This window comes from Physcomitrium patens, chromosome 24, assembly GCF_059467195.1.
Source record: "Physcomitrium patens ecotype Gransden chromosome 24, ASM5946719v1, whole genome shotgun sequence".
Lineage (NCBI taxonomy): Eukaryota > Viridiplantae > Streptophyta > Bryopsida > Funariales > Funariaceae > Physcomitrium > Physcomitrium patens.
Window position 1 is genome coordinate 12,732,409 of NC_143433.1, and position 72,089 is coordinate 12,804,497.

The 72,089-nt window shown below is 30.0% G+C and overlaps 3 protein-coding genes and 1 long non-coding RNA gene across 12 annotated transcripts; 3 read left to right on the forward strand and 1 right to left on the reverse strand.

Moving 5' to 3' along the window:
• The first annotated feature begins 20,838 nt into the window (after nucleotides 1–20,838).
• Nucleotides 20,839–22,441, forward strand: LOC112276474 (uncharacterized). The gene is made up of 2 exons (XR_012216648.2): nucleotides 20,839–21,428; nucleotides 21,663–22,441. It is a non-coding gene; the product is annotated as an uncharacterized LOC112276474 (long non-coding RNA).
• Nucleotides 22,442–39,843: 17,402 nt separating this feature from the next.
• Nucleotides 39,844–42,488, forward strand: LOC112276834 (uncharacterized). Of its 3 annotated transcripts, none has more exons than XM_024508576.3 (5): nucleotides 39,844–40,262; nucleotides 41,135–41,320; nucleotides 41,460–41,630; nucleotides 41,793–41,918; nucleotides 42,045–42,488. In XM_024508576.3, exons 1-4 carry the CDS (start codon nucleotides 40,017–40,019, stop codon nucleotides 41,907–41,909), a joined length of 720 nt encoding a protein of 239 aa, XP_024364344.1. In that variant the 5' UTR covers nucleotides 39,844–40,016; the 3' UTR covers nucleotides 41,910–41,918; nucleotides 42,045–42,488. The 3 variants fall into 3 exon arrangements, with proteins under 3 accessions (XP_024364344.1, XP_024364345.1, XP_090103229.1); XM_024508577.3 differs by having other exon boundaries at nucleotides 42,167–42,488; XM_090247103.1 differs by having other exon boundaries at nucleotides 41,793–42,488.
• Nucleotides 42,335–45,060, reverse strand: LOC112276835 (uncharacterized). 4 transcript variants are annotated; one of them, XM_090247106.1, is made up of 6 exons: nucleotides 44,728–44,866; nucleotides 44,412–44,476; nucleotides 43,796–43,937; nucleotides 43,284–43,531; nucleotides 42,984–43,074; nucleotides 42,335–42,562 (listed from the first exon to the last, which is right to left on the reverse strand). In XM_090247106.1, exons 3-6 carry the CDS (start codon nucleotides 43,798–43,800, stop codon nucleotides 42,493–42,495), a joined length of 414 nt encoding a protein of 137 aa, XP_090103232.1. In that variant the 5' UTR covers nucleotides 43,801–43,937; nucleotides 44,412–44,476; nucleotides 44,728–44,866; the 3' UTR covers nucleotides 42,335–42,492. The 4 variants fall into 4 exon arrangements, 3 of the variants coding, with proteins under 3 accessions (XP_090103232.1, XP_024364347.1, XP_090103231.1); XM_024508579.3 differs by lacking the exons at nucleotides 44,412–44,476; nucleotides 44,728–44,866 and adding exons at nucleotides 42,671–42,737; nucleotides 44,229–44,388; XR_016500647.1 differs by lacking the exons at nucleotides 42,335–42,562; nucleotides 42,984–43,074; nucleotides 43,284–43,531 and having other exon boundaries at nucleotides 43,822–43,937; nucleotides 44,412–44,608; nucleotides 44,728–45,060.
• A 3,988-nt stretch (nucleotides 45,061–49,048) lies between these two features.
• On the forward strand, nucleotides 49,049–52,342 carry LOC112276621 (uncharacterized). Of its 4 annotated transcripts, none has more exons than XM_024508081.3 (6): nucleotides 49,049–50,409; nucleotides 50,518–50,632; nucleotides 50,814–50,928; nucleotides 51,152–51,257; nucleotides 51,510–51,647; nucleotides 51,824–52,342. In XM_024508081.3, the coding sequence occupies exons 1-3, from the start codon at nucleotides 50,258–50,260 to the stop codon at nucleotides 50,886–50,888; spliced, it is 342 nt and encodes a 113-aa protein (XP_024363849.2). In that variant the 5' UTR covers nucleotides 49,049–50,257; the 3' UTR covers nucleotides 50,889–50,928; nucleotides 51,152–51,257; nucleotides 51,510–51,647; nucleotides 51,824–52,342. The 4 variants fall into 4 exon arrangements, with proteins under 4 accessions (XP_024363849.2, XP_090103234.1, XP_090103233.1 ...); XM_090247108.1 differs by having other exon boundaries at nucleotides 49,049–49,676; nucleotides 50,243–50,409; nucleotides 50,814–51,257; XM_090247107.1 differs by having other exon boundaries at nucleotides 49,050–50,409; nucleotides 50,814–51,257; nucleotides 51,824–51,854; nucleotides 52,245–52,342.
• Nucleotides 52,343–72,089: the final 19,747 nt, after the last annotated feature.

Consider the following 72,089-nt stretch of genomic DNA (forward strand, 5'->3'; position numbering starts at 1 on the left):
TGGTGGCCACAAATGTGGAAGTCAGTCAAAGACTTTGTACAATCATGTGATATTTGTTCAAGATCAAAAATTCCTCGACATCGACCTTACGGACTTCTTCAGCCATTACCTATACCAGAACAACCATGGTCTTCTGTTTCTATGGATTTCATCACAGATCTTCCAAACTCAAGATCTTATGATTCTATATTTGTGATAGTAGATCGTTTCACCAAGATGGCACATTTTATGCCATGTACAAAATCTATCACAGGTGAAGAAACAGCTAAGCTTTTCATTGATAATATCTATCGCTATCATGGATTACCTAAAGATATCATATCGGATAGGGGAACTCAATTTGTGTCGAGATTCTGGAGGACTCTTTTCAAGATTTTAAAAGTGGACATAAAGCTATCTTCAGCTTTCCATCCTCAAACTGATGGACAAACAGAGCGCGTAAACCAAGTCTTGGAACAGTATTTAAGGTGTACCATCAACTACCAACAAGATGATTGGACAAACCTTCTGCCATTGGCAGAGTTTGCTTATAATAATACGGTACATTCCTCCACGCAACAAACACCTTTCTTTGCCAATTATGGCTATCATCCACGACTTGATACTTTTGATTTTTCAAAAGTTGATAATCCTGCAGCAGAAGATATGGCAAATCGGTTGTCAGAGTTACATGCAATAATGAAGGCGCAGTTGAAGAAAGCTCAAGAACGACAAAAGATAAATGCAGATGTATATCGTAAAGAGCAACCACAACTCAACGTGGGTGATAAGGTATGGCTACTTCGTCGCAATATCAAGACCACTCGACCTTGTGACAAATTGGACTATCGTAGGCTTGGCCCCTTTTCTGTTTCTGAACAGATCAACCCAGTTGCATATCGGTTACATCTACCGGAGTCAATGAAGATCCATCCTGTATTCCACGTGTCTCTTCTTGAACCATATAAGACAGTGGATATACAAGGAAGAAGACAAATGCCACCGCCTCCTATAGAAGTAGATAATAATGAAGAATTTGAGGTGGAAGAGATATTAGACTCAAGGCGGTGCCGAAATAAGCTAGAATATCTTGTTCATTGGCGCGGATATGATATTAGTGAGCGCACATGGGAGCCATCCAGGAATCTAGCAAATGCATCAGCTAAAGTCAAAGTTTTTCATCAACGACATCCATCAAAACCAAGATGAAAACCTCTCTTATAAAAGAGACAAGATTGAGGCAAGATAACATTCAAATTCCTATCCTTGTTTGTAACTTCTTTGCATTTGTGACGCTAATTAGATGGAGAGCCAACAACCAGCGGATTCAACTCAAGAACCTTCGTTTGTTGACTTACCGGATGAGACATTACGATTGTCACAACCTTCAAGACGACGCAACCGAGATGAAGATCCTCAAGAACGACATGTTCTTCCTCGAATAGATGGTGAGATACAACGCGTTTGGTATCACGACCTTGGAAGAGATTCTCGATGTTTGGTGATATTATTGGAGATAGAAACGACTCCTGATGGTGTTTCAAATGTATTATTTGAAGGAAGTTATGAAGGCCTCAACAGTGATCAAATAACAGGGTGGTCTTCTCGCCCTGGAATGGGACACTATCGATGGCTAAGAGGACCCATCAACTATCTTCGAAGAGAACAAAGATCAGAGTATGTAGCAAATACAATTCGCCGCATATTAGATTTTCTCAATATATAATCACCGCTCCTCGTGGAACTCGTCCCTAGAAGGGGGGGTAATGTCACGGACATACATATAATTACCTATATGAATAGATAAAAGTATGTAAAAGTAGATAAAAGTAGGTTAATTGTGTAATATCTTCTAGAGAAGCTTCTTAGAAGCTTCATAGACGCTGCTTTGACTTTATAGGAGTCTATAGTTGACTTTTAGGTTAGAAACTTGGTCAACAAGTTAGCCATGTGCCACACATGTTGGAAGCTTAAAGAACAAGCTAACTACGTGGTCCATCCATAGAAAACTTGCCTTGCAAGCAAAGGCATGTGGCCTAGAAAGTCAACATATATTGGAGGTCTTATAGAACATCGCCACGTGGCTTCTAGTTAGATAGTATATATAGAGGCAAGAGTGAAGCCCTCTTCACTCTTGTCAACTCCTTTCTTGCTTCTAGTCTAAGTTTCAAGGGTCTCTAGTTTTCTTGTATTTTGGCAATAGCCATTCCAGTTTCTTTCTTAATATACATATTTCTATTTTGTCCTATTTCTTTTTGAGAAAAGTCTCACTTACTCTTTAGCTTTCATCGAGTTCTTGTCCTTGACACTTACAAGGCAAGTTTTTCTACGTGTGGGCCACATAGTTAGCTTGATCTTTAAGCTAACAACATGTGTGGTACATGGCCAACTTATTGACCACGTTTCTAATTCAAAAAGTCAATTAAAGACACCTATGAAGTCAAAGCAGCATCTAAGAAGTTTCTAGGAAGCTTCCATATTAAATATTATAGAATTAACTTACTTTTACCTACTTTTATTTACTTCTATCTATTTATATATGTAATTATTAGCTTACATGATTATGGCCGTGACATTACCTCCCCTTCTAGGGACGAGTTCTACGAGGAGCGGTCATCATATGTTGAGGAAATCTATGTTGCGACGAATTGTATTCGCCACATACTCTGATCTCTGTTCTCTTCGAAGATGATTGATAGGGCCTCTCAACCATCGGTAGTGTCCCATACCAGGGTGGGAAGACCACCCAGTTATTTGATCATTGTTGAGGCCTTCGTAACTTCCTTCAAATAGAATATTTGGAACACCATCAGGAGTTGTTCCTACCTCTAGCAAAATCACCAAACATTGGGAGTCCCTTCCCAAATCGTGATACCAAACGCGTTGTATCTCACCATCTATTCGAGGAAGAACATGTCGTTCTTAAAGATCTTCATCTCGATTGCGTCGTCTTGAAGGTTGTGACAATCGTAATGTCTCATCCGGTAGGTCAGCAAATAAAGGCTCTTGAGTTAAATCCGTTGGTTGTTGGTTCTCCATCTCCTAAGCGCCACTACTACAACGAAGCTACGAACAAGAATTGAAAGTAGAATGTTATCTTGCCTAGATGTTGTTTCTTTTATAAAAAAGGTTTTCATCTTGATTTTGATGGATGTCGTCGATGAAAAGCCTCCACTGCCTTTGTTGCATTTGCAAGATTCTTCATTGGCTCCCATGTGCGTTCACTAATATCATATCTGCGCCAATGGACAAGATATTCTATTTTATTTCGAAGCTGCCTTGAATCTAAGACTTCTTCTACTTCAAACTCTTCATTATTGTCCACTTCTATAGGAGGAAGTGGAGCTTGTCGTCTTCTTGGTATGTCCACTGTCTTGTATGGTTCAAGAAGAGACACGTGGAATACAAGATGGATTTTCATTGTCTTCGGTAGATGTAAACGATATACAACTGGATTGATTTGTGTAAAAATAGAAAATGGTCCCAGCCTTCGATAGTCCAACTTGTCGCAAGGACGAGTGGTCTTGATATTACGACGAAGTTGCCAAACCTTATCACCCACGATGAGTTGTGGTTACTCCTTACGGTATACATCTGCATTTATCTTTTGTCGTTCTTGAGCTTCCTTCAATTGCGCCTTCATTATTGCATGTAACTCTGACAACCGATTTGTCATATCTTCTGCTGCAGGATTATCAACTTTTGAAAAATCAAAAGCATCAAGTCGTGGATGATAGCCATAATTGGCAAAGAAAGGTGTTTGTTGCGTGGAGGAATGTACTGTATTATTATAAGCAAACTCTGCCAATGGCAGAAGGGTTGTCCAATCATCTTGTTGGTAGTTGATGGTACACCTTAAATACTGCTCCAAGACTTGGTTTACGCACTCTGTTTGTCCATCAGTTTGAAGATGGAAAGCCGAAGATAGCTTTATGTCCACTTTTAAAATCTTGAAAAGGGTCCTCCAAAATTTCGACACAAATTAAGTTCCTCTATCCGATATGATATCTTTAGGCAATCCATCATAGCGATAGATATTATCAATGAAAAGCTTAGCTGTTTCTTCACCTGTGATAGATTTTGTACATGGCACAAAATGTGCCATCTTGGTGAAACGATCTACTATCATTAATATAAAATCATAAGATCTTGAGCTTGGAAGATCTGTGATGAAATCCATAGAAACAGAAGACCATGGTTGTTCTGGTATAGGTAATGGCTGAAGAAGTCCGTAAGGTCGATGACGAGGAGTTTTTGATCTTGAACAAATATTACATGATTTTACAAAGTCTTTGATTGACTTCCACATTTGTGGCCACCAAAAATCTCTTGATATGAGTTCCAAAGTCTTATTATATCCAAAGTGTCCTGCTGCTGGAAAATCATGACGTGCTTGAAGAACACGTAAACGTGCTTCTCCTTCTGGAACATATAGGCGTCCTTCAAAATATAATAGATTATTCTTGAACTCAAACTTAGAAGAATCATGAGACTTGGAAGAATTATTCTCAATATCATGAACAAGAGGGTCTAAGGACATACTGGACTGGATTTGCTTGAGAAAAGTTGAATCAACATTCAATGTTGATTTCATTGCTCGGAGATGAAATTGCTCCGGTTTCAAGTGGACCGTTCTTTGTTGCTCAAAAGTTGCATCTCCTTCTTTTGGTGCAAAATAAGAACGTCTAGACAATGCATCGGACAAACCTTGTTGTTTTTCTGGCCGATAAGTGATAATGAACTCGAATCTTGACAAAGACATACTCCAACGAGCTTGACGATGATTCAACATGCGTGTTGACATGAAATACTTGAGGTTCTTGTGATCTGTATACACAGTGACTAGACTAGAAGCGCCTTCTAGATAATGACGCCATTCTTGAAAGGAATCCACGATTGCAAGCAGTTCTTTATCGTGGATCTTATAATTGATCTCGGCTGTTGAGAATTTTCTTGAATGAAAAGCTATTGGATGAAGTTTGTCATCTGTTCCCATTTGTGACAAAACTGCACCCAAGGCAAAATCCGATGCGTCTGTTTCCATAAAAAATGCCTTGAAAAAGTCAACACGATATAAGACTGGTGTAGATACAAATGATGTCTTCAAGGCTTCAAATGCTGCTTCCACTTCTTGATTCCTTAGAATTTGTCTTTATTGGTCAAGCGTGTAAGTGGAGCTGCAACTCGTGAAAAGTCTTTGATGAAGATCCGATAGTAATTGGCAAATCCCAAGAAATATTGGACATCTCTTACTGTCCTTGGAATCTTCCAATCCATGATTGTCTGGACTTTCTTAGAATCCATCATGAGGCCATCATTTGAAATGATGTATCCTAAAAAGTCAACTTGAGTAGTGTGAAATACACACTTTTCCATCTTGGCGTACAATCCTGCATCTCTAAGTTTTTGTAATACTTGACGAACATATATTTCATGCTCTTCGACGTTGTTAGAATAAATCAGGATATCGTCTAGGTAGCAAACGACAAAATTGTCTAAGAATTCACAAAATACATCATTCATGAGATGTTGAAAAGCAGCTGGTGCATTCGTGAGTTCAAAAGGCATGACATTATATTCAAAATGTCCGTACCTAGTTCGAAACGCAGTCTTCCATTCATCTCCTTCCTTGATTCGTACTAGATTATATGCTCCTCTTAGATCTATTTTTGTATAAATCTTAGCTTGATTCAACTGGTCAAGGAGTCTTGATATCAAAGGTAATGGATACCTGTTCTTGATTGTGATCTTGTTGAGTTCTCGATAGACAATACACATTCGCAAAGATCCATCTTTTTTCTTTACGAATAGAATTGGAGCTCCTGCTGGAGATTTTGAATGGCGTATGAAATTCTTCGCTAAATTCTCGTCAATATATGTCTTGAGTTCAGCCAACTCATCTTGCGATAAACTGTAAATTGGTCCAAATAGTGGTTGAGTTCCTTCCTTGAGGTCGATTGAACAATCATATGGACGATGCTCAGGAAGAATATCTGCATTTTTTTTCTCAAAAACGTCTTGATAATCCTGATATTGACTTGAAATGCCACTTGAAGTCTTTACGCTTTCAGAAATAGGTGCAGCATAAATAGCAAAAGTTGATCCTTCTTTTGCTGCATATATAAATGCTTTTGCACCTATAAGTACGGATTTTATTATACTAGATTTATAACTTTTTACTTGCTTAGTAGAAATAATGGTTTGGAAAAAGTCAAATTTACGAGAATTCCAATCTTTTCCAGGGTTATATTTTTCTAGCCAGGATAAACCTAAAATAACTGGATTGGACGGGGATTTAATTATGTTAAAAGCTATGTAGCTAACCTGACCGTTTATTGTTACTTTTATAGGGCGAGTTTCATGAGTGACATCTCCAGAAGACAAAGGACAGCCATCAATGACTTCTACATGTATGGGTTTAGTTTTCTGTACAAAAGGTATTTTTTGACTTTTAACAAATTGTTCATCTAAAAAACATGCTGAGGCTCCTGAATCTAATAAAGCAAAGGCTTTGTAATTCTTAGGTCCTAAATATAATTCTATTATAAAACAAGAAGAGGGTTCTGAGGAGAGGATAGGACCTTCATTAGGAATTGTACAAGGTTCCAGCTGTACGGTCCCTATTGTAGCTGGACGAATCCGTTTTCCGACATGTTGTCTTCTTTGACCGCCGTACCCCTCATTTTATAATTGCGTCGTTTCTTTGGACAATGTTGAGCAGTGTGCTTAGGTTCTCCGCAATATAAATATAATCCTTCTTGACGACGACGAATCTTTTCTTGCTCAATTAGGGATTTAAAACGTACCACGTCAATTTGCATGTCTTCTACCTCCGAATGTACGTTTGACAAAGATGTTGATGTTGCCATTGAGTAATAGCGTTGAGGTTCCCGTGAATGATTTTCGGATCAAAATTCGAAAAGTCGATTATCACATTTTACCGTAAAATCGATTGCTTGACTCAAAGTTTGAGGATCAGATAAGTTGAGCATCAATTTCTTTACTTCGTATTGCAATCCATAAAAAAATTGACTGATGAGTGCAGCATCATCCCACTTGATGTTAATTGCAAGTTGTCAAAATTGTGAAGCATACATTGTTATTGAGCGGTTTCCTTGTCGCAGAATTTGGATCTTTTTTGTTGCAACACGAGTTGCATCGCGTTCACCATACATAGATCGAAACTCTATCAAAAAAGCTTCCAAATTATCCAATATTGGATTTCGTTGTTCAAGAAAAGACGAAAACCACGATAATGCAAAACCAGAAAGTAGAGTGCCAATAAACCTGACTTGTGATCCTAGAGTTGGTTAGCTTTGCGGTTGAAGTTCAATTGCCAATTGTACTTGATTGATGAACCCTCAAAACTTTGATCTCGTACCATCAAATTTCTCGGGTAAAGCAATTCTTGGTTCTCTAGTATTTACAGGGTATTGTACAATTGGAAAAGGAATGTGATTTGGTGCAGATGTTGAAGCAGCTCTGATCATCTCTATATTTCCACTTTCTGCTATTCTTGTTCTTTCTTGTGTTGGTGAATTGAGTTGATGCATCGCAAGCATTACCTTCCTCAATTGTTCTTGTATTTGTGCCATTGCACTCTTTTTTTCAACAAGCTCTGCCATAATGATACTAAGAAGAAAAATTTGTCTGATATTGCTCAAGACAAAAGAAAAAGAAAAGACTTGATAACAAAGAAGATACTGAGAACAATATCAGTTTAGAAGTGGGTAATCTGCAAACTTCTAATATGCTTATGTCTTGTCAAGAGAAAGGGGTAATCCACTCTTACTCAAGAAAAACAAAGCTCTGATATTGTGAGTGCACTCTTGTCAATCTGTCAAGGATAAGAACTCAATGAAAAAATAATTCAAACAAGTGAGCATTCACTCAAAGAGAGGTAACAAAATATATATAAACAAGTATATATATTAAAAGAGAAACTGGAATGGCTATTGCCAAAAGACAAGAAAACTAGAGACCCTTGAAACAGACTAGAAGCAAGAAAGGAGTTGACAAGAAGGAAGAAGCCTTCACTCTTGTCTCTATATATACTATCTAACTAAGAGCTACGTGGCGACATTCTATAGGACCTCCAATATGTGTTGACTTTGTAGGACACATGCCTTGACTTATAAGGCAAGTTTTTCTACGTGTAGGCCACATAGTTAGCTTGATCTTTAAGCTAACAACATGTGTGGCACATGGCCAACTTATTGACCACGTTTCTAATTCAAAAAGTCAATTAAAGACACCTATGAAGTCAAAGCAGTGTCTAGGAAGTTTCTAAGAAGCTTCCATATTAAATATTATAGAATTAACTTACTTTTATCTACTTTTATTTACTTCTATCTATTTATATATGTAATTATTAGCTTACATGATTATGGCCGTGACATACTCTTGAGATTGGATGCACAATATTATTTGCACTAGAACCATAACAAAAGAACCCAAGTAAAACCTTGGCAACATATAAATGTTGTTACAAGATGTACTCTCCAAAAAATTGGTAGAATTCTTTAAATCCATACATCAATTTAAATGATGCTTAAGAAAAGCCAACTATTTCAACCACAGAAATGTAGAAAGAAATTAAATGCAAAGAATTCTATGCATATTACATCAAAAGACTGAGTAACTAACAAATATAAAAAGGCTCATGTTTTGAATGTAGAAAAAATCTCCAATTCAAGAATTGCGGCTATGTATAACAATGGACAAAGTATCAAAATTAGCAAAACTTGGATAGAAGAGGGGCAACCATCACAAATACCAAAGAACCACATTTACTAAAATTTCAGTAAAAGAAGTTGATTGTGCCATAGTGTGAGTTATAAAATTAATTCATTTGTGAATTTAGGACAAAAAAAGCACTTATTGTACTTAAAGTCATGAATCTAATGAGTTACTATAGGAATTTTGTGATAAATAGCAAAAAATAGAATGTCTATAGTAACAATATATATCTTGTAGAGTTTTATCTATAGTAACAATGGATATCTTGTAGAGTTTTGTAAGAAAGAATCCTAAAATAAATATTTTTTCTTTAATTTAGCTAATAAAAATTCATGGTCTAATAATAGGAATAATTTCTCTTATCATTGAATTATTAATTGGGATTTAAAGCTTGGGAGGAATTTTAGATTCAAACTTATTCAAAAAAATAATAAAAAAAGGAAAATCATTTCTAGTTCTTAATAAATAAAATAGAGAATCAAAAAATAAAAATAAAAAATAAAAAAACTATTCTACTTCATACTCCGGTTAGCTAGAGCCTGATTACTTTCCTTTATTTATTTTAAAACTTCCTCCTATTTTCTCGGAGGTCTCCCCGCAAAATTTTCCCTAGTGCGGTAGACTCTCTTTTTTTTTTTATTTTTATTTTTTTTTTCCTTTCATGCTGAATTCTGGGCTTTGAATTTTACAGAGCTCTTCTTCTGTTCTCCTGTGTGTCTGTGTTGTTGCTGCTCGGCTGGCCTGGTTGTTTTTTTTCTTTTCCTCAACTTTTCTTGGGTCGTCGGTAGGGGCTATTGGCACTAGTTTCCCCTTCGAAGTGGCAGAGTGGTTCTTCAGCATTGCGGTGGAGTGGATTGCTCTTTGAGGCTGCTGTGAAGCGGCAAATGGGCGAAGGCTTCTCGGATCGGTGCAGCAAGGAGATTTGGTGTTTTTTTCCCTCTTGATTGCGGTCCAGCGGTGGTGGCCGTTGTGTTGTAGTTTTTGTTTTTGCGTCCTTCTACGAACGGCGGAAGTACTTCTCGTATTGCTGCTGGAGCGCTCTACGATTCAGAGTGGTGAACCGGATGTGCGGCGTTGTGGTGCAACATCGCAATTGGCGTTGTGACGACGGTCTAGAGTGCTGCAGCGGAGATGCTCATCAAAGGTGGTGGCTGTGGTCCGTGGTGAGAGAGATAGGGAGAGATCAGGCTGAGCAGGTGCAGTAGCAAAAGGGGGTTAGCAAGCTATTGCGAGGCGCGTGGGATTGGTAGTTTCTCCATTTCCTTTTGTTCTGGTGAATGACGCGTGCAGTGACTGTTGCGAGGTGCGGATCTTGGTGGGGAGTGGCGGCGCTTGTTGATCTTTTGATTTGTGGTAGATTACCAAAGCGATGGGGTTTGCAGGAGAGGCAATGCGTCGACAGGGAAGTGTCGCCCCTCCGAATTTGCATAGAGCGAGGGCATTGACTGGACTCCGTGTGAAAGCTGGATGTTGGTTAGCCTCAACACAGCTAGAGAAAGAATTGCAGAACAGATATGCGCTAGGACTAAGTAGAAATTTGTTAATCGCTGGCAGATTTTCTTTACTACTAGTCGTTCACATAAAGAAATGATTAGTTGTTGTGCAAAATAGTCAAGTGATCTTAGCTTGGAACCGAAATGGGAATGAGGCTTCAAGAAACAGTGATTTGAAAATACTTCACGACAACTACTCTAAGAATATTAAGAGCTTGCCTGCGGATTAAAAATTACTGTATTCTTGCTAGTTTCTTGAGGTTGCGTTCATTTTTTGGACACAGGCAATTACCAGTGCGATCTTTACTTTCTTGCGATGGTTTCGCAGCAGGCGGAAGAATTTTGTGTAAATGACGTTCTCATATGAACATATGATGGAGTTTGTTTTTAAGCCGCATCTCAAGAATTTTTTTAGAATATACCTTGATGATGGGACCATCTACAAACTCAAGAAAGAGCATATCTAACATGTGCGACAAATCTTTGAAGCTAGTTAAAAATATGGCATCGGCCTTAATGCAAATAAATGCATTATATATTTATTTATTTATTTTCCTTCTTCCTAGGCTCATATTTGGATGTACTGTGTGTCAATTGAATAAGTTGTTGGATCCAAAGAAAATAAAATAAATCCAAAACATGTCCAAGCCTTACAATCAAAAAGTAATACAAAGTGTACTTAAGATTGCTTAATTTAATAATATCTTTACAAAAAAATTCGCACATCTAATATCACTTGTATTAAAATTTAATAAAATTGAGTATAACTATGAACTTCATTAGAATTTGGCAGATACTAAAGCTTTCAAGGAAGTCAAATGCATATACACTAACCATCTAATATTGCTGGCAGTTAATTATTATTTTTTATTTTTATTTTTTTTAATATATATATATATATATATATATACACCAATGTCTCTAATGTTGCCATCAGAGTGATGTTTGTATAAAATCACACAAGAAAAGCAAATCAACTCATATTATATGCACGTTAAAGATTAAATATGGTAAAATAAAATTATTTGATCATAGAATGTAAAGCCTCAATAATGGTCTATGCCATAAAGAATTATAAGCAATATTTGCTTGGAAATAGATTTCAATTTGTTGTTGACCATCACAAGTTATTTTACCTAGTAAATCAATCCGTAATTATTGACCAAATAGTAAGATGGATAATGATGCTTATAAAATATGACTTTGAAGTTATTCATATCCTTAAAAAATGAAATGTAATTGTGAATTATTCCTTGAGAATACCTTGCCTTACATTAGACTTGGGTATAGATGAATTCTTTTCATATCCATATCTATAGAATGTTATTATAGATGTAGTAATGCTTGCAAACAATTGGATGTATGATATTAACAAATATCTTAATATGAGACAAATTCTACCTATACTTACTTCTAAGATTGTACCATCTCAATTTTGCATGCAAAATATTATTATATATATACATCAATGATAAATTATATAAACTTCAAATAGATTGTATTATCCAACTATGCATCTTTATAGCTCAATAAGACTATTTGATTTAAGCATCACACAATGGTTCCAGAAGAAGATACTATACAATTGAGACCACCATTAAGAAACTTATCCTCGCATGGTATTGGTGGCCTATACTTCATAAAGATGTCTACAAGTATATCTCCTTGTATTATTTATATTAAATAACCAAATTGAAATTTGTACAAACAAAGTAAGTCCTATTATGGCCTATATCTCCACTCACACCATTTATGTGTTAGGTGCTAAATTTTATTGGATCCATTAAACTACTTATACAACAATGTAATAAATATATACTTGTAGTAACAAATTATATCATTAGATGGTACAAATCATATGTGTTAAAAATCAATATTGACTTTGTTACTACCAAGTTCTATTATTAAAATATTATTACTCAATTTGGATGCTTATTTGATATAATCTTTATTTATGGCACTCATTTTGTAAACAAGATTATTAAATAATTTGTAGACATGTTTATAATTAAGCATTGCATATCTATAATATATTATTCCAAGGATATTGGTCTTACAAAGTCTATTAACAAAACCATTAATAATATATTACATTGCTATATATACAAGAATAAAACAGACTAAGATGAATATTTATTAGCTATTCTTTGAATCTATTATATTACATATAAAATCACAATAGAGCATTCATTGTTCAAACTTGTATTTGGTATTTCAATTCTTACTATTAAGGACAAGAACCCAATGAAAGCAAATAATCAAATGAGGCTCTTTCAAAGAAATATGACAAAATAGAAATAAAGAAGTATACATATTAAAAACGAAATTGGAATGGCTATTGCCAAAAGACAAATAAATTAGAGACTCTTAAAACTAGACTAAAAACAAGAAAGGAGTTGATAAGAGTGAAGAAGGCTTTACTCTTAGCTTTATACATATTATCTACTTAGGATCTATGCGGTGACGTTCTATAGGACCTTCAAAAACCTGTTGATTTTATTTGACATGTATCTTGACTTATAGTCAAGTTTTTTATATGGGCTCTACATAATTAGCTTATTCCACAAGCTATGAATGCATGTGGCATGTGATTAGCTTGTTGATCAAGTCTCTAACCTATCAATCAACTATAAACACATGTAAAGTCAAAACAATATCTAAGAAGTTTTTAAGAAGCTTTTTTAAAAGATATTATGAAATTAATTTATTTTTATCCACTTTTACTTATTCTTATTATTTAAGTAATAATCATAGTAGATATATATCTATAAAATTATCTTCTTTTTTAGGCACAAGTTCCATGAGAAGCGATGATCATATATTGAGAAAGTCTAAAATGCGGCGAATTATATTTGCCATGTACTTTGATCTTTCTTTCCTTTGAAAATAGGAGATAGGTTATTTCAGCCATTGGTAATGTTCCATTTTAGGATAGAAAGACCACCTTGTAATTTGATCATTGTTTAAACCTTTGTAACTTTCTTCAAATAAAACATTTATAATACCATTAGGAATCGTGCCTATCTCTAATAAAATCATGAAATATCAAGAGTCTTTTTTCAGGTCGTGATATCAAATTCATTGTATCTTGGCATCTATTCAAGAAAAAACATGTCGTTCTTGAAGGTCTTCATTCTTATTGTGTCATCTTGAAGCCTGTGATAATTATAACATCTCATCTGATAAGTCAGCAAATGATAGCTCTTGAGTTGAATCCACTAATTTTTAATTCTATATCTTTTTAATGCCACAATCATATAAAAATTACAAATAAGAATAGAAGATAGAATGCAATCTTTTCTAAGTTGTATTTTTTTTATAACAAAGTTTTGTTATCCTTTATTTTGCTTTTGATAGATGTCATTGATGAAAAGCTTTGACCTTCTTTATTGCATTTGTAAGATTTTTTTCTAGCTCCCATGTGTATTTTCTAATATCATATCCATGCCAATAGACAAGATATTCTAACTTACTTCAATGCTGCTTTGAGTCTAGAACTTCTTCTACTTCAAATTCTATATTATTATCTATTTTTATGGAAGGAGGTAGAATTTGTCTTCTTCTTAGTGTATTCATAGCCTTGTATGATTTAAGAAGAAACTTGTGGAATACGGGATGGATCTTCATTGATTCCGATAGATATAATCAATAAGCAACTTGATTAATTTGTCTACAAATAAGAAAAAATCCATGCTTGTAATAATCCAACTTATCATAAGAATAAGTAGTCTTGATATTATAACAAAGTAATCATATTTTGTAACTTACATTAAATTGTGGCTGTTTCTTTTGATAGGCATTTGCATTGATCTTTTGTCATTCTTAAGCTTCCTTTAATTGTGCCTTCATTGTTGCTCTCATAAAAAAAAATTCTAAATCTTTTGCTATAGGATTATCAACTTTTAAAAAATTAAAAATATCAAGTTATAGATAATAATGATAATTAGAAAAAAAAGATATTTATTATAGAGAATAATAAATTATATTATTATTAGCAAACTCTACTAATGTTAAGAGGGTTGTCTAATCATCTTGTTCATAATTGATGGTACACTTTAAGTATTGCTCTAAAACTTGGTTTACACATTTTATTTGTCCATCAGTTTGACATTTAAAGGCCAAAGAAAACTTTATATTTATTTTTAGAATCTTAAAAAGGATTTTCCAAAATCTTAATACAAATTGAGTCCCCCTATCCAATATAATATCTTTCGACAATTTATGGTAGTAATAGATATTGTCAAAGAAAAGCTTGGCAGTTTCTATACTTGTGATAGATTTTTTGTATGGTAAAATATGTACCATTTTGGTAAAATAATCTACTATCACAATTATAAAATCATACAAATCTTAAATTAGAAGATCAATAACAAAATCCACAGAAATAGAAGACCATAGTTGTTTTAGAATAAGTGATGGCTGAAGAAGTCCATAAGATCAATGATAAGGAGTTTTTGACCTTGAACAAATATCATAAGGTTGAACAAAGTTTTTTATAACCTTCCATATTTGCAGCCACCAAAAATCTCTAGATATTAGCTCCAAAGTCTTATTGTATCCAAAATGTCCTGCTGCTAGAAAGTCATGACATGCTTAAAGAACACCTAAACATGCTTATCTTTCTGAAATATATAGGCATCTTTTGAAATAAAGTAGATTTTTTTTGAACTCAAACTTAGAAGTATTACGAGACTCAGAAGAATTATTCTTGATATCATAAACAAAAAGAACAAAAAACATACTTGATTGAATTTTCTTGAAAAAAATTGAATCAATTGTCAATGTTGATTTCACTACTTGAAGATGAAATTGTTTTGGCTTCAATAAAATTATCTTTTATTCATCAAAAGTTCCATCTCTTTCTTTTGGTAAAAGAGAAGAACATCTAATAATGACATTAAATAAACCTTGTTATTTTCTAACAGATAAGTGATATTGAACTCAAATCTTGATTAAGATATGTTCCAATAAGCCTAACAATGATTCAAAACATGTGCTGACATGAAATACTTGAGGTTCTTGTAATCTATATATATGGTGATTAGACTAGAAGCACCTTGTATATAATGATGCCATTCTTGAAAAGAATCTATGATTGCAAAAAATTCTTTGTCATGGATCTCATAATTAATCACAATTATTAAAAATTTCCTAGAATAAAAAGCTATTGCATAGAGTCTTTCATCTTTTCCTATTTGTGAAAAAATAACACCCATAGAAAAATCTGATGCATCTATTTTAATAAAAAAATGCCTTAAAAAAATTGACACAATACAAGATTGGTGCAGAAATAAATGTCAACTTTAAGGCTTCAAAAGATTCTTCAACTTCTTTGCTCTAATTAAGTTTGTCTTTGCATGTAAGACATGTAAGAGAAGTTGCAACTTGAAAAAAATTCTTGATGAAGATCCGATAGTAATTGGCAAAGTTCAAAAAGCATTGCACATTTATTATTACTCTTGAAATATTTCAATCTATAATAGTTTGAACCTTCTTTGAATCCATCATAAGTTCTTTTTTGGAAATGATATATTTGAAGAAGTCAACTTGAGTTGTGTAGAATACATACTTTTTCAACTTGGCATAGAATATCACATCTTTAAGTTTTTATAATATATGACAAATATAAACTTTATATTTTTTTGTGTTCTTAGAATAGATTAAAATGTCATCTAAGTAATAGACGATAAAATCATCTAAAAATTCATAAAAAATATCATTCATAAGATGTTGAAAAGTACTTGATGCATTCAAGAGTCCAAAAGGTATGACATTATATACAAAGTGTCTATACCTTATTCAAAATGTAGTCTTCCATTCATCTTTTTTTTTAATGTAGACCAAGTTGTATACTTTTAGTAGATCTATTTTTATATAGATTTTAATTTGATTTAGTTGATCATGAAGTCCATATATCAAGGATAAAGGATACCCTTTCGTGATCGTAATCTTGTTGAATTCTTAATAGTATATGCACATTTGTAGTGATCTATCATTTTTTTTTTTCACAAATAAGATAGGAGCTCTTGTAGGAGATTTTGAATGATATGTGAAATTCTTGATCAAGTTCTTGTTAATATATTTCTTGAATTTAGCCAATTCATTTTGTGATAAACTATAGATTGGACCAAATGATAGTTGACTTCTCTCTTTAAGGTCAACTAAGCAATCATATGGATGATGTTTTGAAATAATATGTATATTTTTCTTCTCAAAAATATCTTGAAAATAATAATATTAACTTAGAATAACACTTTGAGACTTTCTATCATTAAAAATGGATGTAGCATTAAATAACAAAAGATAATCTTTCTTTTGTAGCATGTAAAAAAGCTTTTATACTTATAAATACGGGTTTGGCTATACTAGACTTATGACTTTTCACAATAATGCTTTGAAGAAAGTCAAGTTTATGAGAAATCCAATCTATTAGAGGATTACACTTTTCTAGCCACAATAAATTTAAAATGACCTAGTTAGAAGAAAAACTAATTATATTAAAAATTATGCAACTGTTATGACTATTTATTGCTACATCTATAGGAAATATTTCATGAGTAATATCTCTAGAAGATAACAAACAACCATCTATGATTTCTATATGTACGGATTTAGTTTTTTGTACTAACAGTATTCTATGGCTTTTAACAAATTCTTCATTTAAGAAACAAGCTAGGGCTTCTAAATCTATTAAGGTATAGGCTTTGTGATTATTAGGTCTTAAATGCACATCTACTGTAAAACAAGGAGAAGATTCTGAGGAGAAGATAGGACCTTCATTTATACAAGATTTTAGCTACATGATATTGTATTAGAATTATTTATAGTATATAAAAATTAACTAAAATATATAATATCTTTATAAGTATTGATGTACATTAAAGTAGTTAGTAGATTAATTTAAAGATAATTGATGTAAAAAAAAATATTTTGAAGTTTACATATATTAATTATAATATTTAAATTATATAGAATTTAGATATTTAGTATAAAATTTAAGGAGAATATTGGAACTCAAAGATAAAGATTCAAACCTCTAAGAAACTTATTTGGATACATGAAAATAAGGTATGGATGGATAAAGGCAAAAGATAAAGATCTTCATTTCTATTGGACGAAGGCCATTCCTAATAGATATTTAGCAGGTTGTTTGTATCCATAATAAGGATTTTAGCATCTTTAGAAAGATTATTTGAGAATAATAAAAAAAAATATAAGGTTTAAGATTTGAGTTACAATTTGTATACAAATTTTAAAGGATTTGGAATTATGATGATGAAGTTATAGCCATTTGAAATTAAGTCTTTTTAAGACATATTGTTGCTATTTTGAAGGTACAAAGAATTTTATAATAGATTTTGGAGATCAAAAGATGCAACTGTAAGATTGATTTCATGATCTACATCTTTTGTAAAAGAATTTTTCATTTGAAGTTTGTATGAGGGAGTTATAGAGCATTGAAGAGAGTATATGTAATTCAAAGGCAGTAAGTGAGTTGTTTTATTGATAGTAATGATTGGAGCCATATTTTGAGTTTTTAAATAAATTTTTGGCTTAAAATTTCTAAAAATATGTGTTATTAGATTAAAAAGCTACATATCAAAATTTTATGGTATTTGAGCACTTAGTTTGTAAGATATAAAGAAAATTGCACATAGGTGTATATAAAAAAGGGTTTGAAGATACTGTTAGGATTTTGGCAATATCTCAAGATCCATAATAAATTTACAATTGAAATTTGTTATGGTAGTTATTAAAAGTACATCTCTACTTCATGTAAAATTTTAGTTTGTTTGGATAGTCCAATCATGAAATATGAATTGTTGAAGTTAAGAAAAAACTCACTTTAAAAATATAGAAGGTTTTATAATATTTTTATCATATTTTTAGTGATCTTTGATATTTAGGCCTTATGTATTCATGTAATTGTCCTTATAGGGATAATTTTATATAAAATTGGAATTTTTTTATCTTGAGACTTGATTGAGCAATTAGTGATAGCCAAAAGCCTAGCACTTTTTTAAGGCAAATTCTCTCTATCCCAACAATAGTCCTTATTGTAGCTGCACAAATTCATTTTTTGACATTTTATCATCTTTGACAATTGTACTTCTCATTTTTTAATTGCATCATTTTTTTGAATAATGTTGAGCACTGTGCTTGACTTCTCTCTAATATAAATACAATACTTTTTCATGATGGTGAGTCTTTTCTTGTTCAATAATAGGTTTAAAATATACTACATCAATTTACATGTCTTCTACTTCCAAATATTTAGATTGAGAGGTCATTGATGTTGTCATTGAATTGTAATAACATGGAGGTTTTTTTGTATGATTTTTAAATTGAAACTCAAAAAGTCAATTTTCACACTTCATAGCAAAGCCAATTACTTGAGTCAATGTCTATAGATCAAGTAAGTTGAGCATTAATTTTTTTATTTCATAATGCAATTTGTAGAGGTATTGGCTGATAAAGGCAATATCATCCTACTTGACATAAATTCTTAGTTACCAAAATTGTAAAGCATATGATTTCATTGATTGTTTATCTTGTAAAGTGTATGATGCAATTTATTGGTTGCAACACAAATTGCATCATGTTCTCCATACATAGGTCAAAATTCCATAAAAAAGTCTTCAAAATATTAAATATTAGATCTTATCGTTTAAATAAAGATGAAAACTATAATAATGCCAAATTTAAAAGAAGTATACTAATAAATTTAACTTGTGATCCTAGCATTAGATAGTTTTGAGATTGAAGTTCAATCACAAGTTGTGCTCGATTGATAAATCCTTAAAACTTGGATCTTGTGCCATCAAACTTCTCGAATAAGACAACTATGAGTTCTCTAATATTAGAAGGATGTTTTACTATAGAAGAAGGAATGTGATTTGGTGCACATATTGAAGCGGCTCCAATCATGTCATTATCTTCACTTTTTGTGATTTTTTTGTCCTTGGTGGCGATAAACTGAGTTGATGCATCACAAGCATTAACTCCTTCAATTGCTCTTATATTTGTACCATTGTACTTTTTATTTCAAGAAGCTCTGCCATGAAACACTTAAAAAAAAAATGTCTAATATCACTCAAGATAAGCAAAAGAGAGGACTTGAGAACAAAGAAAATATTAAGAACAATATCAATTTAGAAGAAGGTAATCTATAACTTCTAACATACTTATATCTTATTAAGAGAAAAGGATAATCTACTCTTAATGAAGAAAAGACAAAGCTTTAATATTATAAGTATATTCTTGTGAATATATCAAGAACAAGAACTCAATAAAAGTAAATAATCAAATGAAGCTTTCTCAAGGAAATATGATGAAATAAAAATAAAAAAGTATGTATATTAAAAAAAAAAAAAAAAAAAAAAAAAAAAAAAAAAACTAAAATGGCTATTGTCAAAAGACAAGAAAACTAAAGACTCTTGAAATTAAACTAGAAACAAAAAAAAATTGACAAGAAAGAAGAAGACTTCACTCTTGCCTCTATATATATATATATATATATATATATATATATAATCTACCTAAGATGTTTCAAGTGACGTTCTATAGGACCTCCTAAAACGTGTTGACTTTATATGATATGTATCTTGACTTACAAGACAAGTTTTCTATATAGGTGCCATATAGTTAGCTTGTTCAACAAGCTACTAATACATGTGACACATGGTTAGCTTATTGACCAAGTTTCTAACCTATCAATCAACTACAAATACATGTAAAGTCAAAACATCATCTAGGAAGCTTTTAGGAAGTTTTTTTAGAAGATATTATGAAATTAATCTATTTTTATATATTTCTACCTACTCTTATTATCTAAATAACAAACATAGTAGATATATATCCATGATACTTATTCCCTACGGAATACATTATATCTACATTTAATAAATTTGTATCATTGAAAGACTCAAATACTAAAGCAATTGCAACTTATATGAAAGATTTCAAAAGAATTGGAGAATTTTGCGATTAAGCCATGTCCAATATTAAGCATAGTTGTGAGTTACAAAATTGACTCACTAATGTGTTTTAGTACAAAAATGCACTTATGGTACTTTAAATTATTAATTTAGGAAGTTAATGTAGGAATTTAGAAATAAAAAGTAACTAATAAAATGTTAGTGGCCATAATGGGTCTATTGCAAAATTTTCTAGTAAAGAATTCCATAAATTGATAGTCTCTCTTCGATTTAGCTAATATAAATCTTTAATTTGATAGTAGTAGTTTTTATTGTCATTAAAATATTTAAATTAAGTTAGGTGTGGAGGTAGAATCCTTGATTCAAAATACCCAACAAGGAAAAAGGAATAAAGGAAAAAAGAGTAAAGAAAAAGAGATAAGAGGCAAAAAAGAAAAAAAGAAAAAGCAAGAAAAAGCAGGAAGGAAAGGAGCTAGTCCCAAAGTCGGAGGAGGGCTCCTTGTCTACAGGGGTCTGGGTTGCCCCGGATTCCCTCCTTCTTTCTATTATTTGTATACTGAAGGTGGAGCTCCGAGGATTGTGGAGCAACTCACTTGATTGCTAAGTGTGTTGCGACTGTGTTGCGTCTGTTAATTGCCGACTTTCCAACGGCGTTGCAGGGGCTTTGGCTTCTTTTTGTTTAGTTCCTTCTTGTTTCTGATTTTTTTCATGAGCGTTCTGGGAGCTCCGATTGTTAGAGGGATCTTCTGATGTGTGTGTGTGTTCTTTTCTTTTCTTTTCTTTTCTGGTGTGTGCGTTCTGTTCTGGGTCTCTAAAGTTCAAGGTGGTTGCGGAAGGTCTTCCCCTTCCTTTGTGTGGTTCACGACGGTTGAGCGAGTTGGAACAAGATTGCGTTGCTCTTCCTTCCCTCTGTTTTTGGCTCTGATCTTCACTTGGTTCTATGGCGGTGGAGAGAGCACCTCAAGTGGTGTTGATGGCGGTGTTGCCTTCCTCAAAGATCTAAGTTCAACGGTGTGCGGCTATTGTCCACACTAATTGTGTTCTTCGTCGAGTAGCAAGTGTGCGGTTCCTTGTTGTCTAAGATCTTGTTGTTTTTGTGGTGTGGCGACGGTGTCATCTACAACGAAGTGGGCTCGCGGCATGATGGAGTATTCGAGCGGGTCAACCTTCACCAGCGTGAATTCATATGTGGTTGTTGTTGTGGCTTGGTTGCGATTCCTAGGTGCTGCGGCTGAAGTCGCTCGGTGGAGCTCGTCGGTGTAGTGCGGCAGTCGACCTGGTCTGTTGCTAATTGCCTTACAGCTCAAGTGCTTGATCAATGAGGCTATGGAGCGATTATGACAACGCTTAGTTATTGTTGATTTTTTTTTGTGCCAATCGGGTCAAGTTCGCGCCGTGGTTGCTTCCTTACTCCATAAAGGAGCTTGATTTTGATTTTAATTCTTTTTTATTGTTATTAATTAGTGGCTGGATGCATTGCTTGTTATTAGTTCATTGTTTTATTTCCGAGCAGATTTCCTTCGGGTGGATGTGGTGCACTAGCCATGTTGGCAGCAATCAATTGAGCGAGTGACTTGCCACTTTGAATCTCTCAGACCATAGGATGGGATGACATTGCTCAAAAGTGGATGCTGAGAAGGATTTCAACAGAACTGCCAATGTGTTGGAGTGCATGAGCTAACTTGGTCGCTTAAAAAGAAAGAAACTCCAGAATGGTGGCATATTGTAGGTAGCACAACATCCTCGTGAGATACTTAGCAAAGGCTAGTATAGTGAAAAATTACTTAAGCAGCTCGGTGATCAATGAGACCGTCAGCCATGCTTCTCGAACAATGTAATACGAGTCTCATTCAAGTACCCAACAATCAGAACATTGGGTAGCGTTTTTGTGATCCTCTTGCTAGGTCTCCTCTGTAGTTTCTCAAATTTTTGTCACAAGCCATCTGGGAGGTACCATTGCCCAACTTAGTTCTGCAGAGGTTTTGAGAAGGAACGACAATGAGCAATCAGTGTCAACATCAAGTTTGAGTCCATCAAGTATTTCAGCAACACTGCCGTAGCTGCTCCACTAGTCGCTGACATATCTTGATACAAATATCTTGAAACCATGATACACTATAGATACACTATACATGAGACTATAAACAAGAACTTGATTAAATTAGATGAGTACAAGATTAATGCCAAAAATGTGAGCTAGAACTCCAAGAAATATGTTGTTGGGACTAAGGATCTCCTCAACATTGACTTTTATATATATTAGGTATTAAAAAGCTTTTCAAGAAATTTCTATGTTGCTTGAAGATAAAGCAACTTTAGAAAGCTTCTTAGACACCTTCTTTAATTCTCTTAGAACTTTTTAGAATTTATTAAAATATTCTAAAAACTTATTAAAACCTTCTAAGAATGTTTTAAGAATCTTTTAAATTCTTTTTATATCTTATAGAACTTAATAGAATATTCTTAATATATTCTTAGAATCTTCTTATTGGATGTTTATAACAGACCTACTTGTACGAATGGTAGTTGAATAAACATGATAGGATGAAATTAGGTTATCTTTCACATAGTAAGGATTTAAATAATTTAGAATTCAAATAAGTTAATTTGAATGAAGCTTTAATGAAGGATGAATTTTTAAATATGGATGAAGTATGTAAAAGAAATATTATTCAAGGATAAAATTTAATTAAATAAAATTTTAAACAAGATAAAAATAAATAATTAATTAATTAATTAAAATATAATATAATATAATTTATATTAATAATAATTTTTTATTCCATAGAATTTTTGTGGTTTATTATTATGAATAAAAGTTGATAAAAGAGATTTTTTATTTAATTATTTGGTGAATTGAGGAATTTTAAGAGTGAATTAAATTGAATTAATTAAGGGCTAAAATTGACTAAAATTGCATAATAATTTACTTATTATAAGATAGGATTAATTTTAATTAGTAGAGGTTTACTTTGCTTCACATATGGATAATTTAGAAAGATTAAAAGTAATTTAATTAAAGATTAAATAAGAGTCATAATTTATAGAATTTACATAATTAACTCACTTATTGTGAAATAGAATAAACTTCTAAATATTAGAGGTTTATTTTAACTTACAATAATCAAGAAAAAATATTAGCCATATATCAAAAGAAGTAGAAACTTTACAAATGCAATAGGGACAATGTAGTAATCTAGTATTTTGAAGATTCAAAAAAATTTAGTACCAAATTTGATGCACTTTGGCATGGATCATATAAAATACAACTTGAACTAATTAATAATATTATTCTATTGATCAATCATGACAACTACAATCTATATGCCAATATTATAAACACAAATAAGCTTTACTCATATATACTAATAAAAACATATTTTTAAATAGATAATTTTATTATCTTTTTAATGATATAAGAAACATGTAAATCCGAATTACTATGAGTAAGTTATGAAAGTTTAAAGATAGGAAGTGAATAATTGAAAAGTTAAATGAAAATATTTTACCTCAAGGATAACTTGCTTATAGATCAAGGATTTGAGTCTCACCAAGGCTCATATGTAGTATATATGGATTATTAAGAGAGATCACAAGGCTTTAGTCTTATCCTCCTAACTCTATTCAAGGCGCTACAACCTATATGGGACTCGTACACCTCCTTTTTAACAAGGACTAGACTAGTTGCTAGTCATTCTATTTTCTATTAGTAAAATTTCTATTTTTATATTTTTGACTTCACAACAATATTTTAAAATATTGGAATCGCCTAAGAATTTTGTATGGCCTTCAAATCTTATTCCATTTTTTCACAATGGCTCTCAACAGAGGTAAAATTCAATTTTATCAAAGTCTTTAAATCTTCTCTATAAATTCCTAAATCATTCTAAATAAATTATAAATAAATCTTTAAAAATTCTATAATATTTTTATAATTCTTTTATCCATTTAAGACTATATTTTTCTACCTTTATGATTTTTTATAGTAAAAAAATTAATTTAAATCCACTAAATATTCTATTTTTTATATAATTAGCTAAAAAGATATGAAGTTCTTTTATGCTTCTTTTAACTACTAATTAATCACTAATAGGATATTTATAAGTAATACATATAGATAGGAAGCCAATAAAGTCATTGGTCTCAATAACTAATCTTTCATATTTAACAATAAATAAAAATATTAAATCAATTAAGTTAATTGCCTCAAAGACTTACTTTGACTTTATTTTTATAACTTTTCTTCTAACAAGACTTTTGTAACTTATAAATAATTCTAAATTCTAATAAATACTTTAATAATCAAAAAGACTTTCTAATCTTAATATTTGTATAATGAAATGACTTAAAACTATATTTTTAATTAATTCATCAATTAAGATGTATTGGCAAAATTCATACTTCACATGTCTACATACTATTTACCTCAAAGATGTCAATTTGATCCTCAAGAACAATAAAAAGTCAAAATCATCATACAATCACAATCCCAAATTGAATCCATCACATTTCCTTGAAATTGTGCTTGTCTACATCATCATCTTATTATTTAAGCACAATATAATTATTAAACAATCTACTTTGTTGACAATAAAAATGGAAACCAACATGATGGTGTTCAAAAGCCTTCACATCAATGAGGTTTTTTATACAAATATTCTACAAAAATAATTTATTATCTCAGAATTTGTTCATTTTGCTATCTTAGAATCTACTCATTTTGCCATTCTATATTCATGCCTTCTTGCATCTTTGTCTTTTTGGTTTTTTTTATTATTTCATGAATTATCATCTCACTTAGAAATAGCATCTTGGCTTTATACATTCTATATATAATTCTTTATTGCATCAAAGATACAAGCGTAGATCAATATAAAGGACAAAGAATTAATTAATAGTGTAGGATTAAGGAGTTACTATTGCCAACTATCACCTATTGTAAATAAGAAGTAGTGTTAGGAGTTTATATAGAATATGGCTTGGTAGAACTCAAGTAAAGACTAATATATAGATATGGTAGAAGATAAGGATATTTTGTGAAAAATCAATTATTTCTAGATTATATTTGGATTTACCTTCTCAAAGTTCAACGACTATAGATATAAGTGTGAACAATCATATTTCAACTACAAGGACCTTGTTAATAGCAAGAATTATGTAATTAATGGATACGATATAAATATTTTCAAGATCAAATATAATATTAAAAAATATACATGCATTTGTAGCATAATTGCCTTTGTATTCTTTTACAAGTAAGTCAATAATATTTTAGATGCCACAATGGGCATATATCTTTTGGCAAAAAATAGAGAACCAATTAATTGAAGCAAGATTGTACACAATGCTTCTACATGAGAATGAAGGTACTATTAATAAGACCAATATTCTTGTAGTATCATCGATCCTTTTTCTTTAGTGTATATAAGGAAGTATAAGCATTATATTACAAAGTTTGGATGTATACCACCTCAAAGATTGATGAAGAAAAATTAAAAAAAGATTAAAAAAGATGCTCAAGATAAAGAATAATATAAGCTACACAACAAAGAATCTGACAAAAAAAAATCTCGTGTTGACATTGATGTCTATACCATCTTAATTGACTCACAATACCATAGTCTTTGGAAAAAAACCTAAAAAGTGACAATTTATGAAACTTGATTGCAATACAAAGCTCTAAAACAAATAATTCACAAATTAGTAACTTTAGCCAATAAAGAAAATAAGAGGTCGCAACATTACAAAGACTATTTTTAAAATATAAAATAAGAATATTATAAGATCAATATGGCATTACAATTATAAATCAAACAATTAAATCAAGAAGTAGTCTAATTGTTGTGAGCTAAAAAAAACCTCTATTAATTGGAAGTTTATTCTAATTCATAATGAATAAATTAATTATAAAAATCTTTATAAAATTAATTTTTATTTAAATTTTAACTAATTCATTCTTAATTTCTATCAAAGACATGAATCTTGAAGAAAGAAATCTTTAATATATTCATATATCATTCAAAAGAATTTAAAAAATCACTCAAAGATGATATAATATTAAACTAGAATGATTATTACTAAAGTCAAAAAGACTTGAAAGACTTGAAATAAGACTGAGATTTAGAAAGGTGTTAATAAGAGTGAAGAAGGCTTCACTCTTGCTTCTATATATACTATCTAACTAAGAACTATATGCCAATATTTTATAGGGCTTTCAAATAAGTTGACTTTGTAAAATACATATCTTAACTTGCAAAGTAATTTTTTTATATATGCACCATATAATTAGCTTATTCCACAAGCTATCAACATGTGTGGTATGTGGTTAATTTATTGATTAAGATTTTAACCTATCAATCAATTATAAATACATATAAAGTCAAAACAACATCTGTGAAGCTTCTAAGAAGCTATTTTAAAAGATATTATGAAATAAATCTACTTTTATTTACTTCTATTTCTCATAATTAATTATTAGAATAAATATATATATTTATGATATTACACCCCTTTTTAATAAGAAATTCCACAAGAAGCAATCATTATCTTTCATGGATCTTGTAATTCTTTATCTTAGTTTTGATGGATGTTGTTAATGAAAAGCCTCAATTTCTTTTGTTTCATTTGTAAGATTCTTTATTAGATCCTATGTACATTTACAAATATCATATCCAGGCTAATGAATAAGTTATTTTAACATATTTTTGAGCTGCCTTGAATCTAAGACTTCTTTTACTTCAAACTCTTGATTATTATCTATTTCTATAAAAAAAAGTGGTACTTGTCTTCTTTTCAAGATATTCATTGTTTTATATAGATTAAAAAGAGACAGATAGAATATAAGATGGAACTTAATAAAATTCTATAGATGTAATTAATAAGCAAAAAGATTAACTTATTCACAAATAGAAAAAGGTCCAAGCCTATAATAATCCAACTTATCACAAAGACAAGTAGTCTTGAAATTATAACAAAGTAGCTATATTTTGTTATTTATAATAAATTATAGTTATTTGTTGCAATAAGCATCTGCATTGCTCTTTTGATGTTCTTGAACTTTCTTTAATTGTGCCTTGATTGTTGTATATAACTATGACAAATAATTCACCAAATCTTTTGCTATAAGATTATCAACTTTTAAAAAGTCCAAAGTATCAAATTATGAATAATAACCATAATTAGTAAAAAAAGATATTTATTAAAGAATGTACCAAATTATTGTATACAAACTCTGTCAATGTTAAAAGATTGGTTCAATAATTTTAATGATAGTTGATGGTACACCTCAAATATTACTCCAAAATTTAATTCACTCATTTTGTTTGTCCACCAATTTAAAGATGAAAAGTAAAAAAGAGCTTTATATTCACTTTTAAAATCTTAAAAAGGATTTTCCATAATTATGATATAAATTGATTTTTCTTATACAATATAATATCCTTGGATAATCTATGATAGTAATAGATATTTTTAAGAAAAAACTAAGCCATTTTTTTACCTATAATAGATTTTGTATATGATACAAAATGTGCCATCTTAATAAAATGATCTACTATCACGAATATAGAATCATAGAATCCTTAGACTAGAAGATTTGTGATAAAATCTATAGAAAGAAGATACCATAATTGTTTTGAAATAATTAATGGCTAAAGAAGTCCACAAGCTCATTGACAAGGAGTTTTTGATCTTCAACAAATTTCACATGATTCTGCAAAGTCATTGACTACCTTTGATATTTGAAGCCACCAAAAATCTCTAGATATTAGCTCCAAATTCTTATTGTATCCAAAATATCCAGCTACTTGCAAGTCATAATGAGCTTGAAGAATAGGTAATTGTGCTTCATCTTTTAAAATATATATTTTTTTTAAAAAATAGAATAGATTATTTTTAAACTAAAACTTAGAAATATCATAAGATATAAAAAAAGTATTCTTAATATCATCATCAAGAAGATAAAAGGACATACTTGATTGATTTTTTTGACAAATGTTGAATTACCAATCAATGTTGATTTTATTACTTGAAGATGAAAATACTATGGCTTCAAGAAAATCATTCTTTATTGTTCAAAAAGTACTTCTCTTTCTTTTGGTGTAAGATAAGAATATTTGAAAAGAGCATTTAACAAAGCTTATTTTTTTTAGATTAATAAGTAATCTTAAAATCAAATCTTGATAAAGACATGCTTTAATAGGCTTGATGATGATTCAAAACACATACTGACATGAAGTACTCAAGGTTCTTGTAATCTATATACATAATTACAAGATTAGAAGTTCATTCTAAATAATAATATTATTCTTAAAATGAATCTATAATTATAAAAAATTCTTTATTGTAGATCTTATAAATAATATCAATTACTAAAAATTCTTAGAATAAAAAGCTATTAGGTGGAGCCTATCACTTACTTCCATTTATGACTAAGAAATATCTATAGCAAAGTTTGATGCATCTATTTCTACAAAGAATGCCTTAAAAAAATTGACGAGATAAAAAAAATTGAAAAAATAAATGTTGTCTTCAAGGCTTCAAAAGATGCTTCAATTTTTTTATTCTATTGAAGTTTATCTTTATATGTCAAATATGTAAAAAGAGTAGTAATTTGAAAAAAGTTTTTAATGAGGATGTTGTAATAATTGAAAAATTCCAAAAAATATTACATATCTCTAATTTCTTTTGAAATCTTCCAATCTATGATAGTCTAGTTTTTTTTTGGATCCATCATTAGTCCTTTATTAGAAATAATGTATCCTAAGAAGTCAACTTGAATAGTGTAGAACACACACTTTTCTATCTTAGCATACAATCCTATATTTCTAAGTTTTTGTAACACACAATAAATATAAAGTTTGTATATATATATATTAGAGTAAATTAAAATATTTTCTAAATAATACGTAATAAAACCATCAAAATACTTACAAAAAGTATCATTTATGAGATGTTGATAAACAACTAATATGTTTATAAGTCTAAAAGGCATGATATTATATTTGAAATATCTATACTTAATTTGAAAAGTAATCTTTTATTCAACTCTTTCTTTGATGCCAACTAGGTTGTGTCTTTCTCATAGATTTATTTTAAGTAGATTTTTTCTTGATTGAGTTGATCAAGAAGTTCAAAAATTAAAGGTAGGAGATACCTATTCTTTATGATAATCTCATTAAGTCTTCCATAGTCTACACACATCTATAGAGATCCTCTTTTTTTGTTAACAAATAAGATAGGAAGTCTTGTTGGAGATTTCAAATAGCATATAAAATTCTTAATTAAATTCTTGTCAATGTACTCCTTTAGTGCAATCAATTCATTTTGCAATAAGCTTTAGATTATTTTGAATGGTAGTTGAGTTCTTTCTTATAAATCAATTGAATAATCATAGGATTGATGCTTTGAAAGAATATATTTTTTTTTTTTTTCAAAAAAATCTTAGAAATCTTGATATTAGCTAGGAATACCACTTAACGTCTTTTTACTATCAAAAATAGACTTGGCATGTATAACAAAAGATGATTTTTTTTTGCTACAATAATAAAAGCTTTTGCATCTACTAGTAAAGGTTTGGATGTATTAGGCTTATGTATTTCTATTTGATTAATGAAATTTTGAATCAAACAACAAAAAAAATTAAGATTATAAGAAATTCGATCTATTTGAAGATTATATTTTTTTTTAACCACAATAATTCTAGAATAATTGAATTAAGTAGAGATCTTATTATATTAAATATTATTATGCTATTATGATCTTTAATTTCTACATCTAAAGAAACAATCTCATAGGTAACATATCTATAAGACAACAAATAATCATCTATGATTTTTGCATGTATAAATTTAGTTTTTTTTATTAACAATATTTCTTGTTTTTTTAATAAAATCTTTATCTTTAAAATAAATTGAGGCTCTTGAATTTAACTAAGTTAAATCTTTGTAATTTTTTGATCTTAGATAAATTTTTATTGTATAAAAAGATGAAGGATCTGAGGAGAAAATAAGACATGTATTAGGTGCTATATAAGATTTCAACTACATGGTTTCTATTATAGCTAGAGAAACTTATTTCTAACATATTATATTCTTTGATAACCATACTCCTTATTTTGTGATTGCGTTGCTTCTTTAGACAATGTTGAGTAATAAACTTGGATTCTCCACAATATAGATATAAATCTTCTTAATAATGATAAGTCTTTTTTTACTCAGTAAGATATCTAAAATATACCATATCAATTTATATAGGCTTTGGCTTAAAGAAGTAGGCTTCCAAAAACTTAGAAGATATTTCTATGACTTAATTTTTATTTCTCCAATCAAATCTTTGTTGTTAGAATCTTTCAAAGAAATAATTGTGATATGCAATGGCTTAAGCAATAAATTTTTCTTATAAATTTGCTATTGATATTTTCAATAAAATTATTTGATATTATCTTTTAATTCCATATTAAAATTAATTAATAAGGGCTTTGTCATTCTAATCTACTTTACAAGCAAGATTTTAGAATTCAACATCATATGTGGTAGTTGAATATGATCTTTGTCATAGCAATATAAGCTTGGTCTCTACTAACCTTTTTCAATCTTTTTTCTAAATATAGCTATAAATACTTCCAAAATTAAATTCAAATCAAAGAATAGTTGTAAATTTTTTTCTATCAAAAGTAAAAATTAAGAGAGAGCACTTTTTGATAGAAGTGTGTCTATGAATCCTACTTGAATAAATCCATCAAGATATTTGAAAGGATTCAATCTCAAATAGAACTTAATTTTTTGCAAAAATTCTTGAAATTTTGTTCTTGTTCCATTAAAATCTTCAAGTATACTAATCCTTGCATCTTTATGCTTATAGAAACAATACTTCTTAAATTTGATTATGAGGTTGATTTACTTGCTTCTTTCAACTACATAATTTCTTCGCATAGACTTTGAACTTTTCACATGTGTAGGAATAGTACCTCTATGATTCACATAAAAAATATATGAGATTTCTACTCTTAAAGTGTTGACAAGCTTATAAAGATTTGCAATAGTTGCAAATCTATTTTTACTTCTACTCAAAATATCATCCATAATCTTTTCTTTTAAAGAAAATTCAAATAAATTCAAGAAATTAAATTAGAGGAGAATAATTCATAACCTTTGATACCAAATAAAAATTTCTACAAAGATAGGTAATCCACTTTCTATAAGAAAAAATTCAATGTTTAAAAATTAACCTACTTATTTTAAGGTAAGTAGTCTGTTATCATGATATAACATGGCTAATAGATAAAAGAAAGAAAAAAATATTATATTATAAAAGATCTTATTTTAAAATATTATAAAGAATATCTTAAAAAATAAGTAATAGTAAAAAAGATAATACAATTAACTAATATTATTGCTTTATTTTATTTTATTCTATAAATAAAGAAAAATAAAATCGATTGGAAAATAAAATAATATGGGCATGTGTAAGAAGGAGTTAAGAATATAAATACTTAATATATAAATTAAGTACTTAATAAATATAACTACTTAATAAATACTTAATATAATATGCAACCTTTAAAATATTTCATCTACAAATAAAAATTCATCCAATTTTAAGTAATATTCATCCATAATTTATCATCCATATCAAACTGAAATTCATTCCAAGATTTTCATCCAATTTGAATTTAACTCATCTTTGATTAAATCTTCATCCAACATTCATTTATACAAAATCTTAACCTAATTGTATTCTAAATTACTTTGCATAATCCAATATCTTTCTAATTAAGATCTTTTATACCTATTACTTAGTAAGCTTCTTCTTATCCTCCACCGCTTTTAGTACCACAAATTCCTTACCTTCCAAGTAGGATTGGATTCAGTCAAACAAATTTTGTGCAAGATCTTTTATAATTAACAACTCCTTCTTATTTTTCATATCAAAATTAGTGCACGATGTGCTTTGGGATCAACTTGATTTTAAATTTTATTTTCATGCTAATCCACTTACTAGTCTTTACAATGGTGACTATCAATGATGTATACAAAAAATTCAAAAGCAATCCTTCACTTGGCAACAATCACATAAGAATACATAGCAATAACATGTCCCTACTCTTTAGAATAAAAACATTGCAACACTTGGTTGTAATATTTTTTTCCTAGCTCCTATGGTCTAAAAAACACCACATGAGCAAAATAAAATTATTTTCAAAATCCACACAAATGAATATACTCGGCATTATTATATTACATGTATTCTTGCTTGAAAATGCATCAAGTATTTAATTGTAGAAAGTAAGTAGAAATGCATCAAAAATCCTATTAAGTTTAATAGAATCTTAAATAAACTTTAAATAATTCTTAATAATCCTAATCAAACTTTAATCAATTCAAAGTAAATTCAAAAGAAGTTAAAAAAAAATGTACAAAGAAATCATGAATTAGTTTTTTTTAAAATATAATAAAGAAATTCAAAAGAAATATAAAAATAAAACTTTTAAAAAATAAAAATTATCTTAAAGAAATATTTAAAATAAAAATTCTAAAAAAATTCTAATCAAATCTTAATTTAATTTTAATTGAAATCCTAATGAATCTTAATCAAATTCTAGATCAAATCTTAATTGAAATTTGAATAAATCCAAATGAATCTTAAATCAAATCCTAATTAAATCCTAAGTCCTAACCAAATCTTAAACAACTTCAAGAAAATTCTAAGTAAATATTAATAAATTACTATAATTTTTTGAAACTACAATAAGTATTAATTGAACTTTAGATCTCAACTAAAATTTTATCCAAACTTCATATTTTATCCAAACTTTCATAAATTTTTTGATAAGTCCAATTCTTCTGTAATTTTTTGAGCTTATTGATTGAAGTTTATCAAAAAATTACAGAAGAATTGGACTTATCAATTGTAAGAAAAGCTCTCAAAACCTCTCAGCCATTGATCATTCTCCTTCTCCAATTTAAATATTGATCTTTCAACAATGATTTTTTGTTGTTAAATTATTCAATTAATTTAAAATTTGAATTATGTATAGATATTCAAGTCTAAATTGCTTTCACCAATTTTTCCTTCAATTGAACTAGCAAATATTACTAGATCATAGAATCCTTCACTAATCCTAAACCTCAATTATTTGAGACCATAATCTTAGAAACAATGTAAATGCTTGGTTTTGTGCCTTAAGGTCTGATTTTGATCCTAATTGGCAACGAATCCTCTTAGGATATCAATTCTTATTTTCTTGAGGTAATTTTTATTAAAATTAAGTCCTTATTTATTCTTATTTATGCTTATATTCTTTATTTTTCTAATCTAAGTTATTTTTCCTTATTTATAGCTATACAAAGTTAATAGAATCTATTTTTATAAAAGGTAGTTCTAACACTTTAAGATATTACTAATTTCTTATTTTTTATATATTTTTTATTATTATATCTTATAATTAGACTCTTCTATAATAAAATACTTTCTTTCTCTTTTCACCTAATAGCCATATTACTACACAATAGTAACAATTGCTTTAACACTCATGTTATGAATCACCACTAATAACATCACATAGTACATTTTATGAATGCCTCACAATAGATTTGTATGTAAACCTTAAAAGTACTTGGGTCTTTAATATTATTGAAGTACTTTTAAGGTTTACATACAAATCTATTGTGAGGCATTCATACATCTTCTACAATCTCAAACAGCTACATAATAATGAATACCAACATAGGCAAAATAAACAAGATATTACTATAATATCTCAATTGCACAAAGCAAAGATATCTTTACTATACACACCACCAAAACAAAAAGTCTCTACTTGATAACAGTTCATTGTCATTCTATAGTACAAAGACTGCCAATTTCAACTTCATGAACTTACATACCCTTGATGTTGTCATGGAAGCAATATCAAAGATTAAGGTTGTGGTTAATCCCCTGAATAGGAATATAGAGCTAACTCAACACCTAGTCTTTTCCACTAGGCTTAGATGCCAACAAAACAAAAAAAACATTATGCCGATGCAAAATCCATCACAAATTGGTCTTATAGAAAGTTCAGCAAAAAATCAATCATGACAAGATGCAGTATCAACCACAATTGTAGCATACATAACATAAATGCAACATAAAAATTAATATAAATCTATTTAATGCAAAGCTCTTTTGCAACATATATAATAAAAAATAATAATAATAAAATAAAAAAAAATAACTAGAAGAATGCAGTTGGGGTCCAAAACTACTGCAACCTTTGCAGCCTTCTAAAAAATCTATCCAATAAAAAATAAAAATAAAAACTTTTTTTCTCTTTTTTTTTCTTTCTTTTTTTGTTTCTTTTCTTTTTTTTCTCTTCTTTCTTTTTTACTTTATTTTTTTTCTTTCACTTTTTTTTTTTGAATTGATTTAAATTAAAGATCATTTTTAGCTTGTAGTCTATTTAAATAATTTACGACAATAAAACTACTATTAAAATTTCATAACTTATATTAGCTAATTTAAAGAAAAAATATTTATATTAGAATTTCTTCTCAAAAATTCTATTAAAGTCTTTTTTTACAAATGTTATTCTATTATTTTGCTATTTATTTCAAATTTATTATATTAATTCACTAAAATAGAGATTATAAGCACCATAAGTATATTTTTTTATACTAAAATATATTAATGAATCAATTTCATGACTCAAAGTTGTCAAATGCCACTTCAACATTCACAAGCATATAATACATAGATGATATACAACATGAGGTAAAAAGCATGGGAGCTTATGGAAAAAGACCATATTATTATTCAATAACAAGACGAACTTGCAATCCTCATGTTTGATTGTACTACTACAAAGGACAAATTATAAGAGCTATAAGACAAACTTCAAGCTACACAACAAAAATAAGAGACCTTTAAGGCTCTAAAAAATATTGCTTAGACTCATATTAAAGAATTGCAAGCCTTTAATATTATGCTACAAGTGGTTCAAGTAACATTTAAATTCACAATTAATGAACTAAGTATGCAGCTCAAAGGTGCAATAAAAAAAATAAAGATTGCAAGTGAAGAAAATTTGTTCACATCAACAAAATAAGGTTAGAATATATCAATCTTAACTCTGATCAATCGAATAGTGACAAAGAATGTTTGGTACCTTGTGCTTTTTCAGTTACTCAAACAACCTTTTATTTTGAGTAATCTTACAAAGGCATGAATTTACCTTCTATATCACCTATACACATGGCCGACTTCAAAGATTAATTGTAGGTCTTAGATATCACATCTAACCATGATTTTGACTTACGTAAAATTTGTGGCTACCAACTAATGTAACTTGCATAGTATAAGCAATAACTTACAATCTTGGCTACTAAATACATGCTTAATGATGAAGATACTTATAGTAGCAACTGAAATCAGGGATGTATTAGAAATATAATGCATAATTTCAAAATATTTTTTCAAGCATCTAGACCTCGAGGAAAGATTTGCCATACATATGATTTTGGTGGATTGCCTATTTTGCAAAAAATCCACATTTAATCTAATTTTTGATATCTATCAACATGTGTTGAAAATCCAACATAAAGACCATTGTATGTATCAAGGATCTTTTGCAACAATATAAAAATTATAAAGTGGATAAGAATAATTTTATATTGATCAACCTTATTCTTACAAATTAAGGCTAAAAATTTCCTAAGGTTGCAAACAGCTTGAGGACAAGATATAAAATACTTCACAAGGTGAAATATTATCTGCCCATGATAACGACACCCACCTACAATAATAATATTTGTTTGTGAAGCTTGTATCTCCCTACAAATGATACTTGCCAAATTACTCCAATGGCATAATGTTAAAAGAGTTGTAAGCTAGGAAATAAGGTATTATTATGATGCTGCCAAAATTAACAAGAATATATTAAGATAGAGAAAAAATTTAGGATCAAGGAAAGCATAATGTGATAGTCAAGGAATAGCATAGTACTTAGAAGATCTTAGGTTGTAGTACTACTAATTAGATAGTATTGGACCAAAGACTATGTAATTCCGAGTGAGTAATAAATTAGGCCTTGCTTCTTTTTTGATCATTGTGTATGCCGAATTTGGTCTTACAAGGTCTTAACTTGTTCTTATTGGTAATTCTAAGAGCCCAAGTAATAATACCATCTTTGAATAATTATATTCTAATAAAATAAATTATAATCTTCTAACTTTTAAAATAGCTTATATAAGCTTCTACACATTTGAGGTTACATAGTTCTATTTATCTTTATCATGATAAAAAAATAATATTAAAGCTTATTTTGTTATATTTTTTAAATAAAAATATTTATAAAAATCTACTTCAGAAGAATGCATTCAATTAATCCAATTATACAAGCTACAAATAAGTTATATCTATTGAATTTAATTAGTAACTTTACATTTGATAATGTCTCTTATGAACTTATATAGGTTTTGAATTATCTTCTTTTTCATTGCTACACAAGTTTCTTTTATATATTATAATAACATTGTTATTCATTTTTTAAAATTTATAACCAACAAAGTCTACTGTACTCCAAGAAATGATTTTTTTAAAAAATTTATATACATACTAAAAAATAATAAAATTTCTTAAATTTTTATTATATATTTTTATTTGAATTTTATTAATTTATTTAATATTATATAATTTATTATTCAATATTATTAAAATTTTATTATTATATAATGTATTTTTCTATATTATTAAAATTTTATTATTATATAAAATATTTACATAAAATGAAATCCTTTAAAGACATATATAATATGAATAACTAAAATAATTTAATCACACATCTTAAAATTAATCATATCTTGTGATTTTAATAAAAATATCTATAAAATTTTATTCTTATTTTCTTAAATAGATTATTTAAATAAATAAACTCTATTATTTAATATAAAAAACAAATTATAAATTCACATTGACAAAAATAACAACAAAAAATATACATAGAAGCAATATGTATGTGGTTTGATTTCTTTGAGGTTACATCAACGGAAGAAATCTCTAGCTCACAGCTTTTTTGATGCCACACGAAGAATACAATATGTTGCGTCTAAGCTCACTCTTGCCTTGCAAAATCTATCCTTTATACTAACTTTTTAACTCCAAGTCTGTCTAAGACTATACCTTATCTGGCCTCCCAAACCAAAAACCCTAACCTTTCTTCTGTATTTTAACATTCCTATTTCCATGTTATAGATGATCCATATTGCAGAGCTTCAATCTGTACCCTGGCAAATGGAGATCTCATCCCCTCAAACCCTCACATGGGGCCAGCTCCAAATCCCAGAGAGACATTATTATTTAACATAATATAAGCCACTATCAAAATATATATATATATATATATATATACATGTTGATAATTAAATTTATTTGTAATTTAAAAAAATATATATATTATTTATTATTTTATTTATTAAATTAATTTTTAACATTTAATATAAACTATTGTGTGTAATATTCTTTGTTCATTATTTAGCCTTTAAAAAATATTACTTTAAAATATAAAAGTTTATTATTTTATTTTATTTTTATAATTTTTAATTTTAAAAAAATCTCATTTGCCTAATTTTTTTATACTTTGTCTTCTCCATATAATAAGATATTGATCAAATATTTAATTAATGAAGACAAAAAAAACTCAATAACAATAAAGCTTTCATCTTTATCATTTGAATTCATAGCAATACTTGTTAACTTAGAAAAGATATTTTAAAAGTTTTTTATGCAATCTAATATGCTTATATTCTATTTCAAAAGAAAAATATATAAATTTTTCTCAAACCATAGTAAATTTGTCAAGAAGCTTTAATGTTAAATTTTTGTTTCTAACATTATAAAATAAATAAATAATGAGACTAAAACTAATTTAATTTTATATTCTAAAACTAATCTCTTTCTACTCTTTTTTAATCATACCAACAAGGTTTTATTCTAATAATTAGTATAATTTTTTTAATTTAAAAGGATCTTAATCTTTAATTATTCTAAACCATAATTATTCTTCTTGTCAAATTTTATCATCTAAAATTTTGCATTTAATATCTTTGTTGGCATTGCATCACCTCAATTTTTTCTTAATATATATAAATATAAAAGATACAAATTTTAAACGCTCAAAAAAATCAATATAAGATTTTTTTTTTCTTATTCTTTCTTTTTAAGATCTAAATTAAAATATATAAAATTTCACTTATCTCAAGTTAACTACTAAGGTCAGAAAAAAAAATCTTAATGATTATTTGCTATATATTCTAAGAATTCAAATAGAATACATGTGTATAATTTCTTTTTAAGATTTTTCTTTTTTCTTTTATACAATAAAGAAATTTAAACTTTGAAGTAGTTTTTTTAAAAAATTGGTCGAGATAATTTAATTAAATATTTAATAGAAAAAATATATTAAATTAATATAAATAATTATTTCACTTGATTATAAATATACTTATAATTTGAGTTTATAATAGTTTTAATAATATAAAAAAATATAAAAAAAATTAAACTATTAAACTATTAAATTTATTGAATTCTTTATAATTTTGTAGAAAAGAAATGTTGATTTTTGGTTTCGTCACAAATTAATAAATTGTTTAAAGAAATATGAATTAAAATTTACTCTATAATATAAAGTTATCTATATTTTTTAGAAAATCAATGTGTATCGATATATATATATATATATATATATATATATATATATATATAAGAAATAAAAGACAAGTTTTATATTTTTTTACAAAATGAATAATTAAAAAAACTAACATATTTTTTACAAAAATAATATATATATATTTATATATAAAATTAAGAAAATAAAAATATGTCAGATGAAATAAAATTTGATATTAGTATTTAATATTTTTTACTTTTATTTGAATGATTAATAAAATTAGTTATTTAAACTTCTAAAGACTTATTGTTTGTACAATAGTTACTTAAATATTCACTTTTAGTTTTAGCTCTATGAGACTATATTTCAAAATTTAAAAAAAAAAATCTTTAAGAGTTTTTGGTAAGGTTTTACATAGTCATTATTATTACTATCATTGTGTTACGAGATCAATTATCTTAGAAGTTTACTGACATCAATACATTAAATTAACATAATCTAGTTGTAAGACATTATAGCAGGTTAACTGTACAAAAGTTTAATTTAAAATATCAATTGGCTAATCTTATTTCAACTTGATACTTGATCGAGTCAACAAATGACATGAAAACACATAAAATGGAATACACAAGATTATCAATCTTAAATTTAAACATTGACACAACCAAAATAATCATATTTAACTTGCATTTATATGACAAATTGAATGGAAAAGTGTTTAAAATATATATATGAAATAAAACAACATGGTTATAACACAAAGTGACAAAGCAGGCTTCTAATTGGCCAAACATGAGAATCAGGGAACATGGGAGCATGGATGAACAAGGGAATGTATTAGAGATTGCCATGTATATATAAAACGGCACAGGTTCCACTAGTAATATATGTAATACGAGAAAGTTCACACGTTTTAACGATGTCTCCACATTCCAGAGTCCAGGGGAGATCAGGACCCGAAATGAGATCCCAGGACGTGAAAAACGACACCTCAATCAGAACAACACAGACTTGACCTTATCCGTCTCCTGCTGCAGCGACGACGCGCCCTCCTCTACCTCTGCCCTCCGCTTCTTCCTCTTCGCAGCGCGGCCCTCATCGCCAACCCACAATATTCCCGACACCATCACTGAAGGAGAGTGACTGAGTGAGTGACTGAGCGTGGCCTCCCGGCGTTCGCATTAACAATTCGGTGCATTCTTCAGTGTTGTTGTTGTTACGGTTATGGCGCCAACAGCTGCCGCCACAGCCATGGCAGCGCAGTTTGCCTCCATGGCGGTGTCATCACCCTCCATCTCCGCTGCCAAGCTTTCCTCCTCCTTCACTGCCAACAATGCCTCGCTTCTGTCGCTGCGGAAGCGTGTCTCCGTCGCCCCCGTGCGACCCCGCAGCGTGGACGTGCAGGCCAAGGGTGGGTTCATCCCCGCTGAACACCGTTGGATGTACGAGGGCATTGAGAAGATGGGTCCGGTAAGTGACATGCGTCTCCTCTCATCCGGGTTTCGCATTTGTTCTTGGATTGCTCATGGTCTTGTCTTAACGAGAAGTCGCGGAAGTTTGCTCTCCTTGGTGTTTAATTCGGAAGAATTCAAAAGTCGGGTGATTAAGCTACCTGCAGGAATGCATTCAGTGCCTTTTTTTTTTTTTTTTTGAGAGTTCGTATGCACTGTTTTGAGCCACGCCCAATCACTTGAAAGCCAAATTGCTCACGGTTCACGACCTAGAATTTGTAGGGTAATGCTGTTGTAGCTTTTTTCATTTTTCATTTTTTTTTTTTTTTTTTTTTTTTTTTTTCCCTTCTCTTGCTCGTCATCTTCTAGATATGTGCTGCACATTTGTTTGTTTTTTATTTTTTTCAATTTGGGAGTTCTTCGCACTCCTTGAATGCTTGGTTGAGCTTTCTTGGAGCTCTGCATTTCCTGTACTTCGCATGGGAGTCCAAACATGTTATGAGTGGATGATAATGCTTACCTGGTTCTGGTAGCAATCATCTCGATAAGAAGGAGGATGTCTAGTGGGAGGAGAGGAAGAAGAATATCCTCGGGACCAAATTCTTTGTCCACATTATGCAGTTTAGAAGCAATTTCATTACGTTATCTTGTGTTCTCATGCTTGTCATCAGTGTGGTGAATTCTATATGTGCCTTACCGTAAAGACTACCGCGTGAGAACGTATAAATCACCTCCCGATTCAATTGTCTTGGAACTAAACCCTGAAAATGGATTTCCGGTCGTGATGTTTTTGTTCATTCCCTAATATCGTTAGTCTCAAACAAATATGATTGGTAATTTCTAAAACTGTATTTGTTTATGCAGTGTAAGATGTGTTTGCTTTAATCGCAGGATGTGTGGAACACGACATACTACCCTAAGGCAGACGACCACAAGAACGTGGAAAAGAAGTGGTACATAGTCGATGCAACTGATAAGCGCCTCGGGCGCTTGGCATCCACAATTGCTATCCACATTCGAGGGAAGAATGTTCCCGCGTATACTCCCTCCACCGACATGGGCGCTTACGTTGTGGTGGTTCGTCACTTTCCTTCTTTTTACCGAGATCGTGACTGTGAAATGCCTAGGGTTTAGGGTTTTCACGATGGAGGTTTCCGAGTTTTTTGCGTGTTTCGTGCTCGTCGTTCTTAAAGCATAATGGAATGTTTCGAATCAGATCAATGCCGAGAAGGTTGCAGTGACGGGAAAGAAGAGGGAGCAGAAGCTTTACAGGAGGCATTCTGGCCGGCCTGGAGGCATGACGGAGGAGACCTTTGACAATTTGCAGAGGAGAATCCCACAGCGCATTGTGGAAGCTGCAGTACGCGGCATGCTACCCAAGGGCCGAGTAAGTGCTCGTCTCTGTCTGAAATGAGTTCTGTTTCCAGAGATGTAATTTTGGTTTGCATGAGTTTAAATTCATCACAGGCTGTCAGTTTCTCAAGTTGCTTACTTTGAATGAGGCATTGCCTGCACAATTTGAATCACTAATGTGTGTTGGTTGGAACAGTTGGGAAGACGGCTGTTTACTCATCTGAAGGTGTATGAGGGATCGGACCATCCTCACATTGCCCAGCAGCCAGCGCCTTTGCCTATCGCAGACAAGAGGATCAACATTGTTCAATAAAGTTTGTATGTATGTATTTTCCAGGCTTACTATTGATTCTATTCCAATTTTTGCTGCAAAGACGTTTAGTTATATGGATTATTGGATGCAGTTGTGAACAGCACTTCAGATACTTCACAATTTCCCAATGTGCAGGGGTATTCTCCGTTCAATTTAACCTAGCATCTTGCATTTTTTTAAGCGAGGGAATTCATCGTTCACAAAACATCAACTAGTGCAATTCCTTTAAAACAATGATGCTCCGTTTCCTGCGTTAGTTGAACAGCATCACGACGAATGACGCATGGCACCAGAGAAAGAGCAGAGATGAAGGAGAAGATACATAAGAAGTAGCCAGTGTCTACTGACATCATGATGAAAAGGGAGGAGTCCTTGACGATCTACTAATCAGAAAGCGAGAGCGCTCATAGTAGAAGAACATAACATTAGCAAATGCGAACATTTCTGATTAGTGTAAGACTGTACTATGCGTCTGTTCCACACTCCACTTCAGAATCAGACGTAAGGTGAAGAAGAAAGTATAAATTCGTTCATTGTGCTACTCCAAACAAACTTAATAAATGATTAACACATGCTACACTCCTCATCCATGATTATCTTCTTTCATAGAGGCCTTCTTGCTCCCATACATCCACAAGAAAGTCCACCATTTCCTGCAAGACGAAGTGGTTTCAGTAACAGCCAGTTGACTCTCACAGGAAGCGGACTAAAAACCTAATGCAATGAAACGGAAACTCGTATGTGCAAAGATGAATCCATACTAGTAAAGGGATGGGCTGCGCAAACGGTCTACTTGTCGAAAGAAGTTCCTCATAAGTAGTATTCCAGCTGCACAGCAAATGGCTACATCTAAGTCAAGATTTAATCGTTCGGGCTCTTGCATTGGTCATGGCATCAGACCGCAAGGTTGCATTGTTCGTGCTTGCCGCACTGATCTGACAATTAAGAACCGTTGCTTTCAAAATAGATGGAGAAGAAACACTAATAGAATTCAGTTTTTCGCAATTGATCCCATGTAACAGAAGACATATAACTGCTTAAGAATAGAAGCATTGCACAGCGAAGAAGATTGACCTGATAGCAGGCTCTCTCGGCTCACGTCGCGCCGGTGGTCGGGGTTGAGTCCCCACCCAAGCAGACCGTTGCTGGTTCCACAATGCTAAAGCTGCCGCACAAGCAACAGGTACTGAGATCAACCTCAACTTCCTCCTCCTCAAGCATGAAGTACTACAGCGCTTGAAGTAAATGTGCCGCTCCTCAAGCATAAAAGAGCTAGATACTTCAAACCCAATGCTTCCCCCATCAATGCAACAAGAGTTAATGAGAAAATCTGTTCAAGCATAAAGCTCTAAGCAATGCAGCAAGTGGCATTACCATGATTAGAATATGCGGTATTCGAAGCAGTGCCTGCCCCATGATCAGAAGGAACGTTTTGGGGGGGTCCAGCGTCTAGCGTGTTGTGATTCTCCATCTCATTCGAGCTGGTGGTCCACCAATCACGAGGTTGCTTTACGATGTGCCCACGCACTCGAGCTCGACACTTGGACGACCGCGGTCGTCGCGAGACAAGTTTGTCGGAAGGCGTTGGAGGCGGAGGCTTGGCACAAGCCCCTAAGCAACCACTGCTCTGTTGCAAAACGCAATCAACCCCAACCACAGCCAATTCCACACCCCAGCTCTTTCATAAGAGAACGCTCACCATATCCTCGTCCTAACAAACATCATTTGGGATCTAAACTAGGTCAATTGCACAGAAGGGAAATACGATGCTTCAATGGTTTTATGTTTCCAAAGTCACCCCACATTCAGGAGCGTTGAGTACCAGTCTGTTTAAACATGCAGAATCATTAACTGGAATTGGAGGTTGAATGCGACGAAATACGCACCCCATACTTGCAGTCCTATGGCTCCGTTTCTGAGGTGGTTAAGACGGTGATCAGCATTTGGTCAACAAATCATTGAGTTTCATAGTAAATGGTCCAAAGAGCCCTGCAACACAGCGCACTCAAAAGCTTGCATCGCTAACACCTGCACACAAGAACTGATTGTGAGGATCCTGGTCAACCCATGAGAGCAGAGTGTTGGAACGTATTGGCCATCGGAGGATTCTTGTCCGAGATGCTACGATCAGGAAATGTAAGAGATGGGAAATGCTCTTGTCTCCAACCAAATTGTGCAGGACTCTGCTCTAATCGCAAACTTGTAAACCACCCCATTCTAGGTTTCAGAAGCCCTCCGTGAGTTAGTGGTAGCGTCTTCACAATAGTTGCTATTTAGATTATTCAGAAATACATGCTAAAGCAACAACGAGCCCCAGACCTTAACGACTTCGACATTCACGAGCTCTATGCTCTCACAGATACGACGAATGCAAACTGGCAGCCCCAGGATCAAGCTTCTAAGACACCAAACCCAAACTCTCGTCCAACGATCGCAGCACGTCAAAACCAAGAAGACCGTCTTGGAAGCGCCAGGACAGTGTAACACAACAGAGAAACTTACAAGTATCCTGGGCTGCGGGGTTCACAATCCCTGCTCGTGACTCCAAATCTCCCGCTAAGTAGACCCTACAACTCATGACAGTATGTTTAGTACATTAACAAGCAGCTTTTGACTCAGGGAGGAGTGCGCTAGAAGAAGCGCAATCGGCGGCCGACCCAACCCAACCACCTCGAAAAAGCGCGAATTGAAGCAAAAGTCTGCCACCAACCAAACCCCACCACTGAGTCCCAGTACCTAAAGCTGCCGACAGCAACAAACCCCCCACAAAACCATAACAGAACTCCCAAACTCCCATCCTGGGACAAAACACCTCCACCTGGGGAATTGATGGAGCCAACCTGTGCACCAGAGGAAATGGCAGGGAAGTGCAGCTTGGGGCTGTGGAGGACAAAGAGCAGTGTTTGTACGCTCAGCAAAAGCTGAAAGAGGGCACAGCGAAAGAGGATAGTCAGAGGCTGAGCAGCAGCAGGCTCAGAAGAACAAGGGGCAGAGTAGAGCCCGCGAGAGAAAGACAGGAAGAACAGAGAGCCCTGAAGCACATCGCGTTCCGATTGCAGAGCCTGAATTGACGGGGCATCTGCTTCTGCCGGCATGAAAGCTCGCATCGCTGCAAATCCACGGAAAAAAGTTTCCGTTGTGAGGTGTCACTCCCGCAGTCGTGCACCTTGATTTAGCGTCACCTTGACCGGTGGTCGCTGGCAAGTTCCTCACAACCGAATTTATTGGTCGTAAATAATCTAGTGGAATAATAAAAATTGGCCGTCTGAAGCGGAGAACATCAGAGCTGGTGCAATTGTGGATTTCAGGAAATGAAGAATTGGTGTGTCATGTAAAGAACTTTTTAGATGTTAGGCTGTAAGATTGATGAAATGTTGGTTGGTTGTTATAAAAAAAATGCTTTTGTCTTGTGAGACGCCTTGAACTGTAGATGAAGTGGATAAATATTGGGTTGAGTTTAGGGTTGCAATTACAAGTTTCTTATAAATCAGTTTTGAAACTAACAACTTTACTTAGTCTTCAATTCATGCTTCAACTCTTTCTTTCGTCATAAAACTTAGATTTGATTGAGAATAGCAGTGTGATTTCTCAATGAAAGAGAAATTTATCATATTCTACTGATAGGATTAGAATATAGTAAATTATGCCATCAACTTTTAGATGAGATTGCAAATTTTCTTTTGTGTCTAATTTGAAGAGAATCATTTATATATAGTTTTAGTTTTTTACATATTTGGTTCATTCTTTCGTTCTTGTTGCAGATATGTTTGTAAATACTATAATTAATATTTAAACATATTATTATATATTATAAATATGATGACATATGATTTGACTTAAAATTTTTATCTATATATATATATATATATATATATAATTTTAATTTAATCTATATTGCATAAATAAACGTAAAACACAATTGATTACAAACACATTTCTTGCCTTATACCACATGCATGTTGTTTGAGAAGAATTGTGATGCCAAATTATTTAGATAGAAATTAAGATAATTTAAAAACACATAAATTAAAAAAAAAATTGAGTTTTTTTAAAAATACAAATAAATTTATATATATATATATATTCTATTTTTTTTTCAAAAACTACCTCTTGTTGTAGTAGAATATGTAGGATTATGAGATTTTTGTATAGGATTTGTTTGTAGCTTTTTAGAGAGTCTTGGTAGTAGGGACCTTGTTCTATGCTTTCAAAAGTAATGTTATGCTTAAAAACAATTTTTTAAAAATATAAAATAAAAAATTATTGAGATGCTTTGAAATTGATTTAAAAACAATTTGGACTTTAAAACAAATGATTTGTAACAATTTTATAAATAACTTAAATGATAGAAAAACAAATAAAAAGAAAGGAAGTAAATATATTACGAAGATGTAAAATAATAATCTATGCATACAGAATATAATAATCATATCAAGTAGAGATGTTATATAGATGTTTAAGCTTAAATACTGTAGCATATTTGTAAGGCTTAGAATATAAATAGTTTCTTTAAAAAAATATATTTTAATATTTATAAAAACTTTAGAACTAAAAAATGTCAGTAAAATATACTTTTAATTATTTTTCAGTATATCAAATTAATAAGCTTAAAATAAAAGTCATGATATACAGAAGAAAGAAAGAAATAAATAAAGAAAGAAATAAATTGTTTTCAAGTTTTAAAAAATATATATGTATATATATATGTATATATATATATATATATATAGAGAGAGAGAAACTAATGTTAGTGTCAATTAATATTATTAGATTTTACTGTGAACTTTCAATCTCTTAAAGAATTCAGTATGTGAAATCTCTTTTGCTGTAAGGTTTCTGATTTACAAAAACCAGTGCTATAATTAACAACACACAATTAAAAATAAAATAAAAATATTTTTTACATTGATTAAATTTTAGATGTTAAAGTATGTATCTATATCTATCTATATATATATATATATATATATACATACACACATATATATATATATATATATATATATAAATACTTATAAAAGATATTGCTTCTACAAATTTTTAGGAGCAAAATTTTAATTATATCATATTGCATAAATATTTAAAATTTTATATTTGAACATTATTTTTGAAATTAAATTTTGATGATATTTAAATCCATTATATTTATAATATTTCTTAATGATTTTAAGACATAGATTTAAAATTACATCTATATGGTATTCTTTTTTTAGATAATATTTTTGTTTTTAGTTTTAAATTCATATGATATAAGTATCTGAGAAACTAAGTTTATAATTATATATATATATATATATATATATATATATATATTAGATGAAAATAATATTAATTAAAATTATTATAATTTTATAATATATCTTTAAAATTATTGCACACTTAATTGACTTAATGTTTATTAGTTTATTTTTATATGTGTGCAAAAACATTTTAAGCTTGTGTCACATGATATGGCATTGGGTGCCAAATCCTATCAAATGTATGTAGTTTAGTTTGGTTAGTGGTTTTTCATCTATAGAGATTTTTTCGTTAGTTGAATATGTTAATGTGAACTAGGGTTTGGATACTTAGGTTGAAAAAAACTCTTAACTTGGCATTCTTGAATTTGATTTATTTATTTGAAACTCAAAATTTTCCAAAATAAATATTTATTTAAGATAATATTTTTAATTCATTTTGGAAAATTAAAGAAATATATAACAATTTTTTTTATAACTAAACTTTCATATCTTTTGTTTATATATATATATATATATATATAGATATAGATATATAATTTTTTTAGTGTATTTGAACTTATGTAAATTTAAAATTATATTGATTTTTTTTATGTTTTTATTAAATGAATTATTGGAGAAAATAAAATTAATTCACACACTAAAATTAAAATTATCTTATTAACTAAACTATTCAAAATTTAATTTAACATTCATTAATTCTATGTTATGTAAGTAAAGTATGAGATTTTAAATTTTAAATTTATAATCTTTATATAAATATAAATATATATTATCTTTTTTAGATATGAATATATATATATATATATATATAGAGAGAGAGAGAGAGAGAGAGGGAAAAATGTTATGTAGATCCAAGTTTTTATTAAATCAACCCACTTGTCTTAACCATCATGAAAAAAAAATATAATGATGTTTAGATTCATTTCTCCACTATTAGATCTACAACCAATATAAACCAACCACATTCATCATGACTACCATATTCTTCATCAAGAGTGGATCTATTTAGTTAAAGCATGGATCTATTTAACATTCATCTATATATATATATATATATATATATATGTTTATCAAATCTCAATTCATGTCAATAAAGAATCTGAGATAAATTCTAATAAATTTCTAACTTAATATTTTTTCTATTATAAATACTTGATTAGACTATTCTTCTAAATTTTAAATCAATAAAATAATGTGGTGTAATTATACATTATCTTTAAAACTTGCATATAGTTACTTGTATCCAGATGTATCAAGAGCGATAGAATAAAAATTTAAAAACACTTTTTTACTTTTAGTATCACATTATAATTCCAAAAGGAATAATTTGTGTATATTATAAAAAAGGAATTTTATTTTTTTTATTTTAATATAAAAATTAAATTAAAATAAAATAAAAAGATGATATGTTTTTAAACTACAATGTTTAGGAATAAATTATAAGAAATTATAAATTAAGAGACAATTATTTCAAAAAAATTATAATTTTTTACATTTATTCTTCTAAAACCAAATTTTATTTTATTTTTGAAACAAATGTAGCAATCATAAACACCACTACAATATGATGATTATACCTAATGTTCTAACTATTAACTTAAAATAAAATAATTAAAAATACACAATTCAAACATTAGCATTTGATATGTCTGTACACGTCAAACTGTTTCAAAATAAAAATGAAATAAAATATTCCAACTAAACTTGCTTTCCACACAAGAATCTCAAAGAAATATAAGCACATTATATACACCCAAATTACAAACAATAATGGTAGATTCCACCCATAAAGAGGAGCCCCATCTTTGAAAGAGAAGGCCACGATGTAAAATCTACAAGAGGGGCTCACGTGCTGCAAAATCTACAAGAGGGAGAAAGGGGGGGGTGCGGGTGCTTCTCCATCGTCTATCGCTAGAGTTGGCTCCTCTTCATTGCTTGCTTCGTCGCAGGCAGAATCTCCTTGAATCTGTATCTGGATCCGAATCCCGGGTGATCGTCGTCGTCGTTGTCTTCGACTTCGTACCCAACTGCATTTTGCATCATCCGCAGTTGGGTCCCCCATTCTTTCGACGCGTAGTGGTGGCTCTTGGGTTCTTTGATTGCGTGGAGTTGAGAGCAGCGCTTGATTATCAGTTTTTTTTTTTTTTTTTTTTTTTTTTTGTTTGTTTGTTTCCAGAAGGATCGGCTGTTGGGAGGGAGTTCCGCGGGGTTTTGGTGCTCTGGAGGTTTTATCGATTTGCAGAATCGCTGCTTTGAGTTGTCAACTTGTCGCAGTTGCAGGTTTTGTGAGTCTTTGTAAAGTTTTCGAGTAGTTTATTTATTTTATTTTATTTTATTTTATTTTTGCATCTATGGTTTTGTTGGAGGTTGAGTTTTCCCTCCAACGTGCGTTTCAAAGCCTCGCCTCTGAACTGCTTTATGTACGACGTGAGATTGTCGGTCTTATTGTGCATTCAGAGGTTTATTCGAACCAGCCTCCGACTCCATCATCTTCCCTTCGAAGGCGCTTGTTATTTTCCTGGTTTTGGTAAACAGGCTCATGGTTCTCTAATTTCAAAGTTTTTTCACATTGCGCAATAAGTCATCACGCGAAATTACTTAGCTATAAAATCTGCTTGTTGTACTGTTTAGTTAGCAATCTGTAGGGTTACCTTTAACGCTAAGTGCAGTTCTTTCTACGCTGAACCGAATTTTTTTTTGCAACTTATGATTCTCAAATTTATCTTCTTCTTTGCAATATCATGTATCCTCAAATCTTAGAACTATGCTGTCTTCTTCTAGAAATTGAACCACCCTGCTTGCATGGGCAGGCTTTTCCAGCCATAGTCAGTGTTAACACTTCTCACAGAATGTGGTCATCCTTTTCTATCTTGTTGTTTGAAACTGTGCTAGGCTGTTCACTTCCTCAGTGAACAAACAGTCTTTTGGACGTTATAAATGGTATCAAGCAATAAAGCGACTACAGCGCATCATGGGCACAGTGCTTCAACAAATGAATTTTAACAAATCAACTGCAGTTGGTCTGTCTGCGTTACCTTATCAAAGTCGCCGATTGTTCCCCTTTGACTCTTTCGCAATGATGTAATCGTGCAGGTGTTCACGAAGAATATGTCGTACTTTGTGCCCCCGTGCAATTATGGAATGGTGGAATATGACCTGAGCCGGTCTGGCCAGTGCCACCAGCTCAACTTCCCCTTCCTTGAGCGCCATAACCTCAAGACTGTGATTTACCTATCCTTCGATGAGCCATCCCAGCCATTGTAAGTGGATACTTAATCCCTGTAACTGTACACCACATATTAATTTTCTGTTTACTTGGAAATCTTTATTCATACCCAAGCTTTACTTACATCTGGATGTGGCCACAGCCTAAGTTTTTCGGAGGATCAAGGTATTGACTTGATTCGACCCTCGCTGGAGCTTAACGAGCTCCACTGCCAAGCAAGCTCGATGTTTGAGGCGGAGCTTCTCTCTGCCTTGCAGGTTTGCATCAACGCAGTATTCAACACTTCTATGTAGACGGTATCGTTGGTTACAGACCTCTATTTTTTTGGTTCCATAACGTGTTGTCCGGATAGTATTATGGACCCCCCAAGCCTTGTAGAAATGCCGAATAATTGACTCTGAAAGGCAGAAATCCTTTTTGTAAATCTCGTGTGCTCAGGTAATTTTGTCAACCCAGTACTATCCTCTGCATGTAATGTGCAAATTTGGACACCACCGCACAGATGGGCATTAAATTACTTGCAGAAGAAAAGTTACTCTCTAGAGTTTCTAAGGTTGAGCTCAAATTCTTGGGTGAACTGTGCAGAGGAAGTAGTAGCAAGAATGTTTAATGTTCAAGAGTTCCTGTGGGCACAATCAAGGGTGCTCGGTTTAGGGCTGACAGAAAGAGTTAGCTTTCTGGTGACAAGTCAGATGCCCAACTTTAAATATTTTCAGGTTTTTGCATCAAACTTTTAGGCACTACAAGAAAGTCTTCGTTTGTCAATCTTCTTGCAGGCACAGTGATAGGTTGCTTGAGAAAGTTGCAAGGGTGGAATTTGACGGCCATTTTCGAGGAGTACAGGCGGTATGCTGGCAGCCGGTCCGGTTCCTCAATGAACAGGTGCACCAAGTTTATTCACTCTTCTTATTTTCAATTTGAGCTCTTCCTTTTTCTTTCTTTTTTGTTGATCTGTTTCGAAACCATATGCACTATCGAGATGTCTTGATTTATCCAATTTCAGCCTGAGAGAGTTGCGAGCAGAGAATCTTAGTGAGCTTGAATTGTTCATTCCGGGCGTTTTTTTTCTGTGATTATTTTTGAGATGCTGAGCTGTATTCAATGGTTTAAATCATTCTTATGAAATGACTGCAGTTCATTGAGCTCTTCGACACAGATCATGTTCGCATCCCTGTGGATCACCCTAATTGGTTGTGATGTGGCACTGCATCTGTTTGATGGAGAGACCAGGGAGACACTTCCAGTTGAATTCACATCTCGTGTTCAGAGCTGGTAATACATTTGGAACCTATGCAGCGCCGCCGATTGACTGTTTTCCAATCCATCAACCTTCCTCAATCCACAATTTACATGTTCAACGCTCAAAGGACTTCGGGATCATATATTGAGTATCCGAGTTTTCTGAAGTTAAAACATCAGATACTGACGTCCTGCGTCACTGTGTGCAGACTATTTTTGAAAAGCAGCATGCCCTGACAGGTATTGCCTTCCAAGCCAGCGGATAGTCAAATACAAACTAATATCCTTCACATGAAATCACCATACACAATATTAAATGAGCTTTCATATCACATTTTACTAACCATCAGATGGTTCAGTCATCTTAACAAGTTAGATGATAGTGCTTTCATGTTCTCTCTCTCGGTTTTACTTCTTGAGAGCTTCTCCACTATATCATTTGCCCAGAATACCACCAGCTTGAAGTGGAAACGACTATCTATAGGCAAAGTGCACCAGAGTTTTCACATTTTGGAATTGCATCCATTGTTCATCAAAACCACTTGGTTTATTCTCATTGAAGTGCATGGCAAAGAATAGCTAAGACGGAATGATAGGAATCTAATCGCTTCAGCAATTTTTTGATGTCAGAACTAGACTGAGGAGCACAGAAGTCTAGATACTCCGAGTACACAGGACACCCAGAGCAATCGTAACATTTTTGTTAAAATAACGAAATGTTTTTGTCACACAGTTTTGGCTTGTTTCTCTTGTGAGCCGGAGTCGTTATTTTTGCTGATTATGGTAAATATGGGCGTAGTTTTTGTTGTGTGTATATGGTGCTCGAAGTCTTGCCCTATGTATTGAGTCTGTTAGATTTGAAAGGAGGAAGGGAACATTTCATACCAACAAGAATTAAAGCATTATTGTGTCATTATTTTGATCTCAGGTGTGCTGATTTACACTATGCATTTATTCACTCCTGTTTTGAAGTTGTTATGGAAAATAAAAATCAAAACAAAGTAGTGACATGTTTTAGTAAGATGGATGATAAATTGGAAGAAGAGTTTCCTAATGTTTTTAAGATTTTTGTATAGTGTGTTTTTGGTCATAAGATGTGCCTTCAAGAAATAACGTCATTCTCAAAATATATATTTTATTTTTTTTATTAGATAAAAACTTAGTGAACAGACTGTGACTAGTTTCGTAGTGTATAATTGCTTAAGTGCACTTGTTCACTTGTTTTTTGTGTTTTATTTCTTTTGTTTTTGTTCTTCTTATTTTCACTTCTTACCACCAATTACAAGCAACTCTTAATTTAGGCCATCTTATAATTGAATTGAAGAATGAGTTTTACACTCACATCAATCCAACCAAAAGTTGAAACAAGGAATTGGAGCTTTACCAAATATAGAGTGTTTTCTTTTGTAACTCTATATGGTTTAGAGTCATGCCTTCAAGATAAACATAAATTAAATCCACCAAGTACATTATTAACTTTGAAAATCTCTCAAATTATCAATATTAGTCCAAACGACATAAAATCATAATTCAAAAAATCTTTCTTTAAGTCTGCTCTTAAATTCCATTCTTTGATTTGTGAAAAAAATCCTAGAGTCACCATAGATGCTTAGTTTTAATCTTTAATGTTTGATTTTGTTTCTAGTTGGCAATTAGTCCTCTCTAGGCATTAATTCTTGTCTTTTTGAAGTAATTTTTGCTAAAAAAAAATATTAATTTCTTTCTACATATATATGTATCTATTATTTTTTTTAATCTATCTTGTTTTTCTTTATTTATGGTTTTACAAAGTAAATTGAATCCATTTTTATAAAATTCAGTTCTAACACTAATAGATTTTACTACCTGATTATATTTTTTTATTATATATTTTTAATTAGGCTCTTCTATAATAAAATACTTTCTTTTTTCTTTTACCTAATGGCTATATTATTCTACAAAAATACCATTCAAAATCTCTAATATGAGTTCCTATCTTATTTGTGAAGAAAAAAGATGGATCTCTACAAATGTATACAGACTATCAATGACTTAATAAGATCACCATCAATAATTAGTATCCTTTATCTTTAGTTTTAAGACTTCTAAACTAATTCAATTAAATAAAAATCTACATAAAAGTAGATCTACAAAAACCATACAACTTGGTCTACATCAAAAAAAGAGATAAATAAAAGACTACTTTTTGAACTAGATATGGATATTTCAAATATAATGTTATGCCTTTTGAATTCATGAATACATTAGTTGCTTTTAAACATCAGCTGCTTTTATATGATGATGTTTTAATCTATACTAAAAATATAAAAAATATAAATTTTATGTTTGTTATGTGTTACAAAAACTAAGAGATGCAAGATTATACATCAAGATAAACAAAAAAATATATATTTCATACTATTTAAGTTTACTTCTTAGGATATATCATTTCAAATGATGATCTTATGATGGTTCTTCAAAAGGTCAAGACTATCATAGATTAGAAGATCTCAAAAACACTTAGAGATGTATGTTGCTTTTTGAGATTTGCCTATTATTACCAGATTTTTATTAAGAATTTTTCTTGAGTTGGAGCTTCTTTCATTCATCTAACTTATAAAAACAAACTTGAGTGGAATATAGAAGTTGAAGCATCTTTTAAAGCCTTAAAGACAACATTAATTTTTTTTTCTATTGTATTTTTTTTTATTATAAATATTTAATAAAGATTTTTTTTTGATATGAAGGATAAGTGAAATTACAAAAGATTCTTATTTTTGGAGTGTTGTATATATTTCAAAGATACAAGATAGTAGAGCAATTAGTAGCAGTTAAAAATCAAATATTTTTTTATGGTAAATTCTCTCTCCACGACATATTGATGCTTCTACTAAGAGATTCTTGAAGCTTTTATTGTTGTACTAGGAACAATGGAAGAAGTTGATTTAGGTTTTAGAATGCTAAGAGGAGTTGCTTCAAATAGCTTTGTTTTAAGTATTTGTGTAATTTATAGAATAATGACAACAAGTTCAAGAATGTAATAAGGATACCACAAAAGCCTTGCAAGCTGTTGTTAACAAGATTGGGAGATTTGAAGGGAGAAACATCACCAAATTTCTTAGGATCAACATATAAGAGATAGAAGTACATCAAATTTCAAAAGTAAAGATGAACTTTGCTTTTGATCTTTTTGTTCTTTTTAAAATTAAAAAAAAATAAAAAAATTACATGAAGATTCTATGAGCATGAGCAAATTTGTAGAATGTCTCTAAAATAAATTTTTTAAAGAAGATTTAGAAAAATAATCAAAAAGTTATTTTTAAAATAAATTGAATAAAGGCTTAGATTTCAAATAGATCCAAGCAAGTTAATAAAGGATTTCAAGAAGAAGTTTGGCTAATTATTAAGATATAAAAGATAATCTCTTAAAAGAAGAAAAATTGAGTTATTTTTACAAGCAATAAATGAAAATTTAGAGAAAAAATTATTCTTTCAATTAAGAAATAAAGCATCTCAAAATATCTTTATTAATGATTGAAAAAATATAAGAGAAATAATTGGATTTTTAGCTAAACAACAAACATTTAAAACTTAGAGTTATTTAGCACAATTAAATCTTATGCACGATATCCAAACTTCTTTATCAATTTAAAAGATGAGTAAGATTACTCTTCATGAAGCATTAAAAGAATTAATCAAAAAAATGATAGATTTGAAGGTAAAATTGATAAAATTAGAAAAATCTCAAAAATCTAGTATATCAAATATTTTGGAAGAATCTAAGAGATATTGAAAGATATATATGGTGTGATAGCCCAAGCCATAAGTTTGGTGAATATGATAATTATAAAGCAGCAATTAGAGAAATTATTATTTATTTTAAGGAAAGAATAATAAGACTTTCAAGTATTGATGAACCTCTTAGGACCAACTTTAAGAAAGGAAGTATGAAAAAATTAGTGGAAGAAGAAACTAATAGGAGTACTACCATATCTGAAAAAGAAGCAAAATCTTATATCATTTAAGTAGGACAAAGAGAAGTGAAGGTTGTAGAATTACCAACAATTGATGTCATGAAGAGAAAAATTGAGGTTATTAGAAGAATGGCTAAGTAGGAAGATTTGATTGATGCTATGAACATTAGAGCTTTTTTAGGTACAAATCAATAAGTTGCTGATTTATATGGTATTACAATTAAAAAAAATAGAAGTAGAGCTATTCAACAAAAAAACTCTATTGAACTTTCCAATAAGAAGAAAGAATCAAAGGAGAAGAAAGAGAATAAAAAAGATATATCAAAGAAGGCCAAAGGTAAAAATCCCACTTATAAATTTTAATTTGATATTGAAACATCTATTGATATGAAGAATATTTTAGAAGAAAAAAATCTTAAATGCTAGAATTGAATTTATCTTGAAAGAAGCTATTGATATAAAAAAAGGGATTTCCATGATTATTGATGTAATAAAAAAAAAGATAAATGACAGCCAAGGCTATTATGATTAAGACATTAGATATTTAGATGATTCAAGATGAAGAAGAAAAGATAGGATATGTATTTGCCTAATTTGCAATGTTAAAAGTGAGAAAAGAAGCAAACTTAGAAGATAAGACTTTGATCAATAATAATATGCTTATGGGAGTACATCAAACATAAGAAGCTTTAGTTACAAATTGTATCAAGTATAATGATCATGGAGAAGATGGAGTGAGCTATTTAATTTTTTATTTTATTAGAGCAACTATGGAGATACAAGTGAAGCTTGATCATTTAAATGATCTAATATTGGCATTGGTTGATTACAGGTTGGAAATTAATATCATATCAAGGAAGGTGTATAAAAAAAATGAGAAGATAATTGATATGAATCATAGATAGATAGTTAGAATAGCAAATAACCAACAAGGAGATCTTTATAGAGCTTGCCCAGCAATAAAGACAAGGATTGAAAATAAAGAAGTAGAGCAAAAACTTTTTTTACAAAATTCAACTATATATCTAGTAATTCTTGATCAACCTTAAATTATTACTATAAGAATGGAAATTAAAGTTTTATATGATGATTCCTATTATACTAGAATTTAAAGTTGTGATAGAAAAAAAATAGTACAATTTCTTATGGTTAAGCCTATTCATAAGAGGCATCAATATCAATTAAAAAAGTATCTTTGGAATCCAAAGATAGATTTATGAATTTCTAGAGAGCATCTTTATAAAAGGCAACAAAAGGATACAAATAAAAATTATGCTAATTCTAATATAAATATTTTAAATAATAGATTTTTATATTTGAATGATAGTAGATTTATGAATTATAAAAAAATTAAAGATTTGAATTCAATAGATAGAAGAAAGATGAATAAACAAAAAAAAAATCTTTAAAAATATGGATTTGATTTCAAGAAAAGATACTATAGATGGAATAATAGAAGAAGTAGGTTTAGAAGATGATTTGATGCTATTTTTGGAAAGCATAGCAAAGAGTAAAGAAGAAGAAGTTTGGTTAAATTTGTATTTAAGAAAAGTTTATAAAGAATTGAAAGAAGTAATAGGAAATATGAAAGTATGAGGCTAAAATATAAGGCTATGGTTCAAAAAAAATATAAGATAGTGGCTAAGAAGGTTAGGCAAGTAGCTACTTAATTATCATCTAATATCATGGAATATATCAAGTAAGCACATATCTTAGAATTTCATTTTTTAAATTAATAGATTTTTTTAAAAAAAAGGTGAAGATAGAAATTTTAAAACCTTTAATTGTTCCTTATTTAAAGAAATAGTTTACATTGATGCCACTTGGCTGCCAATTTAAAAATTGATGCAGATGTTTCAATAGCAATTTCTCTTTCTTCAATCGTTAACTTGAATTCAAAATCAATGTGTAACTTGATCCTAAAGCCTTCTGACATCATGCCAATTTTCACCTTAATCCAAACAAACAGATCTTTAGATATCATAAAAATCCTACTTAATCTCAAATTGCCAACTTTTAATACTCTCTTGTATCAAAATCCAAATATCTCTCAATTGTACTATTAAATTAATACAAAGTTTTATACTCACTTAGCACGCCCAATCAGTGAAGTACTATCAAATTTTAAACTATAGATGTGACACCAATTGTATGAACTAGTTGGAAGTGCTAGCTCTAACTGTATTGTATAAATTCCAAATCACGAATATAAATCTTGACTTTGAATAATAATTACAAAGTTATTTCAAATCCTACAAAAAAAAGCCTTATATCTTTGAAATAAGTTTAAAGCTAGCTCACAAATTCCAATTGCCGATCTTAAAATGTCTCCCTAATTTGCCCTAAGTAGCCATTTTAGTAGCCAGAGGTCTGATTTTGACCTTGTCCTACAAATGGTCGACCCTCTGATATCAATCCAATCTATCTTAGGATATTTTTAGCTCAATCCTACCTTCAACTTAATCCTAGTATCAACTATGTTGATTATTTATCTCTTCTATCTTATTTTTATTAATTTATAGATTGTCTAAGGCAATAAAAGTATTTTTATATTCTAAAAGGTAAAATTATTAACCAACCTTTAATCTACTAGCTATTAAGGCAAAAAAATAAACTAAGTGACTTTTACAAAAGCCATGTTTAAATATTTTAGATTATTATTGAATCAAGATAATTAAATATTAATTAAAATTTTATTTTTGATTATATTTTTATTATATAATTGTATTATAATATGATAGTATCTTCTTTCAAATGTCAATACAAAAATCTCACAATTAGATCTAACTTCCTTCTAAATATCAATAAAAAAAGATAAAAATGCAAGAACTAGCATAAATAAATCCGAACCAGTGTTGAATCTCCTTTCTTGAAAACTCTAGCAACCCTCATTTCTATAAATTTGCTTAGATCTCCTTCTTCATAGCTCCATTTTTTGCATGCTATAGCTTATTTGAAAGCTTACAATCAGATCTAGTTTCTCTCTAAATATCAACACAAAAAGATAAAAATGCAAGAAGTGGCATAGAAAAATCCAAACCAATATTGAATCTTTCTTTTAAAAAATTCCAGCAAAAAAAAAAATCCTATTTGATTTCAAAATCTCTATCTTAACCTTCTTTCAATACCTGCCTTGAACTACTATGTAATTGGGTATCTATCCTAAAAGACAATATCCTTAAGCTCAAATAATCATTCAAGCCAACAACCTCTTATTCTAAATTCCATTCAAATTTGTAAATATATTAGCAATAAGTTCCTCCTCTCCTACCATTCAAATTAATTACCCTCTAAATGACTTTGATGCACTTAAATTAAGTGCATCACAACATTGTATTCTTCCACCTTTCATATTAAACTTACTTCAATATATAAAACTTATCATACATATAAAATATAAAACTTATCATGCATATAAAATAAAAAATAATATTAATATATAAAAATAAAAATAAAAATAAAACAAAAAAAGTAAAAATAAAAAGACAAATAAAAATAAAAATATATTAAAAATTAAAAATAAAAGTTAATAAAAACTATTAATTAATTTTAATTTTTATTAATTACTATATTAATTATTTTAATTTAATTATATTATTTTTATTTCTACTTATTTTTAATTTATTATTATTATTAATTTAATATTTCTTTTCTTTTCTTTTATTTTAATTTTATTTATTATAATTTAATATAGTTAAAAAAAAATAAAACTTTAAAAATAAAATTTGAAAGTATAATATAAAATAAAAAAATGTAAATGATTGAAGAGATAGAAATCACTTACCTCAATTATATTCCACTTATGGCAGCAACCTCTCTCCACTCCAAAAATGGCCACAAATTTAATTCAAATTTAATAGCATCAAATTTTATACCACTACAAACTTAACTTTAAGGTGCTTATATTCAGAAATTTCTACTATTAAATTATTACCAAGCACTAAAAAATACCTTTTCACACATGAGGCACATGAAACTACCAAGACAATGAACCTCCTTCTAATCTAAAACTCACTACAAATCCAAATAAATTCCAATTCAAACATGTGATAGCTTTTTGAAAATTTCACATCAAGATACACAACTTCAAAAAGTCTCAACTTCAAAGATATAATATATAAAAACTGATTGATGAAGATTTGAAAGCAAATCAATATCCAATTCAATAATGAAATTTTTGACTATCTTATAAATTGAGAAATAGAAATGCTTTTATTACAGCAATAAGAAAGAAATGAAAAATAATTATCAATTATAAAGAATTACTTTAATTTTTTACTTAATAAAACCAAGTAAGATCAATCACAACAAACAACTTCTCATTCACACATTCCATTAGAAGCACCATCTTACAACAAATGTACTAGAATGTGAGGATAAGTTTCATCCCTCAATCCAAATTACATGATGGCCTCAATTAAGAATTACTTGTAATTGGTAGTATGAAGTGAAAGAAAAAATTATTAATAATAAAAGAAGACCAAACTTAAAACAAATAAAATAAAAAAAATCAAGCAATTATACAATCCAAAACTTTGTCATAGTTTGTTTATTAATTTTTCACCTAGTAAAAATTAAAAAATAAAATTTAAAAATATATTTAAAAAAAATTAATTTGTTTATCTATCCAATGATGTAAGAAAAATATAAATTTGAATTACTATAAATAAGTTATGATAGATTAAAGATAAAAGATAAATAATAAAAAAAAATTAAATAAATAATTTTTTTCTCAAGGATAACTTGTTTAAGAGATTAAAAATTTGAATCCTACTAATACTCATAAGTAGTATATATGTATCTCTAATAGAGGCCACGAGGCCATAGTTTTATCCTTGTAACTACCTTCAAAGTGCTACAATCCATATAGAACTTGTACATCTCCCTTCTCACAAAGACTACACTAATTGTTGGTCCTCTTATTTTTTATTAATAAAACCAATATTTTTGCTTTTTGACTTCACCATGGTATTCAAAAACATTCAATTACTCTTGGATCCTAGTATGGCCTTCAAATCTTACTTATTTTTTTCATAATGGCTACTAAAGTGATAAAACTCATTTTTATTTAAGTCTTGAAATTATTCTAAAAATTACCAATAAATTATAAATAAATTCTAAATAAATTATAAAAATTCTTAAAATATTTTTATAATATTAATATCATTTTGAATCAATATTTTTTTATCTTGATAATTTTCTATAGTGATAAAATCAATTTAAATCAAGTATAAATCTTATTTCTTATATAACTAACTAAAAAGTTATGAAGTTCTTTCTCATGCTTCTTCTAACTATTAACTAATGTTTATGGTTTTTCATAAATAATACATATAGATAGAAGGCCAATGTAAATATTTATCTTAATAAATAATCCTTAATATTCAATAATAAATAAAAATACTAAATCAACCAAGATAATTACCTGTGACTTATGAAGACTCTATTTTTACAATTAACATTTTAATTTTATATTTTTCTAAAGATTTCTACACTACTCACCATATACTGTGATTTTAAGTATTATAAATATACCTTTTTTTCCTCAAATAACTAGTAAATTGATTTGATGACTTACACCTGTAGATTGTGGTGTACAAATAATAGAAATCACTAATCTCAATTGTATTCCGTTTATGGCAGCAACCTCTCTCCACTCCAAAAATCGCCAAAAATTCGATTTTGATTCAATAGCATCGAATTTTTTACTACTACAAACTTAACTTTAATTTTCTTGTCTTTAAAAAATTTCTACAATAAAATAATCACCAAGCACTAAGAAATGCCTTTTCAAACAAGGCAGACATGAAATTGCCTGGGTAGTGAGCCTCTTCCTAATCTAAAATTCACTAAAAATTCAAATCAACTTCAATTTTAATGTGTGATATCTTTTTGGAAATTTAACATCAAAATACACAACTTCAAGAATTTTAAACTGAAAATATGCAACACATAAAAACTGATTGATAAAAACCCGAGAGTAATCCACATTCAATTCAACATTGAAATCCTTGACTATCTTATAATGTGAGAATTTGTTCAAGGATAACTTGGTTAAGAGATCAAGAGTTCAAGCCTCACCAAGGCTCATAAGTAGTGTATATTGGTTGTCTATAGAGGCCTTGAGGCCTTAGTCTTATCTTCCTACCTATACCTAAGGTGCTACAATTCATATGGAATTTGTACACCTCCCTTCCTACAAGGACTAGACTAACTGCTAGTCCTCCTATTTTCTACTAGTAAAACTCATTTTTTTGCATTTTTGACTTCACCATGGTGTTTAAAAATATCCTAATAGCCAAAGAACCTAGTATAGCCTTCGAATCTTGCTTCATTTCTTCATAATGGCTCCCAAGGTGATAAAACTCATTTTTACCAAAGTCTTGGAAATTAGTCTAAAAATTCTTAAAAAAATCTAAATAAATTCTATATAAATTTTAAAATTCTTATAGTGGTTTTATAATAATAATAATATCAGTTTAATAATATAGTTTCCTATCTTGATGATTTTTATAGTAATAAAATTAATTTAAAATCTATTATAAATTCTACTTTCTATATAACTAATTAAAAAGACATGAGGTTTTTTCTCATGCTTCTTCTAACTACTAACTAATATTTATAGTTTTTTCTTATAAATAATATATATAAATAGAAGGCCAATATAAATATTGATCTTAGTAAATATTCTTCAATACTCAATAATAAATAAAAAAATACTAAACCAACTAAGATAATTGCCTCGAAGACTTATTAAGACTTCATTCTTTCTCCACTAATACTATTCTCCTTCATTTAACATCCTCTAAGCACATCTTCACCTAAAAGTTGTAATTTTGGCACTCTACATGCATTCTTTAGTTCTAAAAGAACTCGTGGGTCAATTTGATGACACACACTTAGTACAATTAAACAACAAGAAGATCTTTCTTAATAATGCATATTTTCCTTCTTTGATTGTAACTAGAAGTATAAATGCCAAAAAACCAATAGGTTTAGCACAATTTAAAGAAGATGAGGTATCTATGGATACTTCAAAAAAATTATTCAAATTTAAAGAATTGTCAAAATTTACTTGAGAAATAACTAAAGTATTAGCAGACAAACAACCTTCATTTGTAATTGAAGATGATGAGATAAAATACCAATATTTAGGCAAAGAAGGACCTTGGACTTTTAGAATCTTTTTGAAACAACCAAAAACTAATAGAACATTCAATCTTATAGAATCTTATGATGTATAGGAAGATATTTATAAAGCTAGAGCAAACATTTTTTTTTAAATAATTAGTTCAAATAGCACTAAGTATCAAAAAAGACCTCAAAGAAGAAGTTACATTACAAAGAAAAATCAAATGGATGGAAAGAACATGTAGAATTGAAATTGACGATTTAAAAAAATATATTACCTTGGAGGAAGAAAAAGAAAATAGAAAATATGGACTTGTTGAAATAGATGTAGAGTTAGTAGATAAAATAATTTCTAAGATTATAGTAGATAATAAAAATAGCATTAATATTATGCTGAAATCTATGATGAATAAATTAAATTTGAAAATCACTCACAAGATAGTTATAAAAGTGAGATTAGCTGATTAAAGACCTTTTCAATCTCTTAGACAAATTTGTCATCTTTGTATACAAGCAAGACATGTAAATTGTGTAATCTCACTTTATGTGATATGTTTGTATGAAGAAGCAGATAGTTATCTTTTTTTATTAGGAAGAAGATGGTTGAAGCAATCTAAAGGAGTAAAAAATTGAGATGCTTCTAAACCTTACTTCAATTATAAACCTTTAAATAATTATATAATAATCATAATATCTAATCACTTTAGATTCCAATGCTTAATTCCATTAGAAAAAATACCACTAAGCATAGAAGCTAAACAAATTAATTTTATCTAATCAAATTCAACTTCAATTATTGCACTAATAAAATTTATTAATCTTGGATTATTTGAATATGAAGATGAAGATGATTTTGTCATATAATTAGAAGAGAATCTTTATAAACAAGAAGACTTTCATATTTAATTTTTAGGATTTGAAGCTTCATCCTTACACATTTCTATTGAGAAAAGATTAAATACTTTTTAATCTTTGAAAGAATGATTACAATATTTAGAAAGACTTAATGAAATTTAAAGATTTGTAATTCAATATATAAAAACTATTCAGAGAAGATTGAAGGAGATCTTTTATAAAAAGATTATAAAATATGTTCCTTCTTCAAAAATATAGGTAATGGTTCAAAATACTAAGAAATTAGAATTTCAAGCTAAATTTGATGTACTTAGAACTAGAACTTATATTATCTTTGATAATAATTCAATTCAATTTAAAATATTAGATGGACAAGACTTTCCTATATAAAATAATAGAAGTCATTCAACATCCTTTTTTTAGCATCTTTTTCAGATCTATAGCTCCCTCAATATCTGATTACAACTTATAAGCAATAGGCTTACTCTTCTTTTTGCCTTTATTAACTTTCATCCTTTTTTCTTATTTCTCCTTTGATAGTGGTACATCTTTAGAGTGTGATATTGATGGTCCAGCCTTGGATGGTCTATTAGCATGTGCTATAGGTACTTCTTTATTTTATATTTCTTTTGAATGCCTTTGAGATCTCTTCTTATTTATTGATTCTTTAAGATTTTCTTCTCTCTTATTTTTACTTCTTTTTACTTCCATAAAAGCTTCATAGTGGAATTTTGGCAAATAAGTATGTACAAACATAGTATCTACAAAGTCATGCCATCATGTGGCATTCTTGATTATTGTGGTTGTATTGAATAATTTGTGCCTTGTTATTTTTTTCTTATTCATGTTCATAATAGCATGATTCTACAAATTTCTCATATCTACATGCTTATCAAAAATATTCTTCCTTATTTTTACTATCTCAATATTATAGGTGGTAGCTTCTCTTGATGCTATAGTTTATTGAGATAAACAATCTTCTAAAACCTTTTTCATCTCTCTCTTTTCAAAATTGGTTTTAAAAAACTCACTTATATCTCATTATATAATCTTCCTATTTTTCTATAAAATTACTCCTTATTGCAAAATCTCAACAAAATCTCCACATTCCTTATAAGGATGCTCCATACTATTCCACCAAATACATCTTTGGATATATCCTTGCTTTAATGCAAGTTTGATCTCAAATGTTTTTCTTTTTTTCTCTAACTTTATCAATTTGATTTGTAAATCTTTCATTCCCTTCACCAATTCATCAATTATATCTTTTTATAGTATAATTATAGACATGAGAATTAAAGCAGTAGATATTGATATAGTAGGTTTTGATAGTTGACTTCAAAATATTGTAATTAATCGAGGTCTAGTTTCTTACCTTACTACCACCTTACCTCTCTAATATTCTCTTTTAGCAAGTATATCCACTACTTTAGAGACCTTCTTCCAATTACTAGTAAGTCCATATTATCTTTTAACAATAATTCCAACTCTTTTTATAATTTATTGTTGATTGATTGGAAAAATAATTCCACCTTGTCATTTTCAAATATAAGCTTTTGTATCTAAGACAATTGAAAAAATTGTCTCTCAAATTCTTTAAACAACTTTGTTACAATCAATCTTTTGTTGGATTTATTAATCCATTCTATAAATGATTTTTTTATTATTCTTTGAACATCATTCAAAAAATACTCTTCTTTTAGGTGAAAGATAAAATCTTCTTATTTTTTTTCATGAGTTTGAATAATACCCTTTATATATTTATCGAGCTTTGATACAACTACAAGTTCAAATGTTAGGATTATTTTCTTCTTTGATACTTTATTAAGCTTCATTTCTTAATAATAATATTTTAGATATCTAAAAATATTTCTTCCATCAAACTGATCCAATAGACCAACAACAAATTGTAAGGCTTTAGTAGCCATTGCTTCTTTATGTTCTACTGCTTGCTATTGATGCATATAAAAAGAAAATGTTTGAAATATTTGAACAGTAGTAGAATCAAGCTACAATGGTGATACCTTAGTAGAGTTTCCATTTCCACTTTCTTGTTCTCTAGCCATAATAGAAAACCAAAAATATTTCTTTAAAACTTTCTATTTCAAATATTTCATGTCATATTCATTAGCTATCTTGTGGAGTGATTTAAAATCTAAAAATATATAAGATATCTACTTATAGAGAGTTCAGTTTTAACTTATTGGCTATGCTTCAATAAGTGAATTATTCCACCTTTAACTTATATACAAAGTCTTGGCTTCCAAAACCTCTTCACTTTATACAAAATGTACAAAATGTACAAATTGTAGCAAAATCCTTCAAAACATATTTTTTCTACAAAAGATTTTTTCTTTCTAAACTTTAGAAATTCATATCTCTTAATCTAATTATTTATTTTTTTTTCAAATTTTTAGATAGTGTAGTATTTATTCTTAAACTTTATCACCCAAAAAATAAACTATAAATTCACTACGAATATTTTGACATCTTAGAAATTCTAGTAAGTGCTTTAAATCCTAATTTATAAACACCCAAATACTATTTTCTCCATATTTCAAAAAACTAAACTTTAAATGCTACAAAATTTAAAAAAAATATATTTATTAACATGATAACATATATTTTAAAAAATATTTAGCCAAAATCTTGTCATATTATTCAATATATGGTTCAAAATACAACTACTAGTAAATCGAATCACTTACTGCTCTTAGATTGCAAGTGCTAACTTCAACATCATATAACTCCTCTATCTTAGCTTAGAATTTAGCAATTAATATGCAAAAAGTGTATCCAAAAAAATATTCTCTTTAATCCTAGAAGCTGATCTTTTATTACTTTTTGAATGTGCACATTGTTGTAATACGTGAAGTCTTACTTGAAAATGCTCCAAGCACTTGGTTGAGGAAGATAGAATGAAAATTGCAAAAATAAAATCCTAATTCTAATAAAATACTAACTAAAATCTAATTAGATCATAACAATGAGAAGCAAGTTTTAATCAAATTCAAAGAAACCTCAAAGGAATTATAAAGAAACAATAACAAATCTTAAAAAAATATTAGAATGATCACAAATATATCTCAAATACATCTCAATTCAATCTTAATTTAATCCTAGTTAAAATCCTATTAGACTTCATTCAAACTTTAGGCCAAAAACTAATTAAATCTTAAATCCTAAAAAAATCCTAATAAAATCCTAAATCTTAAACCAAATCCTAATCAAATCCTAAATCTAATCAAATCCTAACCAAATTCTAAATCCTAAATCAAATCCTAATCCTAAATAAAATCCTAATAAAATCCTAAATCTTAAACCAAATCCTAATCAAATCCTAAATCTAATCAAATCCTAACCAAATTCTAAATCCTAAACCAAATCCTAACCAAATTCTAAATCCTAAATCAAATCCTAATCCTAAATAAAATCCTAATAAAATCCTAAATCCTATACCAAATACTAATCAAATCCTAATCCTAAATAAAATCCTAATAAAATCCTAAATCCTATACCAAATGCTAATCAAATCCTAAATTCTAACCTTAAATCAAATCCTAATCAAATCCTGAACTTTAAATCAAACTCTGATCAAACCCTAAATCCTAAATCAAATCCTAATCAAATCCTAAACTTTAAATCAAACTCTAATCAAATCCTAAATCCTAAACTAAATCCTGAATTCTAATTCTAAACCAAATCCTAACCAAATCTTAAATCTTAAACCAAATTCTGAACTCTAATCCTAAATCAAATCCTAATCAAATCTCGAATCCTAAACCAAACCCTAACTAAATCCTAAATCTTAAATCAAACTCTAACCAAACCTAAATCCTAAACCAAATCCTAACCAAATCTTAACCCTAAACCAAATCCTAATCAAATCCTAAACCTTAAACCAAATCTTAAACCAAATTCTAACCAAATCCTAAATCCTAAACCAAACCCTAACCAAACCCTGAATCCTAAATCAAATCCTAGCAATTCCAATACCAGATTTAAATCTCAATTACTAATTAATAAAATATTAATCTTAACTCAAAATTTATATAATTTTTAAAAATTCAATTAAAAACAAGCACAAAAAATTAAAAAGGATTAGAATTACCAAATAGATGATAGCCTCAAAAATGTGCTTGGATATTAGTCCGCCTCCTTCTCTAACCTTGATGCTAATATCTCAGAGCCAATATCTCTCTTTTTCACCATTCGATTGATCTCAAACTTCTCATATACATAGAAAAATAAGTCTAATATCCTCACACATAAAATTCACTCCAATCCAACTAGTAGATTGCAAGAAATCTTAAAAATCCTCATTAGACCTAAAATTCTATTTTTTGAGACCTTAACCTACTTAAACCTCAATAATCCTCAATTCAACTATTAGATCAAGCTAAGATTTACAAAAAATATTAAGCACAACTATGACCATTAACCTACAAAATTTCATTTGTAGATCTATTATAAAACTCTTGAAATTACCCAAAATGTCAATTCTATTTTATTTTATAAAACCCAAGTCATCCAAAAACAAACTTGACTTTGTAAAGCTCTTACAAAGTCATTACAAATTCAAATCACCCAAAACCAATGCTCATAGAAACTTTATCTAGTCTGATATCAAATTCCATTCTCCAATTTACAATAGAACCTCCGAGTTGCCGTATGTGCTTGGTTTTGTGCCTCTAGGTCTGATTTCGACCCAAGTTGATAACCGGCCCTCCTCGGGTATGAAATTTTGTCTTTTTGAGTTAATTTTTGTTAAAATCAACTCCTAACTTCTTCTTATAAATGCTCATATTCTTTATTTTTCTAATCTACATTATTTTGCCTTATTTATGGTCCAACAAAGTAAATAGAAGTCACTTTTCTAAAAAGGTAGCATTACTTCTAAAAGTTTTACTACCTTCCTATCTTTTATCCATATTTTTTTCTACTTTATATTTTAACTTGGCTCTTCTATAATAAGATCCATATTATCTTCTTTCATTGTATAGTTGTATTACAATATGACAGTGTTATGTCCAAAAGAGTGATAGTAGATACAAAATCCACATCCTAACTTTGAGCACCTATATCTTTCTCATAAAAACTCCAAATTATACAAAATTTGCATCAAAAACATAATCAAAAACCTAAAATCTGTGATCTTAGCCTTTCAAATTCAAATGGCCTCGAAAGACTAATCCTAATTCCTAATAAGGTCTCGAACAACCTTCTTGAAGTCCATTGGGCATGATTTTTGGCCAATAAGAATGGAGATTTTTATCATCTATCTCCATTAATCCTTATAGATGCCCTAACTTATCTTTTTTTTAACTAGAATACTCTCTAATTCTTTTTCTAACAAGATTTACATAATATATGTCCTAAACATCAAATAAAAGAAACAAAATAAAATTTCAAGAATCACCAATGTCTAACAAAAGTGACTTTAAATATATAAAAGTTACTATCAACCAAAATTAATCTTAAAAGCCACTATCAAAAGAAAATAAAGTTATATAAATTTTAATAATATTTCTTTTAAACAATCTCCTTTCAAAGTAGTAATCTAATTACATTCTATAATCAATTAAAATCCACTAATATGGCTCTTACTATGTTATTTGGTAAATTGTATATCAAACATATAAATACAATATTTTCATATGGTAACTAAACCATAATATGACATTTCTTCTTTTTCTTAGGTTCTACCCTCCAATTCCTTATTCCTTGCTCTAAGCATATGAGCTAAAATTTGAATAATTGAAATTACTAAAAAAAATATTGAGGATTTACTTAAATTTTTACTTTTTAAATGCTAAGCTTCTTCTTTTAGCTCCTTGCTTCTTAATCCACAACTTGTATTAATCTAATAACTAATAAAAAAACTTAATTGATTATTCTAGAAAAACTTACCTTAAAATATAGCCTTTTGAAATTTAAATTTTTGCCCTCATTTTTTTTTTTTTTTTTTTTTCTTTTCTGTATTTCCTTTTTTCTTTTAATTTTTTTTGAATGGATGGTGAAATACTCTTGAAGCTGTTGAAGAATTCTTTTCTATACTACTCCATGAATAAGAAGGGTATAGCAAGTGAAGAGGGTAGTTAAATCCCTCTACTACTAAAGAATTTCCACCAAGAAGAGTTTTATAAATAGATGAAAAGAAAGTATATGATAGGCAAAGAAGGTGATTAAATCTTTTTAATCAGTAGAGATGGACCTTCAATAAGAAATTAACAAAGACGGGAAGGAATGATCAAATTTAAAGAAGAGCTCTACCTTTGATGAAGATCCATGTCTAATCCTAGTTTAATTGTTATCCTTAAAACAATTCTTAGTCTTTAGATAGGCTTTCTTCTACTCCGCCCTAAATTTCTTTAATCTCTCTCTTTACTCTAAGTTCTTATACAACAACAATCTATAACAACTAAAAAATTGTACTAGCATAAAATAAAAATAAAATAAAAACACAAAATGATAAAACAATTGCATTTAAAGCAAGTTTAAGACTTATAAAATAAAACTCCAAGCAAATGCACTAAAATGTGACCTAAAATAAACCTCCACTAATTAGAAGTTTATTCTAATTTTCAACAAGTGAATTAATTAGGTAAATTTTAGAAGTAATAACTATTAATTAAATCCTAATTAATTTGCTCTAGACTCTTTTTAAGTAATCCAAGTAATGAAATAAAAACTCTATTTTTAACTCACACTTACAATTAATAAGTCACTTGATAAATTCCATGTAATAAAAAAAATCCTTATTAATAAGATTTCATTTTTATTTTACTATTTATTATCTTATTTTTGTTTTAATTTAATTAAAATTCATTCTTTGACAAAATCTCATCATTGAATGATATTTCATCCTTGAATAAGCTTTCATCCAGAAAATTCATCCAAAATTAATTAATTCAAATTTCTAACCTAACTTCATCCAAGTTGACTTATATTCATCCAATTTTTTTTTATTGTCAACCATGCACAAATTCCCTGGATTAACCACAAATGCATTTACTAAATGAAGTCCAAATACCAAGCCAAAAATTGTTTCTTTTAAATAATTTCCATTGAAGAGTATGCTCATAAATTGTGAAGTTAAGACTACCCCTTTGGAGCCTAACTAGATGCCACCCGAGACTATGATCAAGAACGGCCGCTGCAGCTCCTTCTTAACTGATAATTCCAGCCACTCTCCCAATTTTGCCTTGTGCCACCGCCACTTCTCGACTTACGGCAGCTAGATCCAATCTGACACCTGCTGATATGCGTAGAAGCAGAGGCCAGTGACCACGCCCTCGTTACAACAACCTTCACGTCTAGGCTAGCTGCTGCCAATACGCTCGGTGTGAACTTCACACCCTCAACGAAGAAAGTCACTTTCACGAACTCATATTAGTGAACAAGTTTCCTAGGGTGTGCACGCACGCTAAGGTAGGATCAATTTGAGTTGCACTAGGCTAAGTTGCGACCTCTTGTGCAATCCAAAAAGTAACCATGTGAGGAACAAAATCACAACACCCACGGCAAATTACAACTTATAATTGTGATCGGGTACGAAAACGCTTTCAGCACCTACTTGTAGATGTTGAAGCAAATGTTAAACACATACCAAAATCCAAACAATGACCCAAGCGGTTTGCCAACACTCACTGTTTGACCTCTAAATTATTAGGGATAACCTCTAGAAACACCGCTCATAACGAACATGAAGATCTCTCCTCATGAATTTTCTTCCAACACGAGAAGCAAATAGATAATTGCAAGGAGTTGAACTAGACAAGAAGGGATGTGCACAACAGCATTGGGACAGTCACCGATCGAACTAGTGTTACAAATACTCAACCCTCAACCACTACCAGTTCATCAGCTTCTGACTCAGCAATGAGCATTCACTCCACTGCAATCACTAAAAAAAAAAAACTTCGAAGCAGCCTGGCTCCACATCACGATGGCAAGGTTTAGGCCGCAATCACCGCCTGGTGTTGCTCCTTGCCTCAGACTTCCAGCACGACCTCAAGATCTCTGAAAAAATTCCAGAAGTTTTGCAAGGATTGACTAACCGTCGCGCCACTAGTACATCAACTGCTTCATCGACGCACAACATATACTTCGATGCACCAATACTTTTCCATAGACACGCCCAAAACAAACCCACGGCTGCTACTCACTTCCTACAGATCTACAAAACCGGAATCTAAATGTACTTGGCCTCCCCACTACTGATAAACACAGAGCACTGTCGTCATCAACGACCACCCGAATCAAGAAGGGTGGACAATACCACCACGTACACCGCAGTTGAGCCACACCTCCAGCGCCGCACCCCATGATCAACAATATGACCACTGTCAAGCATCCATTAGTCGCAACCGCATAGCAACTAAGCAACACCGCTGAGACTCCAGTCCGTTCTCCAACGTTACCACCGAGCCAATAGGCCTTCCGACAGCTCAGCCTTCCTATTGCAAGCAAGAAAGGGCACAGCACCGTGCAATATGGGCTGCAAAATTGGAATAAGGAAAAAAACAAAAGAGAG

Excerpts from the sequence above, each read along its gene's own strand:
- LOC112276621 (XM_024508081.3), top strand. The coding sequence starts at position 50,258 with ATGTCGTACTTTGTGCCCCCGTGCAATTATGGAATGGTGGAATATGAC. Across the intron at positions 50,410-50,517 it reads GATGAGCCATCCCAGCCATT|CCTAAGTTTTTCGGAGGATC; the intron begins GTAAGTGGATAC and ends ATGTGGCCACAG. Across the intron at positions 50,633-50,813 it reads AGCTTCTCTCTGCCTTGCAG|GTAATTTTGTCAACCCAGTA; the intron begins GTTTGCATCAAC and ends TCGTGTGCTCAG.
- LOC112276835 (XM_024508579.3), bottom strand. Across the intron at positions 43,075-43,283 it reads TACCGCATATTCTAATCATG|CTTTAGCATTGTGGAACCAG; the intron begins GTAATGCCACTT and ends CTTGTGCGGCAG. Across the intron at positions 42,738-42,983 it reads CCGAGAGAGCCTGCTATCAG|CTGGAATACTACTTATGAGG; the intron begins GTCAATCTTCTT and ends TTTGCTGTGCAG.
- LOC112276834 (XM_090247103.1), top strand. The coding sequence starts at position 40,017 with ATGGCGCCAACAGCTGCCGCCACAGCCATGGCAGCGCAGTTTGCCTCC. Across the intron at positions 41,321-41,459 it reads TGGGCGCTTACGTTGTGGTG|ATCAATGCCGAGAAGGTTGC; the intron begins GTTCGTCACTTT and ends GTTTCGAATCAG. Across the intron at positions 41,631-41,792 it reads GCATGCTACCCAAGGGCCGA|TTGGGAAGACGGCTGTTTAC; the intron begins GTAAGTGCTCGT and ends TGGTTGGAACAG.